The sequence below is a fragment of the Lolium perenne genome, chromosome 7 (assembly GCF_019359855.2).
Source record: "Lolium perenne isolate Kyuss_39 chromosome 7, Kyuss_2.0, whole genome shotgun sequence".
NCBI lineage: Eukaryota > Viridiplantae > Streptophyta > Magnoliopsida > Poales > Poaceae > Lolium > Lolium perenne.
The window spans coordinates 76,034,313-76,106,401 of NC_067250.2; the positions used below are offsets into that span (position 1 = coordinate 76,034,313).

The window sequence follows — 72,089 nt, forward strand, 5'->3', positions numbered from 1 at the left end:
TATTCCTGGGATTGCGATGTATGGCATAACAGGCACCTGGACTTAAAAATTCGGGTGTTGACACAATGTAATCTAGATTATTGACTCTAGTGCAAGTAGGAGACTGTTGGAGATATGCCCAAGAGGAAATAATAAAGTGGTTATTATATATCTTTGTGTTTATTATAAATGTTTGCATACCATGCTATAATTGTATTAACCGAAACATTGATACATGTGTGTTATGTAAACAACAAGGAGTCCCTAGTAAGCCTCTTGTATAACTAGCTTGTTGATTAATAGATGATCATGGTTTCGTGATCATGAACATTGGATGTTATTAATAACAAGGTTATGTCATTAGATGATTGATATAATGGACACACACCCAAATAAGCGTAGCATAAGATCACGTCATTAAGTTCAGTTTGCTATAAGGTTTCGATACATAGTTACCTAGTCCTTCGACCATGAGATCATGTAAATCACTTATACCGGAAGGGTATTTTGAATATATCAAACGCCACTGCATAAATGGGTGGTTATAAAGGTGGGATTAAGTATTCGGAAATTATGAGTTGAGGCATATGGATCAAGAGTGGGATTTGTCCATCCCGATGACGGATAGATATACTCTGGGCCCTCTCGGTGGAATATCGTCTGATTAGCTTGGAAGCATGTGAATAGTTCACAAGAGATGATATTCCACGGTATGAGTAAAGAGTACTTGTCGGAGATGAGGTTGAACAAGGTATGGAGATACCGATGATCAAACCTCGGACAAGTAAAATATCGCGAGACAAAGGGAATCAGTATCGTATGTAAATGGTGCAATCGATCACTAAGTTATCGTTGAATATGTGGGAGCCATTATGGATCTCCAGATCCCGCTATTGGTTATTGGTCGGAGAGAAGTCTCAACCATGTCTGCATAGTTCACGAACCGTAGGGTGACACACTTAAGGTTTGATGTCGTTTTAAGTAGATATGGAGTATGGAATGGAGTTCGAATTTTGTTCGGAGTCTTGGATGGGATCCCGAACATCACGAGGAGGTCCGGAATGGTCCGGAGAATAAGATTCATATATAGGAAGTCACTTTCCAAGTTTGGAAATGATCCGGTGCATTTATGGAAGGCGCTAGAATGTTCTAGAACCTTCCGAAAGAAATCACCATGGAAGGTGGAGTCCCGGTTGGACTCCACCAACCCTAACCAGCCAACCAAGTGGGAGGGTGGAGTCCATGGTGGACTCCACCTCCTTGGCCGGCCAACAAGGGGGGAAAGGGGAGAGTCCCTGTCCCTCTAGGTTTCGTCCATATGGCAGTTTTTGAATTGGGGTCTTATTCGAAAACTTTGGGCAAACCCTAGGGATTCCACCTATATAAAGAAGAGGAGAGGGAGGGGGCCGGCCACTCCAACCACACGTTGGCCGCACCAACCAGAGGCACCAAGGCCGGCTGCCCCTCTACCCAAACCCTAGCCGCCCCCCTCCTCATACACCTCCCGTAGTGCTTAGGCGAAGCCCTACTGGAGATCTCCACCACCACCGCCACCACGCCGTCGTGCTGTCGGGATTCCGAGGAGGATCTACTACTTCCGCTACCCGCTGGAACGGGGAGAAGGACATCGTCATCAACACCGAACGTGTGACCGAGTACAGAGGTGTTGCCCGACTGTGGCACCGTCAAGATCTTCTACGCGCTTTTGAAAGCGGCAAGTGATCATCTTCCGCAACAACGAGATCTAATCTCGTAGGCTTTGGAAATCTTCGAGGGTTAGTCTCATGATCTTCTCGTTGCTACCATCTTCTAGATTGCATCTTGGCTTGTTATTCGTTCTCGCGGTAGGAATTTTTTGTTTTATATGCTACGAATCCCATCAAGATTTTCACAAACAAGTCACATACTTAACAAATCAATACAAATATATGATTCAAATAATATACAATAAATCATGGATAGAACAAAATATGAACATCTTTATGATTGCCTCTAGGGCATATTATATTGCTAACATCACTCACATGAAAATGGTCCTTACCGACCAAATACTCTTGAACTTTTCATCTAAGAGCAGTGCATGTATTCTCGTTGAAACTTGCTTGTACGTCCACTATATACCACAAACTAGCACAAAGTAACTTATCCACGAAGGTTGGAGTCCCTAATCTGCTTTGCTCAATCATGTTTTTTTGCTTCTTATATCAAGAAAATGTTGTATATGCTTTTATGTAGTAATATGTAGTACAAACCATTTTTATCAATGTATTTTAGGCATACATAGTCGTGTACAAGGAAAAAAGGAATGCCGACGTTTTCATGGAAATATACATCAAGGTTAGTTGCTCATGCTTCATTAACACGAGCATCTTCCCGTTTCTAGACATTTTTAGTTTGGTTTTTGATGAATGCACATCTTCTGTTCCCTTATGAAAACTTATAGTATGCCGATTAGCTTGTTAGGGCTGGTAAACAATAATGTAATGCACCATCACCGACACGGTCTAAAAGGAACCACATAGATAAACTTTATCGATAGATTTAAGCAACGAAACAACTACTATCATGCACAATATACACATTGATTAGAGTAAAAACTCCTATATGTGAGGACTAAATACAAGGATAAAAGGAAAAACTATACAATTGGCCAGGTTTCCATAGCTAGTGTGTGAATGTGGTGGTTACAAAAGCTCTACATGCCACCTCAAATACTTTATATTGCTACTTTTAAAGTTGCCTCGTGTGTCTAATGAACTTAGCAACATTGTATAATCTATATTATTGTTAAGTTTAGATGGAATATAACAGTTGATGAGTCACAAATTAAGTTGGTGGGCATTCCTTTTCACAATCACATTTAAAGTTAATGTACATATGTTGAGGTGAATGTACTAGTATTTAATTGGTACGATCATCTTAACATCTACAAATATGAAAATATAGTTATAAGCAACCTAGGATTTGAGACTAGCTAAGTGTGTTGTATTTACGTAGCTTTTTGGTGATATATTATTATCACATACCAAGTTTGCCTCTAGGAGGATTTAAACGTGGATGTAGGGATAATAAAGGGAAACAATGAAGTTAGATTTTGAGAAATAAAAAAATAAGTCATTGTTAAGTAAACATATATCTTATAATGCTAGTTTAAAACTACCAACATAGCGTCACTAACCTGTGATGATATAGTTGTCTACCATTATATCCTAACCTCTATATACCAATAGAGGTGAGGTGTGATGGCATAGTGATAATGGTGTGGTGACAGGTATGGTAGCGGTCGTGTGAAAAAGGATAACACGAAAATTATGCTCCAAAAAAGGTTCATAATACATAGAAGGAAGGTTCATGATACATAGAAGGAGGAGTAGCGCAGAAAAAAATGTCATATCTTTTAGGGATTTCTATTTTCGTGCCCTTGGTTCCTTAGTTGTGCTCAGTTTTCCCCAGCCCCTTAGTTTTTCCTCAGTTTTCCCCAAAACCTTGTCTGAAACCCGCAGAAGGAGGTCGGACGGAAGGAATCCCGTTAGTTGACGTTGGTTGGTGCTGGCAAGTGGGGCCGCTGTTGGTGCCCCGCAGTGGACACGTCTTCACTTATCCAGATCATCGTGGGACCCACAACTTGTCCACGTTAAGTGCGCCGGACCCAGGCTTACCCGGTGTGACCGTTGCAAAATGGGAGCCCGAGCGCCCCGCGCCCGTGCCCGTGCCATTGCTTCGCCTTTCTTTCTCCGCGCCCCATTGTTCTTCTTCTCCGCCGCTGGCAGCCCTTCTCCCGTAGGCGGGTGATGTCTAGTTTCTCTTCGACCTCCCGTTCTTCATGGCCGCAGTATGGACCCGTGCCTTTGACAAGATGCCCCGACCGCCCACGCCAGAGCCTACGAAGCGGTCGATCCGTAAGACGGACGAGAACGGCAACCGTGGACGTGAGTTCGTTGCATGCGAGAGCTTGCCATATAGAGAGGGGGATAAGGTTAGATCTCGCTCCAATTTCTCTGTTTTCTCTCGATTTTCTTGTTATTCCCTCGAATTTGGGATTTAGGGTTCACGTTGTTGTTTTCAGATCTTGAAGAAATGCAGGCATTTCGAGTGGATCGATGTGTACGTTCGAGGCTTGATTGCAGGGAATCAATTGGCGCTATTGGGGGCGCAATTTGGGAGGGGGACTTGCTTTGTAGAGAATGCGGCGGAGAGAGGAGCCGTTCCGATTAGGGACCTTCCGATTATGCCTAATGCTCCCAATGCAGAATCGGTGGAAGTGAAGGAGAAGCGAAGAAAATGAACAAGCGATTAAGGCGGTGATCGAGTTGAAGAAGCAAGCTAATCCGATGGCTGGTTGTTTTTTTTGTTGTATAATTACGATCGGATTCTTATCATTGCTCACTGTGCGCTAGAAGTTGTTACAAGGGATACCTTGTTACAAATCCATTATTGATTACATGTACTTGTAGTTGTTTTCAAAGTTAGTGTGTGCATTCACCGAAATTACCAACTATATTCCCTAAAAGAAAAGGAAAGCTAAAGATCGTTGATAATTGTTAGAGGGGTGACAAATAATGCAATCACCGAAATCCGCAAATATGTATGCCTCATGTTTATACCAAAATTATACCACTTTTAGGCCTTTCCAAAATACCAATACCATATCCCAAACTATATTCCCTAAAAGAAAAGGACAGCTAAAGATAGTTGATAATTGTTAGAGGGGTGACAAATAATGCAATCGCCGAAATTCGCAAAAATGTATGCCTCATGTTTATAACAAAATTATACCACTTTTAGGCCGTTTCAAAATACCAATACTATAACCCAAACTATATTCCCTAAAAGAAAAGGACAGCTCAAGATAGTTGATAATTGTTAGAGGGGTGACAAATAATGCAATCCCCGAAATCCGCAAATATGTATGCCTCATGTTTATACCAAAATTATACCACTTTTAGGCCTTTCCAAAATACCAATACCATATCCCAAACTATATTCCCTAAAAGAAAAGGACAGCTAAAGATAGTTGATAATTGTTAGAGGGGTGACAAATAATGCAATCGCCGAAATCCGCAAAAATGTATGCCTCATGTTTATAACAAAATTATACCACTTTTAGGCCTTTTCAAAATACCAATACTATATCCCAAACTATATTCCCTAAAAGAAAAGGACAGCTCAAGTCATTGCATTCTCCACCGACAGAGAGAGAGAGATGGGTGGCCACGAAGAGAGAGAGAGAGAGAGAGGTTGCCACGAAGAGACGGATAGGGGTATACTGCCCGTTAGATCAGTGGATCAACGGTTCGTGGAGTCGATCCGTGTGACAACGCTCAACCAATCGGGATAAGTTTGGGCTTCTCGTAGCATTTGTGACAGTACTTGAGGGCAAACCGAGTAGTACTAAGAATCCAAGGGCACATAAATAGTAAATAGACTAAGGGATTCAAACAAAAGAATTACAAAATGAAAAATGTGTGTTTTGTACAATATAATTCATATTGGGCTACATCAAATTATTTGCAATTCAAATATACATGAGTGTGACAATTATGGCATCATTTAGACAAACTATGTTTTGGGAAAGATGTTTTGCAAAGGGGTTTGGGTGGAAAACCATGCATCTTCATAGCTACACTAGTGATTCTGAGAAGTGGCAATTTGTGGTAAAACTTGATTTATATATGTTTGTTAAGGTTTTCTAGGTGGCAGGTTGCGTACGAAGACTCCATGAGTAGTTGCCACTATGTTTTTATTTTTTTGGATTTTTTTGCGCATGAAATGACTCAATTAGCTATGTTAATCTCATTTGTTGACTCTCTGTTGACCAGCTACCCGAGGGTAAAACGAGTATATTGCACTTGCCGGTCTAAGTCCTCGAGGGGAAAAGCGAGTACGTATAAAATTTCGTATAAGGCCCGAGGTTATAACCGAGTACACCAAACGTCCCAGGGTTAGACTCGGGTAGCGGTGCACGCTGCAGCCGTGCATAGCGGACGCGTGTTGCCGTGCATAGCGGACGCGTGTTGCGGTACACGCCACCTTCGTCTTTATAGAGCCCCTCTTTCTCTCCCTCGACGCACGTTCTCACTGGCTCACCGCAACCGCCTCTCTGTCCCATCATCTTCTCCACAACCGAAGAAAAACCCCGAAGAAAACCGCCGGCGATGGAGAAGAATGAGATGCCCATTGTCGGCACATCAGCCGCCGCCGCCGTCTGTGCCCCTCGTCTTGCTTCCATCGTAGCGGCCGGCGCATCGGCCGCCGCCCCGTCCTGTGCCCCCGTCGATTGGGACCCGTACGAACCAAAGGCAAGACGACGCGCCGGAGAACCCTACGACACCACCATCGTCGACAACGAGCCGGAGGTAACCCTTTGTTCCCTTGTTCTTATCTCATTTCAATCATTTTGTGTTAGATCTACCGTTATTATTACGGTTCTGCATTCCTAGTTCAATCCTTTTTTGTTAGATCTTGCGTTATTAATGTCGTCTTCCTAGTTCGATCCTTTTGTGTTAGATCTTGCGTTATTAGTGTTTGTGATTTGCTTTTGTTTAAGATTTGTGCCGATGATGATGAATATTTGGGCATAAATTGATTCAGTGGTTTGGTCATTAAACAATTGGTGTGTACAAATTTGTTGTGCATGATCTTTGGTTTCTTGACTCAAATCCTGGATATAAGTGTGTCCAATGTAACCGAGGCTACCTCTTTTTTTTCGAGCCCATATTATCATGCATGATTTTTTATTCACTCTCTGCTCCATCATCGTTGCAATTGACTCCGTGTTTTTGCACGATCTTTGGTGCTACGTGACAGGTGCAGAAAGGCGACGTCGACGGCGACGACGAGTCCTTCCACACCAAGACTCGTCACGTCCTCGGGAGGTTGCGATCCGGCCATTACGATGGCCCTTTTGCTCGAGGCATTTACAAGTGCCCCTTCGCAACAGAAGCTCCGCGCCACCGACTTCAACTCCCTGGTGAACCATGTCGAATCCATTGGCGGATGTGGCGCTAGAGTTGGAAGGACCGTGAACGTGCATGCGTACATGGCCAAACACAAAGAACTTGGGATTCACATGCGCAAACTCAAAGAGAGTCACACGCGATAACTGTAGGCGTTGAACGTGCCTCATCGCACTCTCGTATGTGATCGCTCTATCTGTAGAGCAGCTTAATTTCATGTAAAATGTAGCTTATGTTGGATCTATCGGTACTACTTTTGGATCTGTCTGAATATATCTATGCTATGTTGGTTCTTTGTATGCAGCTTATCCTATATTTTTTCTCTGGATTTGTGCCCTAGATTTCCTACCTGATTGGGTAAAAACGAAGGCATAAAGAAATGAATGGCGTTAAAAAACAGAAGGAGAAGCTGCTCTAGATTTGCTACCAATTTGGGCTATCAAATATGAATGAGATCGAGCGATAGAGGGGAAAAAGGTACATTGAAAACTGCTAATCTGGGCGAAAGAGACAGAAACCACTCGTGCCCCCGTCCCGGACCCACACGCTACGGCCCCACACGCTACGGCCACACAAACACGGCCTCGTCCTGTCCCACGCGGTCCCTTCCTACCAGCCCCACACGACGCGGTCCCACACGACGCGACCCCACAAACGACACGACCCCACTCGTCAGCACGGAACGGTCAACTTAACGGATTCCTCCGTCCGAGCTCCTTCTGCGGTTCAGACAAGGGCTTGGGGAAAACTGAGGAAAAACTAAGGAGCTGGGGAAAACTGAGTACAACTAAGGAACCGAGGGCACGAAAATAGAAATCCCTATCTTTTATCCACAAGCCGAAATGCATGTTGCAACTATTTTTGTAGTTTTCGGACAACAAGATAACTTTATTATGTAGTTACAACACCTAACAAAGATTGAACAAAAAACACAGTGTGGTTATCAAGCCACAACTTCCTAGGTTGTTAGGGTTCAAAGCTAGCCCATATGGAGAAACCTACCTTGGATTTCGGGCACCAACACACTAGGTGCTAAAAGTATATTTTCAATTTCTATCCATTTGTTAATAAAATAAAATAAATAAAGTTTCAAAAAATTCTATCTATTTGTCAATAAAATCACTAAAAGTTCACATACATAGTAATCTGCATGTGTTTTGAACCAATAATTATGGATTTTTTTTTTAAAAAATGTGACCTGAGAAAAATACAAAGGTTTAGTGTGGTTGTACTTTTCTGAATTTGCTCACCTTGCTGCTTGTTATTTGTATATAACCAATGACGGACTCCAGAATTTCATTATGCCCGTTAAATTTTTATCAAAACTTTCAACAATTTTTCATCAAAATAAGCTGCTTTGCTGGTCAGGCTTAGGGACCGTCGGGTCCACCGCTGTATACAAAATGATTGTCCTCCTCCAAGTTATTTATTTCTAGAGAAGAACTCTTTCAGCCTTTCTTCCTCCATCATATTCATATTCCTTGTTTATTTGTAAACCATACATATCACGTTCCGACCCTTTTCACGAAAGTTTCATCATCTCTGGCACAGGCACCCCGCACCCGTCGTGCGCCCTGGACCATGCGAAATTTGGGAATCAGGGTCTTTGGATGCCGACCACATGCCACATGCACACCAAAAAACAAAATCCATCTGTATTTTGGCTAATACAATAAAGTTTCTATTTCATCATAGCAAAACCCACCAGAAATTCGCCCCGTCTAGCAGCAGCAGCAGCCACAGAAAATCTGGAGCAAGACCACTACTCCACCTTCTCCTCCTCCTCCTCCTCGTCTTCCCCCAGCCCGTTACTCCCCCTAGTCCGCCGCCCTCCGCCGCCGCACTCGTCGCCTACGCCGCCGGCCAGATCCGCTCTGCTGCGCGCCCGCCCGCCAGCCCAGCTCCCAGATTTCGCCCCGAGATCCGCCACCGCCGTCTCGGCACCGCGGCCCCTTCATCGGAGGCGATCCGCCGCCCGAAGCCCCGCCGGCGCGCCGCCCAGGTAACGCTGCTGCCCCGGCCGGGTTCCCTTTGCTTGGCCTCGTAGCATCGCGGCATAGCTTCCCGACAGCTCGATCTTAGGCTGGGTTACGAAGCGAGTGGCACCTTGGGATTAGGGTAGCTACTCCGTCCACCCCGGTGGAGATTATGGCAGCTTAGAGCATATCGATTCGCTTGCTGGATGGCAGACACAGTGCTGCCTTCACCGGATTGGGTACTGTGGACCTTGAGGCGGCTCAGCAGCCAAGCTAAATCAGTGCCACCAACTTGGGGCGCGCCGGCGACCCTGTCGTGATTCGAGGGGCTTGAGCTCGATAAGCTTTGCCCACCTGCGCCGAGTTGGAAGCTGGAGGCTAGGTTATTTTTTTTCATGCTAAGTCGAGGTTGGGAATGCTGAACTGAACTTTCCGTCGAACTGAGAATTCTGCAACCTTCCATGATCCCCGTGTTAGTTAGAGCTTGTTCCGTGGCTATGGAGCTCTGGGCTTCTCTTCCCAGGTTCCTGTTTGCGTTCTCGTGAGTTGGTCGTTTTCGCACTCCGGCACAGCCATTGTACGTGTAGATGTATTTGGGTTTGGGCATCTCCTATAATTGTCATTTTATGTTCTTCGCACCATGACGATCTTTACTGCGCAGCTACCCTACATCCTCCGTATGCCTCTTCACAATGTTGAAGATCTCATTTCCTATTCTTTCATTTGCAGCTTAGAGTATTCCGGCAGACTTCCAAGGTACGGTTCGTGCGAGCCAGCTTGGGTGGCTTTTGTGGGATCTGCTTCATCTTCGTCTTACCCAGTATTTGGCCTTGGACCAAAGGCTGTCTGAAATTTGCACTATGAAATAAAAAATCCTACAACGGTGCATGTATTCATCTACAAACATAGCCATGATGATGGTTATTCTCGGGCACACTTATCGGGTGGTCTTGACATTGCCTTCCGTGCTGCAGTCCTTTGCATGTTGTAAGGTTGTGGCTGTTGCCTATCATGTTCTATAAGTTTGGACCATGGAGCATGCACCACGTAACAGGGGATTTCCAACCGACCCCAAGGAGTATAAGTTATATGAGGAAATTGGAGAAGGAGTTAGCGCCACAGTTTTCAGGGCTCTTTGTGTCCCGCTCAATACTTTTGTTGCCATCAAAGTTCTCGACCTTGAGAAATGCAGCAGTGACCTGGTGAGTAGTTTGCAATTTATTGTGATCCACAAAACATTCTGATCAATTATGTTTCATGACCCTGCCTTGTCCATCAGTATTTTCCTGATAAATTTACTATTGTTTGTGATTACTACTTTACGTCCAACATAAATCCAAAGTCCTAGAAACATAATGTGAACGTATTAGAAGGCTCTAGTTGTTCTATTAGAGTATTGATGACATGACTTGATCGTGTGGATAGGCCTCATTATTTTGGGTATTAGGTCTTCATTGAAATTCTAGAACCCAGTTTAATGGGGAGCCTACACATATTACAGAATTGCCAAAAATGGATACACTTGAACCACATAATAATGCGCTATCCAGAATCCTAGTATAATTTCCCCTCTGATTGTCAGCAGTGCTGCTCTTCTATGTTAAGTTAAAGAAAAAGCCCATGATCCAATATTTTGATGGAAATACGCGATTCTGTTTGGAGTTATTGTTTCTAATGATGCTATTAGTTGCACTTTTATTGTTTATGTTATGGTTCTTTTTTATGTCTGGTAAATGACATATGCATAAGATCTGTTCCTTTGTCAGTTATGTGCATACTGCTTACCTTTAATATGAACATGCTAACTTTAAACAAAATTGCATGTAGTTTTTTTTACCTGTCTTTTCCAATCTTTCTCACCTTTTGGACTTATCATTCTTTAGGATGGAATAAGACGGGAAGTACAAACTATGAGCTTGATTGATCATCCAAATCTTCTCCGTGCATGTTGTTCATTTGCAAATGACCATCAACTTTGGGTTGTCATGCCTTTCATGGCTGCTGGATCTGCCTTGCACATTATAAAAACTAATTTTCCAGACGGGTTTGAGGAGGCAGTCATTGCCACTCTTTTGCGGGAAGTTCTCAAAGCTCTTGTCTACCTACATTCCCAAGGGCATATTCACAGAGATGTAAAGGTATACTACTCTAGTGTATAACAGAATTAAGTTCAGTTATTTTTATCTGGTTTAATAACAAATTTGATACAGCCCACCTAATTTCCATGGAGAAATGCCACTTCAGAAATTCCATTCATCATTCAAAACTGTCCCACTACTAAAATGTTAGATTACATTCCCTTCATCGCGGATAACCTTGCACAAATAAGGAAATGCATGCACAGGGGTTTTTCTACCAAAGCATTAGTCAATATTCTGTTACAAGCGTTGGCATTGATTTGCTTCGCAATGTTGGCTGTGCTCTTGCTATAGTCTTTTGTTGGTCTGGCACCTATTAATGGGGCAATTGTGCATCCAACCAACTGCCTCGTAAGTGTTGCCAACTTGCTTTAGTCTATTTAATCCCAAATTATGTGTGACCCTCTACCCTTACAATACCCATTCAATCATTCACTTCACTTACCAAGACCAGTTTTTGGCACTGGTTTCTTCATCTCTTCCTCTCATGTGGCGTTCAGTATCATTTTGCTTTTCGCGATCTCTTTCTCTCTCACATGTGAGTATCTGGTTAGGCGGCTGGTGGTGTGCATTTTCTAAATTATAGGCTCTAACCGTAGCAATATAGAACAATAAATATCTGTACTCCAATAATGATACGTTAGATGTTATATAATTCCTATATTTACCTAAACCATCTTTGTTCACATATTCTAAATTATGTTCGAAATTACTAATCCATTTCAGGCTGGAAATATCCTAATAGATACAAATGGAGCTGTTAAGCTAGGAGACTTTGGAGTATCTGCCTGCATGTTTGACACGGGGAATAGGCAACGAGCAAGAAATACATTTGTTGGAACCCCTTGCTGGTAAATATTTTTCATCTGACATTTGTTGAACATTTAGGTTTTGTGTCTCATGTTTATCGTTCTCTTTGCTCTCTTCTTATGTGAACGCATACATAACCCCATGCATCTTGCAGGATGGCTCCAGAAGTCATGCAACAACTGCATGGTTATGATTATAAGTAAGTCCATGTCTAGTAACTTCAAATTTGACTGATTAATTGTTTTCGTTGATTAAGTTGTTTCTCCTTTATTTTTTTCTCTCACAATTTACAAACAGAGCTGACATTTGGTCGTTTGGGATAACTGCATTAGAGTTAGCACATGGTCATGCTCCATTTTCGAAGTACCCTCCAATGAAGGTTGACACTTAATTATAGCCGTTTTTTTAATTAACTTGTTCAAGTTACTCTGTTATGGAATGATAACATCACGCTACACTTCCTTTCAGGTGTTACTTATGACCTTGCAAAATGCACCGCCAGGCTTGGATTATGAGAGAGACAAGCGATTTTCAAAGGTTTGTTTTATTTACAATGTTGCTTTCGTAGATAATTGAGATTTTGTGTTAATCATGTGCATGTTACTTGCAGTCTTTCAAGGACTTGGTTGCTACATGCTTAGTCAAGGATCCGCAGAAGCGTCCCTCTTCAGAGAAGTTGTTGAAACATTCGTTTTTTAAGCAAGCGCGAACAGCTGATTTCTTAGCACGGAGTATTCTTGAAGGACTCACTCCACTGGGTGACCGCTTTAGGGCCTTAAAGGTGCAAACAGTGTTTTGCAGAGTGGCAGGGACGTTTCGTAACCAGCCTTACCTATATTTTACTTCCCTGTAGGCGAAAGAGGCTGACTTGCTTCTCAATAACAAGCTTGGTCCAGAGAGCAAGGAGCAGTTGTCACAGGTTAGGGCTTGCTCTTTGGTTATTTGAAATCTTACATCTCAAGAAATCAGTGCTGATCTTCTGTATGATGATGTATCAGAGACGTCTTAGATTAGTGTTAAGAGGCTATATGAGGTTGACTTGAGGTTTTGCCTGCTTCAAAGGAAGGAATTATCTTTTCTGCTATTGCTGTTCTCTTACATTCTTTGATCTGTTTATATTTTAAAGTGCTTTTGTCCATTTGACTCCCCTTTTCTTCCTACATGTGCCAAGCTATTTATGATAGGCTTTGTTTGCCGTTTGCTTGTCTTATGAGAACTTTTGTTCTCTTTTTGTGTCTATTAACTAATCCGCGATCTCTTTCTGGGGGCTTAAACAGAAATATTTACGACAGTTGGTTAGAACTTGGAACTGTAATGGTAGTGAGTACTGTTCATAGTTGTCATGTTTCGTTATTAATATGCTGGAATAAAGGATATTGATTTTTCTTAGTTTTGTTTTGAAGTATCAATACAGATCTAATACAAATATTTGCCTTTCAGAAAGAATACATAAGGGGCATCAGTGGCTGGAATTTTAATCTGGAGGACTTGAAAGCAGCAGCTGCCCTTGTAAGAGCTCATTTTACCCATTCTACTAACTAATGTGGCCATGTGGGTTTGGCGATTATCAGCTCCTCTCCCTCCCAACCCCTCCCCACAATCATCTAAAAAAACCCTCCACACCATACAGACACACAATAAAATATCTGCGAGAAACCTGTGTTCTCTAATCTTGAAATGTATTTGTTGGCAGTTAGACAGTTCAAATGGCACATATTGTTTTGATACCAACAACAAAGATAAGGGTGGGCTACAAGATGCTTATAATGAAGCAGAAGATATTTACCAGGAAAGGGTCAACCTTGGTGCTTCTACAAGGCTTGATGAGGTACTATGGTCGCAGTGATTGCTGTGGTTTAGTTAAAGTAGCCTAGACCTACTATATTGTGCCTAATTCTTCTGAATTAACAGGATGAGATACAAGAAGTTGAAGATTTGAATGGAGATCTTGCCTCTTCATTTCCAACCCGTCCCCTTGAGGCACTAAAGTGAGTTCTGGAGTTTCATCACTCTCACTTTGCAACATAATTTTCATCAAATTGAACAATCTTGTGATGTTGTGTATGATGGTATAGTTTTATCTTCAGCATTCTGTGTTTGATAAATTGTGATGTTTGTGCTCTCAGAGCTCATGAGATATATTGCTTTTATTGCTTTTTCTGTGTCCAATTTAATTTAGATACCGACTATGGTGTGCAATCAATTTGGTAGTCTCCTGTAGGCCATGAAATGCATCTGGTAATGATGGTCTTCATGGTTAGAAAAGACAATCATCTTATGGTGCCTAAAGTTAGCTTACTTGGTTATCGGTTAGATGAGTTAATCCTACTGCTCCATATCCTTCTGAAACGAAATTCACAAAACCATAATCGTTTTGCTTACTACTCCCTCCATCCCAAAATATAAGGCGTCCTTAAATTTTGCTGGACAACAATTTATAAATTTGACTATGATTTGTACTCCCTCCATCCCAAAATACAAGGCGTCTCTCTGGTCAACAACTTATAACTTTGACTATGATTTGTACTTATCATATTACAAAATTTGTATAAATATATATGAAATGAAAGAGATTTGCAAGATGAATGCAACGATATCATTTATACATTCTAAAACCACATATTTTTGTATATATTAGTAGTCAAAGTTGTGCATCAAAGACATTTTGTATATATTTGTGGTCAAAGCTGTGGATCAAAGACCGTGTGGAAATAAGCGTGCCTTATATTTTGGGATGGAGGGAGTACCTATGAATTTCATTTTTTAGCTCTGTTTCTTTTAAGTACTTGTTAAACTGTGAAGGACTTTGCATTGAATATGGTGACACAGGTCTTGCTTCGATGTTTGCGGTGATGATGATCAGGATCCTACTGCTATGAATTTGCGGGTGCAACCAAGCACGGAATCTACATCACCTGTGCAGGAGACCCCACAAATGCAGCATAGTAGAATTGAAATCTTCAATGGTGAAAATTTGGAAAGAAGTGTTTCTGTACCCTCGAATTTGGGAAATAGTCACAAATTCTCAAGTGGTTCTCTAATTCCTGAGCATGTTCTATCTCCTTACAAGAATGTTGGTAGTGATTCACAAAGGTAACTATGCAGTTTATTGTTTCCTGTACTATCATGCACCATTTTTCTTGGATCACAATTTCTTCTATTTCTTGAACATTGAGCTGACTGCATGTCATTTTGTATTAGAAATGGACCATAATTTCTTCATCAAATCAAATACAGAATAACGGGTTTAATTTTACTGTACCAACTACCATCCATAGCCCTTGAAGAATTTGAACTTTGTCACCTTGAAGGTGAAATATCATAGCTGTTCTACAATAACCAAATTATACCCATTCATGTCTCGTTAACCTACTATTGCTGGTTCTAAGCAAGTCCCATTAGGTTTTTACTGCTGTCACCACTACCAAGTCACAAACTCGACCAACCTGCCGACATCGTGTAAATTCGCTGCTGCCACTAAAAGTCTTAACATACTGCACACTATTTGCTTGGTTGACCCGCACACTATTTGCTTGGTTGATATCTACAGTTACTTGGTTATTGGTGTGAACCTAAGGCTGTGGGGTTACTTAAATAGAGAAGAAATGTAAGGGCATTATTCTTTTGGAGAGGTTAACTTTCAAGCCCACATGGGTCATAGACTTGTAATTTCCTCTCGCAACCTAGCCTGAAAGCCTTTTTGGGCTCCCCTTTGATCTTGCAATAAAATATTCCGATTTATATTTTGGCAGACTCAGGACATCTTGATTCATTTGGTAGAGCATTCTCCATTGGAATTCCAGCCAATCTAGAAAATAATTAGAAGAAAATAAAGAAGCATGGATTTTCTTTACAACCCTTGGCAACAATTTTATAGTAGTGGTAATATTGATTAATATGGTGACGTTGACACATTTTATTCAGTACATTGTAACTTCCTATTCTTGTCTGCATTTTTTGCTCTTCTTTGTGTGTTTTTCTGTTATCTCGTGTTGGCTATTCTATGCTGTGGTAACACTTGAAATTTTCCAAAATGCAAGGAATGAATTTCATCAGAAAAATCCGTGCATTAGAAACCGAAGTGGCCCTTTGTTCTTCCGTCAAATGAAGGACACACGCTCACATCTGTCTGGTAAGCTGATCATGGGTCCTACACCAATCTCTCTCTAGTAAGATGATCATGATATCTCATCTTTGAATAGATTCACATAAATGGGAGTCTAGTATTCATGATTTCAAAACCAACCACCTTGGCGTTATTTTAATATCTTAGAAGTAACTTAAGGTTACTGCCTGGCATTTATTGTTGCATGTCACATCTGAGCAGGGACACCTGATCCATCATCAGAGGTAAATGTTGTCCAGCGAAGGGGGCGTTTTCAGGTTACATCAGATAATCCTGCTCAAAAGGTACTGGGAACTCAATAGTAAATAGTTACTTGTATTTGATAATTGTCTTAATTATGAGTCATGAGGAAACCTTGGATGTCTTAGTTTAGACTGCGATATCTTATGGTATGAGGACAAACATGTCCACGTGCATTATGTAACTAAGTGCTGAAGTGATTTACAATTGCTTAAGCCTCTACTAGTAGATGTCTATCCTAAAGTGGTTTTTCATGGGAAAATGTTTAGTCCATCGATTGATACCTCCAGACCACAGCAGTGACCTTTGTGGATGATGAAACTATTCTGGCTCATCTTATGGTACGAGGACAAAAATGTCCAAGTGCATGATGTAACTAAGTGCTGAAGTGATTTACAATGGCTAAGCCTCTACTAGTAGATGGCTATCCAAAAGTGCTTTTTCATGGGAAAAATGTTGTCCGTCGATTGATTCCTCCAGACCACAACAGTGGCCTTTGTGGATGATGAAACTAATTTTATACGGAAGTAGGATCCTGAAGAATACAAATTCGTAAGTAACCTAGCGCATTCAATGTATATCTCACACACATGTTAGTATATCATCTTTCCTTCAAATATAATCAACCATGGTCTCCCCTAAAGGTTGCTTAGTCAGGGGTTGCTGCAGGGGGGAAATTATGGTTTTGACATTTCCCCAAAAATGCCTAGTTTTCCTTTTGCAACTTTGCTATTAATATAACCTTTCCAGTTTTAAATTTGTAGGGCAACGACTAATTTGTACTTACTTAAATTTCTCAGATAGCTCCAGCAGCAAGCAGCAGTAGGACAAATTTGTCAAGTGGAGTAACACGGCCATCTTCCAACTCATCCACAATTCTTCCAACACTACAATTCTTGATGCAGCAAAATAATATGCAGAAGGTATATTGCGTTTATTATATTGAGATGCAAAAATTGGTTAGCATTCTTACAATTCTTTGAATTCACAGGAAGTACTAAGTAGACTGATATCTTCGGTTGAGGAAACATGTGGTATGTATCATGTGAATTGTATATGTTAAACTTCAGCGAGATAGTTTCACCGTACTGATATTATGGCTTCCCATGGATATATTTTCTGACAGATTCTTCCGATGCAAGTACGGTTAGTTCGTCTCAGGTGCGTCCCACGAAGTGTGGTTTCATATGTTCTTCTGTTTTCATGTTGACACGTGAAGAATATACATTCTTTTGCTTATTTGACAAGTGCTGATATATGTGTAGTCATCGGGCTCACTTGTTAGAGAGAAGGGATTGGAGTCATATGTTGTCCATCTGCAGCGAAGGTATAACACCTTTCCCGCATGGTTCTCCATGTTTAAGGAAATTTGACTGAATTTGTTGAAATTTCCAGTGTCACAGAACTTGCTGAGGAAGTGCAGAGATTAAAGCTGAGAAATAATCAGGTAAAGTTTTCAGAAAAAAACATGTTTAGAGAATTACATTTGTTCCGTGAACAAACGAAGTTTTTGTTGATGCATTAAAATAAGTTCATTAATTTTTATTTCTAAGTTAAGTTTTGACTTTATACTGTGTGCTGACATCCATTGTGTTCTTTACGTAACAGCTTGAGCAGCAGATCAATGGGTTGTCGAAAAAAGATGAAAGGTTGCGAGAAGAGGGTACAAAGCAATGATATGTGCCTCCGTAGCCCTCTGTTGTATAATTCGGTTCCCCAATTTTGAACCTGGCTAGCGAAATTAATTGTATTTATTTCGAAATCAGGTAGTTATATCATTGTAATTGTAACTATTTTAGCAAATCCAGACTAGTTATTTTCTTATTTGTACAGCGTGTTTTGGGTTAATGGTAAGAATTAGTTTCCATTAAATATAGTAGATACCGCTTGGGCAACTCTTTGTGAACTTATGTCTTCTGTCTACTGCTGCATGGGCAGCTCTTTGTGCTCTTCATGCCTGCATGATTTTGAGCGTTTTTTTTTTGCAGTATATTGCTACTAGTAGTAAATAGAGTAAACAGCAGTTTGTAGTATCGTCACTTGTTTCACATCACACAAGTTGGCCCATACAAATTGTTAAGAGCATCTGTAGGTCAGTAGGTGCCAAAATAGGTCTCCGCCGAGAAAACCTTGCAACTGGTATAAGGTTCGCCCAAGAGCTGTTTTTTTCTGTATGAATTGACCGAGTCGGTGAACTTCTCACTCGTTGGAGGTGATGTTGACCACCTCGTGAGCTGGTTGCTTCGTCGGTTGTCCTCAAGACGCATGAGGAAAGTCTCCCCTTGGTGCACAGAGGTTGCCGTCGACGAATGGATTTGGCCAGATTGGGTGGCGGAGGCACGGAGTGGAATGTGGCCAGAATTTGCCCCTTGAATCGACCTCCAAACCCTACATATATTGTCGATTGTCGCAGGGCTGGATTTAAGATGGGCCTTAAAATTACTTTAAGGACCGGTCCATTCCACAGGCCTTCTCGGGACGAAATAATGGCCAGACTTTCAAGCGTCTCGCGAAATCTATTTTGGCTCGTAGGTGTAGATGCACCTACTATGGAAAATATATTTCATAGAGGTAAGTTGTGCATGTGTACGTTCATAAGGGTTAGTGTGTGCGTGTGAATGTGAGTATCTGTGTTTGTACTGTGTGTCTTAATTATTTTTCAAATTATCAAATAACTCCAAAAAAAGATCAAGGTGTACTTCCACACATTCTATTCCTAAACACATCGCGAAAAAATATTTTTTTTGTGGTCACGCAAAAAAGATAATTTCTGGTGTTTCAAAAAACTTTTCCGCGAGACATTTATTTAACTTTTTTTTACATAGGTTACACATTGTTTTTCCTACAAAACTTTTGTTAGCTAACATAAGATGTTCGGATGCACACTTGGGATTTTATTCATTTTTTTAACATTTTAAAATGGATTTAAAATTTATAGAAAACGAAGTGTCCCTTTTAGGGGATCTACTAGAGATTCTCTGAAGTGGTTGAAAGGAAGACGGGTTCACTTAGGGTGTGATTGGTAGACTGGGTGAATTTGAATCTTGGAGCCAAATCTGGGCTAATTGGTTGGCTGGACTCCCTCCATGTTGTTGCCAGCTGGACGGTCTTGAGTTTAATCTATAAAAGGCCACTTATTTGTCTAGCGTCCTATAAGAGAAGGCCCAGCAGGCCAGCACTCCAACAACGTGCCTCAATTTTTGTATACAGCGATCCAGCCCAGTATGGTTGACGGAGAAACGAACCAGCAAACCATGTTCGCAGTTCTGGCGTAGAAGCGAACAGGTACGTACAGAATATCATTTAGCGGTGGCAGACACTGTAATATGTTCTTACTTGGGAGGGTAAAATTGGAAAGAAAAAAGACGGACGAAATTTTTGGGGAGAAATCTTCCTTCCTTTATTATTAGGTATAGGTATAGATAGATATAGATTATATTATATTACACCTAATAATAAAGAAAATAAAATTTCTTGCTCGTTCGTCAGTTATTGCCCCTGACCTTTGTTCAAATTACAACAACTGCCACCGCTGAGTTATTATTAGAAAAAAACGGTTCGTTTTAGCTTCATCGCGTTTCGTCCGTTCTGTATTTCTACTCGCTCTCGCCCCGCGCGGCCACAAACCTGACGGCCTCGTCACTCTCTCTCTCTCAGGGGCCGTGAGTCACGGCGACCACGCCGGCCATGCGCCAGCCCTCAGGGAGTCGAGACTCGAGACCTCCAGTCGCTAGGAAGGACGCGCGAGCAGAGCCGGGGGTCGCGTGCTGACTGGGTTAGCTGGTGCAGGCGGCAACGCATGCGTGCGGAAGGCGAGCTGGTCGGACGGGGCTGCTGGCGGCCGTACGCGGAACGAGTCTAGAAGGAGGCCCGCGCGTGGGGCTGACTCCGCCAGTACTTGGCCCGAAGTGAGGAGACACGCTGGGACGGTCGAGCGGTGGAAAGACGATGGCCGGAGGCGGACGTGGCCGACACGGCCGGGCTGGGCGAAGGGGTGGTGGCATTGTGCAGGAATGGAGTGTGGCGGCGGAGCAGGGACGCGCGCGGCCAGAGCCATGGGAGGCAGCGGCGTGCTAGGTGTGGAAGAGGATAACGACCTGGGGGGTTGCCGGCTGGATTGGGCTTGGGCCTCTGGTCAATGTGCCGGCCGATTTAGGCTTTCTCCCCGTTTTCCCTTTGCAAGATGATGTCTTTTCACTCTGAATTCTATAAGCACAAACGACACAGGAGCAGATTAATTTCTTATGCTCACATGCCTTTAATTTGCTGGTTGCTAACACCTCTGCAGATTTATTAGAAAGAAAAGAGCAAATTTATTTATTTATTATTATCACGTGCTATTTTTATAGGAACTAAAAATTCTTCAGAGCCAAAAGATATTGAAGATAAGTGCATATTCACAAATATAAAACTCAACTGAACATTTGATCAATGTCTCTATGTGTTTTATTAATTAATCGTGGCAACTTAAATTCGGAGCAATCACACAGGCATATATCTTTTGGCATGTTATATGTGATATTATGTACGTATACAATACCAGGATACTTATTTAAAAAATGTCGATAATTACAGATGGCAAGTAAAGGAGGAAGCGATAGCCCAAGAGAAAAGGAGGTGGCAACAACACAACGCCTCCGACCGTTGGGTGGAATCAAGGAGTTCCATTCCACCGCCAACATGTGCGACGAAGATGATAATGATACCGTGTTGCGTCAATCGACAAGATACCATCCAAAATTTCCAATAAGAAAATAGCCCGTCACAACGCACCGGCAAATTTCCTATTGAGATATTATGTAGTTTGCATGTACGGATATATTTAGTGCTGGTGCAAGGCTAATGGAGGCAATAATTTTTCATTTAGGTAAAACACATATATTTTTATTAAAATTATAGCCCTTTGATAAAGTATAATAATTGGAAAACAAAAGAAACTAATATTTATTTCTTATATCAACCATGTGCGGACAACCAACAGATGCCGTCGGCACCGCATAGTCAAACGACCCGTAGCAATGCACGGGCAAATTTACTAGTCCCTTCTAATAAACACAACAATGGTTCGATTGAAAATAAAGTCTAGATAAAAAAATGCACGTTGACAAGATGATTCCATTTTGACCATCGGTTTTGTGTTCCTTTTGTTGTAAACCTTCAATTTCGTGTTCATGTTTGAAGTGTTCTTTATCGAATTTTTTCAAATTAATTGCATGCGATTCGTTGTTTGAAAGTTTCTTTGAGGAGTAGCTTCACCTCATTGTTCACATAACTTGTGTGTTGTAAGTTTTTTTTTGTTTAGGTGATATAAACAAGTAGATTTGAATCTCTCCAGTATAGTAAGGTGTTCATTTCTGCTTTGCGCATGTCCTTTGTTTGCTACTGTGTCTATCATTAACTTCGCCACCTACTTCTCAATAATTTAGTTTATCGGTTCATTGTTTGATTACGAGGTCTACATAAAAATGATGTCGATCAACAATGTGGTTCCATTCTGAAAATCTATTATGAGTTTTGTTAACTCTAACTTCTCAATTATGTGTTCAAACTTACACCTGTGTTAGGCGAATTTTGTCAAATTCATCGTACATGGTTGACCTTTGAAAACTTCTTTTGAGAGGATTACCTTAATATCATCTATTTCACACAACTCTTATGTTGTAAGTTTATTTATTTATTTTGATGCTTGCAGATGTAACTGTGTTCAAGTGTGCTGGTGTGAGGTAAGTTCACCACATAAAGAAGAGGTGAGACTCAACGTGACTATGCAAACAATCAACCAAAGATGCTCCTGTGTTACCAATGATACTGTTGTGAAGTGTATATGTGGATTGCCTAGCCCTTTCCATCAGTTCGGACTTTTGGTTCAAGTGGCTAGTGCATGAAGCTTAACATGGTATCAGAGCAAAAATTGGTGCTCTAGTTTCCCGGCCGACGTTGCTTGTCCGTCGTTGCCGTTTGTCCGGCCGCCGTCCTCCGGCCGCCGCTCTCCGTCCACCCCCGGCCGGCTCCTCTTCGTCCGGTCTGTTTGTCTCCGACGCCCGTCCGCCCCTGCTCCCTGCTGCTCCGCTCCATCTCCTCAATTCCAATCGAAAATCTCTGCTCCCGATCGAAGCTGGCTGCCAGCACTCCGTCCGCCTTGATCCCCGGCTCGATCCTCGGCTCGATTCCACCTTGATTCCGCGGCCGTCTGCCTCGATTCGGCTCGTCCGCCTCGATCCCCGGCCCGCCAGGCTTCGCCCGCCCCCGTCAGCCCCCGTCAGATCGATCCCCGCCTCGATTCCGCGGTCGTCTGCCTCGATTCGGCTGACCCCGCTCGCCCGCCTCGATTCCCAGCCCGCCAGGCTCCGCTCGCCCCCGTCAGGCTCCGCCCGTCGCCCGTAGACGCCGCTCTCCGCTCGCCAGGACATCCCCGGCCCGCTCTCCGCTCGCCCTGCCTCTGCTCGCTCCCGATTCCGCGCTGGATTCTCGATCTCCCCTGCTCGTTGACTTCGATCTGAGGTAAAGAAAAAAGAAATACTGTCGTCGGCTGTTGTTACCCGATGTCTTCTTCCGCTGATCCCGCCTTATCTTTGGGCCTCCCTTCGATACTTGGTATTTGTCCGCTGCCTCCGTGTATGACGACTAGCCATTCTTCGTCGCCGTTTGCGGCCTCTTCACGCGGCTCTGCCCGCGCTTCACCGACTTCGTCTACGTCGGCTCGCCGCTCTATACCGACTTTCGCGGCCTCTTCCCGCGGCTCTGGCCGCGCTTCGCCGATTTTGTCTCCCTCGGCCTGCCGCTCTACATCGACTTTTGCGGCCTCTTCATGCGGCTCTGCCCGCGCTTCGCCGACTTCGTCTATGTCGGCCCGCCGCTCTACATCGACTTTTGCGGTCTCTTCCCGCGGTTATGGCCGCGCTTCGTCGACTCCGTCTACGTCGGCATGCCGCTCTACATCGACTTTCGCGGCCTCTTTACGTGGTTATGACCGCGCTTTGCCGACTCTGTCTTCATCGGCGTGTTGCTCTCCGTCGCCCCCTTTGGTGGCCTCTGTGCGTGTGGGTGATAGCTCCTCGTCGGCACCTGATTGTATGTCGACCTCTCCAGTCGCGCCACTCTCTGCGCATGAGATAGCGCAGCTTCACTGCCTGCTTGATGCTTGGGATTCCAGTTTCGTCAGCAGCCTCGCGGTCCGAGTCTCCGCCCTCGTCCTCATTGCACCTACTGTGGCAAGGTTGGCCACACTTCCTCCACCTGCTGGACGCGGGATCCCAGTTTACGTCAGCAGTTCCAGGATCGTCAGCAGGCTGGCTCTTCAGGATCTTCTGCAGTTGCACTATCTGATCAGGACATTCTCAGGGGTCTTCGTGGTCTGCTCGCTACTACAGACTCTTCCTCGCTGGGCGCTGCTGGTTCTGTGACTGGCTCTTCTGGCACTGCGCGACCACCACTTTCTACACAGTCAGGTACGTCCTCATGGTATCTGGATTCTGGAGCTTCCTTTCATATGACCTCTGAGTCTTCTATTCTGTCTGTTCTTCGGTCTCTTATTTGTCCTGTCCGTGTTGTCACGGCTGATGGTACCTCTATTCCTGTTTCTAGTAGAGGCACCCTTTCTACTCCCTCTTTCTCTGTCCCTGATGTTTTTCATGTTCCTCGCCTTCAGATGAAGCTTTTCTCTGCTAGCCAGCTCACCGATTCTGGTTGTCGCGTCATTCTTGACGCTGAGTCTTGTGCGGTTCAGGATCGTCGCACACATGCCCTGGTTGGAGCTGGCCCTCGTAGCCGTAAGTCTCCGGGGTTTTGGGAGTTAGACTGGCTTCGTGTTCCTTCCGCTGCCACTCCATCTGCCAGCCCTCCTCCGGTTGTTGCCTCTGTTACCGGCTCTTTTCAGCAGTGGCATCATCGTCTTGGTCACCTTTGTGACTCTCGCCTGTCGTCTTTGGTTCATCGTGGCCTTCTGGGGTCTTTGTCTGGAGATGGGTCGTTAGAGCATATCTAACAGAGCCCGTAAAAGTGCAAACCGAAAAACTCGAGTTCAGTCTTCCGAAAACGTGTTTACGAATCGCAAAACTGCTGGCACAGAACAAACCCCGTAAACTAAAACTGAAAAACGGAAAGTCATCATCTTCTTCACAGGAACTGTCCAGATCGCTGCCTAGGTACGTCTCCCTGCGCGGCCGCCGCCCGCGCCCCTGGCTGCAACCGCGAGATTGGGGGTTAGGCGGAGACAATCGCGTATAGGGAAGAGCTGAGCACGAGAAGCTGAAGGTTCAGGCGGCGCAGTCGAATTTATGCGGCCGGACGCAGCTAAGATTGTTCCGGCCAGAGCGGCCGTGATGCTGCTAGCTAGCTGCCCGCGCGCCTAGCTGCTGCTAGCTGGGCTGCTGCTCATGCGATAGTTGTTATCGCTTGGCTAGCTGCCCACGCGCATAGCTGCTATTGCTTAGCTAGCAGCGCGCGCATGTCGGCCGCCGCACTCTTGCCGACCACCGCTTCGCGCCATGGCCTGGCATGTCCGCCAGCCGCATGATCCGTCTGTAGCCGTGAGCTGTGTCGCAAAATTTTAACAAAATAGCTAGAAATCGGTGGCTGGAGGTGATTGTACGGACGGCGGCGCTGATGGCGCGGTGAAAAATCCGTTCAGTTTTGGGCCTGTAAACCACTCTTCGGTCTGTATTAATAGAGGTCGAGCGTGAAATTTTTCGGACCCCTGAAAAAGTTTTTCGGGCCGGACGACGAGTTCAGTCTCTGTTCTGCGCCACTTTTAACCCGAACCCGTAAATCGGCAGGAAAAATACGGTTTCGGCGTGATTTACAGGCTCTCAGCGACCGTTCGATTTAGTCCATTCAGATGTTTGGGGTCCGGCTCCCTTCGCTTCGAAAGGGGGCCATCGATACTATATCTTATTCATTGATGATTTTTCACGGTACACCTGGGTGTTTTTCATGCGCTCTCGCAGTGAGGTGCTCTCTATTTATCAGCGTTTTGCGGCCATGGTCCGCACTCAGTATTCCTCACTCATTCGCGTGTTCCGTGCTGATTTTGCTGGTGAGTATATCTCCCAGCACCTTCGTGGTGTCCTTGCTGAGGAGGGCACCCTCGCTCAGTTTTCTTGTCCCGGCGCGCATGCTCAAAATGGCGCCGCCGAGCGTAAGCATCGTCATCTTCTTGAGACCACCCGTGCTATGATGATTGCTTTTTCTCTTCCGCCACATTTCTGGGCTGAGGCTGTCTCTACGTCGGCCCACCTCATTAACATTCAGCCTTCCGCTGCTCTACAGGGTGGCATTCCTCTCGAGCGTCTCTCTGGTGTTTCTCTAGACGACTCGACTCTCCGTTCATTTGGTTGCGTCTGCTATGTCCTTCTGCCTCCTCGCGATCGCACCAAGCTGACCGCTCAGTCTGTTGAGTGTGTTTTTCTCGGATACAGTGATGAGCATAAGGGCTATCGCTGTTGGGACCCCGTTGGTCGTCTGATGCGCATCTCTCGTGATGTCACGTTTGATGAGACGCATCCCTTCTATCCTCGTCCCACCTCGGGTACTTACCCGGTGGATGATATCTCTTTTCTTCTTTTTCCGGATGCACCCCCCGCTATCCTGTCTCCTCCCCCTCCTAGTCCTGATGCGCCCCCTTCAGCGCCATCCTCTCCTCCGTCTAGTCCACCTAGTACTCCTCGTTCTCCGGCTTCGGATCCTTCTGATGCTGTCCCTTCTTCCTCTTATTCTGATGAGTTGTTCTCCGCTGATGACCTTCCCCCTTCACGGCCTGTCCATCAGTGTTGTGCCCCAGCTCGTTACTCTCCTAGTCAGTATGGTCTCTCTGTCGTTTCCGAGCCGACTTCTTATCGGGATGCCGAGCGTCATCCTGAATGACAGCTTGCCATGGCTGAGGAGATCGCTGCGCTTGAGCGCACTGGCACTTGGGATCTTGTTTTCCCCCCCCTTGTGGTGTTCATCCTATCACGTGTAAGTGGGTCTATGAAATTAAGACTCGCTCTGATGGATCTCTTGAGCGCTATAAAGCACGTCTTGTGGCTCGTGGCTTTCAGCAGGAGCACGGCCGTGACTATGATGAGACTTTTGCCCCTGTGGCTCATTTGACTACTGTGTGTACCCTTCTTGCTGTTGCTTCTGTTCGCCGCTGGTCTGTCTCCCAGCTTGATGTTCAGAATGCTTTTCTTAATGGCGAGTTGAGTGAGGAGGTTTACATGCAGCCTCCTCCTGGGTATTCTGTTCCCGATGGGATGGTTTGTCGTCTTCGATGTTCTCTCTATGGTCTCAAACAGGCCCCTCGTGCCTGGTTTGAGCGCTTCGCCTCTATGGTGACTGCTGCTGGTTTCTCTCCTAGTCTTCATGATCCAGCACTTTTCGTTCACTCTTCTCCTCGTGGACGTACTCTTCTTCTTCTCTATGTTGATGATATGATCATTACTGGTGATGATCCTGAGTATATTGCCTTCATCAAGGCTCGTCTTCGTGATCAGTTTCTTATGACTGATCTTGGTCCTCTTCGCTATTTTTTTGGTATTGAGGTTTCCTCCACTTCTGATGGCTTTTCTATCTCTCAGGAAAAGTACATTCATGATCTTCTTGCTCGTGCTGCTCTTGGGGATGAGCGCACAGTCGATACTCCTATGGAGCTTAATGTTAAGCTTCGTCCTACTGATGGTGATCCTCTTCCTGATCCCACCCGTTATCGCCATCTTGTTGGGAGTCTTGTTTATCTTGCTGTCACTCGTCCTGATATTTCTTATCATGTTCATATTCTGAGTCAGTTTGTCTCAGCTCCTACCACTGTTCACTATAGTCATCTCCTCCGCGTTCTTCGTTATCTTCGTAGCACGATCACTCGTCGTCTTTTCTTTCCCTGTTCTAGCTCTCTCCAGCTCCAGTGCTATTCGGATGCTACGTGGGCGAGTGATCCTACGGATCGTCGTTCGCTTTCTGCTTACTGTGTGTTTCTTGGTGGTTCGCTTGTTGCTTGGAAGACGAAGAAACAAGTCGCAGTTTCCCGTTCGAGTGTTGAGGCTGAGTTGTGGGCTATGGCTTTGTTGATTGCTGAGGTGACTTGGTTACGGTGGTTGCTTGCAGATTTTGGGGTCCCTGTTGCGACACCCACTCCACTTTTGTCTGACAGTACATGTGCTATCAGTATTGCACGTGATCCGGTCAAGCATGAGCTGACCAAGCATATCGGTGTTGATGCTTTTTACACACGTGCACAGGTACATGATGATGTTGTTGCGGTTCATTATGTGCCTTCAGATTTGCAGTTGGCGGATTTCTTTACGAAGGCACAGACTCGAGCGCAGCATGATTTCTTACTCTCCAAACTCAGTGTTGTGGATCCACCATGAGTTTGAGGGGGGGGGGGGGGGAGTGTTAGATGTATATATCTGTATATTGTAGTTTCCCCATATGTTATGGGGCTTTCTGCATATGTGCACCTGTACATGTACTATATATTATGGCCTTTGGCCCCCTGGTAATACAACAAGCATATTGCCCTAACACCAAGAACTCTCTATCCCTATAGATACTGGCAGCCTTAGTATAGATCTAAGCTAGGGTTTGGAGGTACTCAGAGTGATCTAGCAGTCGGACCCAACGGAGGAAGACGACGACATGTCGGCCATGCGTAGGAGGAAGAACTGCCGCAGAGGAGGTCCACCGGCTTGAGAAGAGACCGTCCCTTACCTTGGTCATTAGCGAACAGCTATGGACGGAGAGCTCGAAAGGTGAAAAATGGTGGCTCGGCTTTAGGCGGTGAGGCGGGGAGGTGTAAATAGGGCGGGGGTGGGGGGTGGGGGGGGGGGGGAGTATCGGAGGGAGGTGACAAAATTTGTCCGGCCGTATTTTCCCCAGTGGCCGCGGGCTCATGCCATCCCTCCCTCACATCAGCACGGCGCATTTTTGCCCCAACGAGCGCGAGACGTGGCTACATCGCGATAAACGGCCGAATCAAGCTTTTCCCCTTATACAATTTTTCATGTGCTTTAAAGTTCGTGCGATACATGGAATCTTTCTCCCGTGGGCATCCAAGCGCCCGTTTTTTATCTTCACGCATGTGATAGAACCCATTGTTGGCAGCCAAACAGGCCCCTACTCCAATCTTGTCTGGTTTCCTACTCCAATCTTGGCTTGTTGATGCTTGGTTTAGCAGTTGCTGAGAAGCTTGTGAGCCTTTGTCCCCCCCCCCCCCCCCCCCATTGGTCTTCATGGACGATGGGTTGGTTGTTGGTTGGCGTGGCTTGAAACTACATAATCGTCTTCAAACCTCCTTGGGGTGAAGCTTTTGTGGCTACTTGCTCGAAGTAACGGCGGCAGACACAAGATATTGATTGTGGGCATTCAAATTTAAAGACAAGACACGTCCATTAAAATCAGCCAGCAATTTTACGGTCCAAGACACTCGAAACATAACTACAAACCCTAATTCCCTATATAAAAGAAAGAGTGTAATGATTTACTTAACTTTTAAGCCACCGTGGTCTTTACTACTGCCACATTAGCGATCAATATCCATTCGAATGCGTGATGCATAAGTTTTACATGCGGGAAACGCAAACCAAAAAGGCACATCCAAAATTTGATCTTAAATATATACTAGGATCCTACCTCACAAGGTCTGCTCATCTTGTAACGAAGCACACTTCACACGTAATAGTGAGGTATAGTTCTAAGAGACAAATGAGGATGACACATTATTATATTAATTTTTCGCTCAAATTGGTATAGCTATAGCACAAAGAGGAACAACTTGTTCTAAGAGACAAATGAGGATGACACATTATTATATTAATTTTTCGCTCAAATTGGTATAGCTATAGCACAAAGAGGAACAACTTTTGTGAGGCTCACCCCGAACTTCTCAGTCATATCAATCCCTGTCCTTTCCACCTCCACCGGGAGCTTCCACTCGAACTGATTCAACAATGTTGCGAGGACCACATGCACCATCCTGCTTGCTAACGGCATCCCAGGGCACACCCGCCGCCCTGCACCGAACGGGAGGAGCTCGAAATCACCACCTTTGTAGTCTACCGTCGTCCCGAGAAACCTCTCCGGCATGAACTTGTCTGGTTCAAGCCAGATGCCTTCGTCTCGGCCCATAGCCCACACATTCACCAGCACACGGGCGCCTTGGGGCACCATGAAACCCGCTATACTTACATTTGCTTGGGCTTGCCGCGGTAGCAACAATGGAACCGGAGGATGCAACCGAAATGTCTCCTTGACTACGGCTTGAAGGTATGGCAATTGGTCAATATCAGATTCTTCGATGCTCCTCCTCATGTTGATGACTTGTGTGAGCTCCTCGTGGGCTTTCGCCATTGATGATGGGTTCCGGAGAAGCTCCACCATCGCCCATTCCACCGTGCTAGAGCTTGTGTCACTGCCTGCAACAAACAAATCCTGCAACAAAACATAAGATGTGTTGAGAAGTAATTAGTAGTCATATACATATTTACCATATGAAATGAACATATTTGCTAATGTATAATAAGAATATACTCCCTCTGTTCCATTCTATAATGCCTATAGTTTTTTGGCACGGAAATTAGCACAATAGTATTTTTTTACACAAGACCCCCTAGCTGAACAATTTGAGATTAACGTAAAATTTGGGAAATCCATATCTTCCTAACTTACCATAACAAACCCCACAAATCTCTCTTGTTGATTCTCCATATATGTGCAGCCAAGTTCAATTAAGGAAAGTAAACCATTGCTGCCTAATTTTAAGGAATCGTTGGGCCATGCATTAGAAATCTCAATTAATTGTTTCCAATTTTGTATGGATTTTTTCTCACGCATATTGTGTGTGAGCTGAACGTTGGGGGGGGGGGGGGGGGGGGTAATTTTAGAAAAGCCAAGCTAAAACCTTATATTCTGAAACAAATGCCAAAAATCTATAGGCACTATAGAAAGGAACGGAGGGAGTATATGTTTTCTAGTTGACTTTGAACTATGTGCACACGAATAAAAATATCTAATCGGACCCTGCATAAATAGGCGACATATTTAAGATAGCAACACACTCTTGAATATGTGAAAGTTTCATCTTTATTTTTCTGAGATCCCTATAATTTTTTATGTGACGATAAATTTACATCTACTTCATTATTTAGCTCAAAAATCCAATTTTGTTCTACATGCTTATTGTGATGGAGGGTGCAAACCAACCCGCCTTTTACTCAACATGGAGGGTGCAAACAAACCCACCTTTTACTCAACTCGTTCGTCTCCCTACTCATGTCCTCCTCCCCCTCCACCTTTTTTTACCTTCATATAATCCATGCATCTCCCCTCCTTCCCCACAATTCTCCTCCTTGCTCGGATCTTCCACACATCAAGAGCGATAACGCCACAATCGGGTGCCCATTTAAGTCATTAGGGCAAAGTAAATTTACAGCCAACATCCATGAACATCCAGTGGTAGATATGGTGGTTGTCGTTGCCACCATCTTCTTCGAGGCCAGGGGTGCACGTCATGATCAAGGTCGTTCATCAATCAACATCACCCAAACCCTACTTCAAATTCCCTTTCCCGAACCTTTATTCCTCCTTTCATAATTTTTTTTTACACTTCCCTGTTCTTCCTCTCGCATGGATTTATTATAACATATAGATTTCACATATAAATATTGACATAGTTTTCTTTATATCCGAACTCATGAGAAATAGCAGTCAATTATTTTAGAATGGATGGAGTAGGTGATTTTTTCCTTTCCAGTTATTCTACCCATATCACTAGTCGGCGATGTGTTGTACGCATTTTTTTTTTTTGCAAAAATTTCGCCGAGCTATTAATGATCATGAACATCAATATAAACAGCCCAAAAAATAATAAGAATTATAAATAAGAAGTTGTGTTGTTGCAAGGTCTGCACATTCTTAATCTTCGTCAGTCAGTCAAATGGCAGTCATTGGGAAAACAGAATCAAGGAGTATAATTCACCTTTAATTGTAAATCAATTTTCTGTGGCCTCGGCCCCGTCCTGCTTATTTAATCATTCACAGTAGATTATTAAATTGCAGCTAGTGGTAGTATTTGTTCAATTGATAATGACGTTTGTGCAATTGTGTGGCAGCAGTGCAGCCTTTGCTGCTGTTGGCCGTAGCTCACGTGAAGGCCACAAAAGTCCATGTCTCAGCAGTTGCAGATTGGGTAGCAGTACGGTAATCTTATCAATATGCACAGTACTTGAAAAGACTAATAATGCGTGGAAAGTCATTTTGGCTCCTGGTGCTCTTGGCATATTAGAAAATTCAAAAATTTATATTTATAGATTTCACAAAATTGTGAAATGGCGGCGCCCGCGGCGGGCGGCTCGGGGGAAACAAACCTCGCGTCGCCACCGATCCCTCGGCCTCCTCCTTCCTTCTGCCGCCGCTGCTGGCCTCGTCGCGGTGGCGGCGGCCCCCGCTGCCAAAGGTGGCTGGGGGATCCCGCGGTGGATGCAAGGGCTGCCCGGCGTCCCGACTTCGTCTTCTCCGGCGCTTGCGGCGGCTTGATGGGGTGCAGCGAGCGGTGGGATGCGGTGGCGGACAACGCTGGTGTGGCTTGTGCTTGAGGCGGCACTCCCGACGGCGGTTTCGGCCAAGGCCCAGTCTGAGCCTAGATGTGCTTGGTGGGCCGTGGCGTGCGCGGCAGCTCCTGGTGCAAGGCGACCGTTTGCTGCTTCGCGGTGGTGCCTCCGGGCGGCTGGGCATGGTGGAGCCGCAGCATTGCCTACCGGCGGGCGGTTTGCTGGCATATCGTGGACGACGGGGCAGCGGCCCCAGACATGGTGGCGACGGTCTCTTCCTCGCTGGAGGTGGTCTGGAGTTGACCGACTGGTGTGTGGCCGGTTGTGGCGGATCTAGAGATTCCGCACCGTGTCCTGGAGTTGAGGTGGAGGAAGTTGGCGGTGGTGGTCTTCAGCCCCGAACGCCGTGGCAGCTGCCCGGGTTCGCTCTGGTCGCTATGACTACTATCTCGCAGGCGGCGGTGATGATTCGGACGGCGACTCTTTTGTTGCGGTGGCAAGGAGCCTAGGTCTGGCGGCGCAGGGGATGTTGGGCTCGGCTGCCTATTTTCGACGGCTTCGACGACGGACATCACGATCTCTTTGTGTCGGTCGTTGACTTAGCTTCGAGGGTGCCCGTCAATCTCGGGCTTGACGTGGCGCCAGGATGCCGGGGCGGCGGCCCCGGTTTGGTGGTTCTTCATCGTGCCTAGCTAGGAGGTGGCTCTGGCGTGAGGCGGTTCTAGGCCCCGGCGCCTCATTTCGTTTGTGGCCGCATAAGTCAGGCGCGCGGGGCTGGCGTTGCTATGTGAGTGTTGGGGATGGTGGTTCGGCCGGTCTCCAGGGGCGGGTGCGAAGTTTGCAACTCCCTGCCGGGTCCGATGATGGCGACGCCCTTTGGTGTCGTGTCCTTCTTGGAGGCGTTAACGTGGCAATGTTCTTGCTCCTCCACCCGGGATTCTCCGGGGGACACTCAAGATCTAGCATGGGATCGGGCGAGGTTGACGCTCTTGCGTCACTTTCCTGTTGGGGCCTCGCTTTGGATGTGCCGCCGGTCGAAGGGACTAGTGGAGCGCTTTGGTGGTTGGTGTCGGCGAGCTTCTCGTCTTCGGCTAGGCGGTGCGCGGCTTGGGGCTGGCGTGGATGTCGGAGCGGCGGCTCCGGGATATCACCTCCGCCGTGTTGCGTCAAGGTGTCAGGGTGTCGGCTTTGGTTGCTTGGGTGACTTGGTCGTCGGCTCGCGTGGGGGCGCGGCCTCAGGGCCGGCGTGGATGTCGCAGCGGCTCCAGTCTTTTGCCTCTGCCTTATCGCGTTGAGGTGTTGGGGTGTCGACCTTGGTCTTTCGGGCGGCTTGGTCGTCGACTCGTATGTAGGCGCGACCTCAGGGTCAGCGTGTTGTGTTGGCTGTTATATTAGGTTTTTGGACGGTTTCCCTTATAAACAGTTTAACTTCTTTTTCGACTTAATCAATGAAAAGGCCAATGGCTAGGTTCAAAATAATTATGAAAAAAATTCTAAAAATAGCTAATGATATATCCCACAAATGTGTGAAATCTATATTTCAAATGTTCTATATTTTGAGCTACACATTATTTTTAAAAAATGATTACCTCGAAAGAGCCCATGGTTTTCTATTGAATAAAAAGTGATGAGACAACCGAAATTTATCCAGAGAGGATAGAAACTCCGGCCGGCTGGAAGTGCCACTGCATATCCAACCTAATGCCTTAGTTCTCACCTACACAAAAATTACAAAGTCTATCTTTATGCAGAGTCGAGTCAAGACAAGATGTCGTTACCGTGAACAGCGACCTCAGCGTGTCGCGGTCGAGGCCGGCCTTGGCGCCGTCACGCGCCGCGACGTCGAGCAGCACGTCGAGGAAGTCCTCGCTCTCCTTCCCGGGATCGCCGTCCTCACGCCTCCGCTGCCGCCGGTCCACCTCCGCGTCGAACACCACGTGCAGCCGCGCGAACATCCTCGCCATCCGCCGGCGCAGCCCCTGCAGGTCGGCACGCGCGAGCGCCGGGAAGAAGTCCGACACGTTCGGACAACCCCCGGCCTCCATGATCTCGGCCACCAGCACCTGGAACTCCTTGGACCCGCCGTGGTCGTCCAGGCTCGTGAGGTCCCTCGAGAAGATGGTGCCGGATAGGAGGTTCAGGATCGTCGTGAACGCCACGCGGCCGACGTCAATCTCGGCACCGTCGCTCGCAAGCCGGGCGACGTGGGCGGCGAGCTCCCGCACCTTGTCGCTCCGGAGGCCCTTGAGCGCGTCGAGCCGGTGCGGCGCAAAGAGCTCCGTGGCCATGGTCTTCCGCAACGAGCGCCAGCGCGGTCCGATGGGGAGCGCGGCGACCGAGTACCTGGTGTGGTCGCCCACGGCGTCGTTTACTAAGCGGGTGGCGAAGACGGCGTCATGCTTCTGCAGGATCTCGCGGGCGGCGTCCGGGGAGGAGGCGACCACCGTGGTGACCGCACCCAAGCGGAGGGACATGAGCGGGCCATAGGTCCCGGCGAGGCGGGCGAGGGAGCGGTGCGGCTGGTCGCCCAGGAGGTGGAGGCTGCCGATGAGTGGCAGGGGAGTGGGGCCTGGAGGGAGGCGGCGGCGTGCGTGGGCGAAGAGGTCGAGCAGGTAGATGGCGAAGAGGGAGGCGACTAGCCATGGCAGCCAGGCAAGATACAAAGACATTGTACTATCTGGTACACACCGACCAGTAGTGTGTGTGTGTGGCGATAATTCAGAAAACTAGAGCATGATCTGTATATATGGAGGCTCGGCTCGTACATCTCAATTAGTTTTTTATAGATAAAAGGCACAAGTGCCTAACTTTAAATTAATAAAGTCACGAACGGCGAAAACGATACATAGTGCTAAACCCAGCTTACAGATCGATACCACACACCCACACGAACTACCAAAGAAGCTACAACCAGAAGCGCGACCAATATGCTTAGCCAAAACGCCTACGAGGACTCGGAGCAGAGCTGGAAGCTACAATGTCGGGCCGGAACTCACTCGAGAGCGAGCCATTTTTCACGCGTGCCGTCGACAGCACCCCTTCGTCGCAGAAACGCCACCGAAAGCCGATCACCACCGGGGACCAACCCACGATGCTCACAGACCGAGAAGTAGCACCAATGAAGCTCGACAAGGGAAGGGCACGGAGCAAACCTTGCCGAATATCGCCGAAGAATCACCTCCGTCACAACCATCGGAGAACCTCGTGTTGTGGGCTCCAAGATGGTGTCTTCAAGAAGAGCACGACACCGGAGTGCCGCCACCGCCCGATCCGAAGATCTAGGGATTTCACCTGGAGCCCGTATATGGACAGAGAGAAGCCCCAACGACGCCTCCAGGAAGGTCACGGCGTCCGGGGACGTCACCATCGTGGCCCAAGCGGGCAAGGGTTTCCCCTCGGCAAAATCCCTCCACCATCTACAGATTGGGCCAACCAAAAGGTCAACCCACCACCGCAATGATACGTCTCCGACGTATCGATAATTTCTTATGTTCCATGCCACATTATTGATGATATCTACATGTTTTATGCATACTTTATGTCATATTTATGCATTTTCCGGCACTAACCTATTGACGAGATGCCGAAGGGCCAGTTCCTGTTTTCTGCTGTTTTTGGTTTCAGAAATCCTAGTAAGGAAATATTCTCGGAATCGGACGAAATCAACGCCCAGCATCTTAGGATCACGCGAAGCTTCCAGAACACCCGAGAGAGGCCAGAGGGGGGCCACAGGCCCACCAGACACCACCCTGGCGCGGCCAAGGGGGGGCCGCGCCCCCCTGTTGTGTCGTCGCCTCGTTGACCTTCTGACGCCGCCTCTTCGCCTATATAAAGGTCCCTGACCTAAATCTTCGAGACGAGAAAAGCCACGGTACGAGAAACCTTCCAGAGCCGCCGCCATCGCGAAGCCAAGATCTGGGGGACAGGAGTCTCTGTTCCGGCACGCCGCCGGGACGGGGAAGTGCCCCCGGAAGGCTTCTCCATCGACACCGCTGCCATCTCCACCGCCATCTTCATCAACGCTGCTGTCTCCCATGAGGAGGGAGTACTTCTCCATCGATGCTAAGGGCTGTACCGGTAGCTATGTGGTTAATCTCTCTCCTATGTACTTCAATACAATAATCTCATGAGCTGCCTTACATGATTGAGATTCATATGATGATGCTTGTAATCTAGATGTCATTATGCTAGTCAAGTGGATTTTACTTATGTGATCTCCGGAGACTCCTTGTCCCACGTGTGTAAAGGTGACAGTGTGTGCACCGTGTGGGTCTCTTAGGCTATATTTCACAGAATACTTATTCACGGTTATGAATGACATAGTGAAGTGCTTATTAATACCTCTTTATGATTGCAATGTGTTTTGTATCACAATTTATCTGTGTGCTACTCTAGTGATGTTATTAAAGTAGTTTATTCCTCCTGCACGGTATAATGGTGACGGTGTGTGCATCGTGTAGTACTTGGCGTAGGCTATGATTGTGATCTCTTGTAGATTATGAAGTTAACTATTGCTATGATGGTTTTGATGTGATCTATGCCTCCTTTCGTAGCGTGAAGGTGACAGTGTGCATGCTATGTTAGTACTTGGTTTGGTTATGTTGATCTATCATGCACTCTAAGGTTATTTAAATATGAACATCGAATATTGTGGAGCTTGTTAACTCCGGCATTGAGGGTTCGTGTAATCCTACACAGTTAGTGGTGTTCATCATCCAACAAGAGGGTGTAGAGTCTAGCATCTATTTATTTATTCTGTTATGTGATCAATGTTGAGAGTGTCCACTAGTGAAAGTATGATCCCTAGGCTTTGTTCCTAAATACTGCTATCGCTGCTTGTTTACTGTTTTACTGCATCTCTACTGTCCGCAATATTACCACCATCAACCACACGCCAGCAAGCACTTTTCTGGCGCCGTTACTGCTGCTCATACTTATTCATACCACCTGTATTTCACTATCTCTTCGCCGAACTAGTGCACCTATTAGGTGTGTTGGGGACACAAGAGACTTCTTGCTTTGTGGTTGCAGGGTTGCATGAGAGGGATATCTTTGACATCTTCCTCCCTGAGTTCGATAAACCTTGGGTGATCCACTTAAGGGAAACTTGCTGCTGTTCTACAAACCTCTGCTCTTGGAGGCCCAACACTGTCTACAAGAATAGAAGCTCCCGTAGACATCACGCAACACGCTGCTCGCCGGTGCCACGCTTCCCTCACGGGCGTGGAGACTGGCCAGCACCCGAGCCTCTGGCACGCCCGCCAACCAGCAAGCTCCCACCTTCTAGGGCGGCCGCCCCGGCGTCCCAGAGCACACACACCTCATATCAACGAAGAAGACACGACACCGCAACGAAGTTCCATTGACGAGAGGCGGCGGGGGGGGGGGGGGGGGGATTTCCAGCAGCCAGATCAGCGGGCAGCAGCCCCCTGACTGCCAGCGCCCTTAGATCTGGGGGAAGATCGGAGCACGGAAGGCCCAGGGGCCCCTGCCCCGGCCCGAGCCCACCCACCACGCCTCCACGAAGTCATCGCTGGAGCCCCTCACAATGACACCCTGACCTCCATCCACCGGAGGGGCGTCCACGCACGTCACCGACCGCCGGGGAAGCGCCCGACTGCACCGTCGAAGCCACCACGCCACCGCCGCACGACCACGCCACGGCGCCCCTCGACCAGCGCCGCGCCCCCGCAATTCGGGAATGCACGGATATGATCAAGACACATATCCAATAAATGACCAACAACGGGATCTAGAAAATAATGATGGTCCCTACGCTTTGCATGAAAATAAATTTATCGTTTGAATCTTAAATGGCAAGTCCTAATCTCTTTGTCTTGCGATACTTGGTTTGTCTGAGATCTGATCTTCAGTATCTCTATCCCTAGTTCGATCTTGTTACCGGCAAACACATTTACCCATTCCATGATATTACATTCTCGTGACCTAGTCACATGCTTCCAAGCTTCGTAGATGTAATATCACCGAGTGGGTCCAGAGTACCTATCTGTCACATGGATGGACAAATCTTGATCTTGATTGATACACATCAACCTATTCCTTCGGGATACCCAAGAGACACCTTTATGATCACCTTGTTATGATGTTATGGTTGATGCAGTCAAAGCTCCTTCTGGCAATAGTGATTAGATGTGATCTCATGATCAAAGAAATTGGTTACTAATTTTTATTAGATATTGAAATGTTGAACTTTGTGAATGGATCTTATTCTAATACTTATGTTGGGTGTGTGTCCGTCAGATCGTTCATCAAATGACATGACCCCCTGGTAAATTGACATAAATGTCCATGATCAGGAAACCCTGATCATCAGTTAACTAGGGACTTGGTTTGTTTATATACCACACGTGTACTAATGTTTTCGCTTAATATAGTTATAGCATGGGATAAAACTTATTATGAAGATTAGAGATATGATGTTGAAATATCTTTATTATCTGCCTCTAGGGCACATCTCCAACAGTGGGGGTTGTTGGTTGGATTTGAAAAAAGTTGGTTTGCCATGCTGGTATTTTTGTGCCAAGTCGATGATCTTATTGATGTCTTACTCTAAAATCTGGTCACCTTTGAGTTCCAATCTTCCGAGATTTGTCATGATTGGCACATGTCGCCACTTGATATCTAGATTGGAATTGATCCGACCGTGCATGCCGTTATCTTTACCTAGTAAGGGTTCATGAGTGTGTGGCACGAAGCTTCACCCTTTCTTATTAGTGCTATGGGACATGGCTAAGTATACATTCCCATGACATCAATAGAGATGGAGAAATTCATGGTGGGTGTGATTGGAGGTTTTGAAGTTAGGACGGATATGTGGTTTGGCTGCGATGAAAACTTTGCTGCACATGCTCTTCCCGTGTGTCGGGTGTTTGGTGAGTGGTAGAATCGGCCTCGACAAGGAGTGGTAGCACAAGAGGACTACATTTTTTGTGGTGCTCCTTGAGGATCAAGTCGCGTCTTCCAGGGTGAAAACCCCAATGTATGGCCTTCATTGGTTGTACCTAGTAATAGCCCTGATGAAATTGGATTTCTCCATGGTGAAAAAAACCAGATATTCGATCGGGCGATGGAAACGATTGTGCATTGTTTCCTTCTCGAAGGAGTTGCTTTTGGAAAATCTCTTTTATAGTCGGTATGTTGTCTTTCGTGGTGGTTAGAATGTCGTTGTTGCGAGTGTTTTATCACCACGATGGGGTATTTTTTTTTGTTTTCTTCTTTTCTTTGTTGGTTGTGTGAGATACCTTCGATCCGGATTACGAATTGTAGTATGAAAAGTTTTTTCCCTAGTAGACCTAGGTTTAATCAAACCTTGGGAAGCACTACTAAAATGGTGTAAAGGAAACATCTACAACACTTGCTAGTTAATTTAATTTCATGTTTACCAGACCTAGCTAGTTTACTTTTACGGTGGTTGTGTTCAATGATAGAAATAGGCCAAGGTTAAGGTTTCTCCTACAGCTATCCATACATATATAATCAAAGCGCAAATGTGTAACAAATAAAATAGGGATAAGATATTTGTGAGTAGCACATCTGTAAATACTCTTGTCCCTAAAGCCAGAGGTGACAAGAGCCTTTTGGTCCAACCACTGTCCTCACAGCCGCGAGCAACAAAAGTTATTAAGCATATGAATACATACATAAGCATTAAGCTGGATGATTGTGCCATGATCCCGAATGAATCACTAAACATGTAACGTTAATTTCACATTTCCGCCTCTGAGGAGGTTTCGCGGTAGCACGCTATTCTCCACTCATCTCACATGTTCCCTTGATTGATCTGAATGATATGGGTACATGCAGATCATCAAAATGAGGCAAAGAGACAAGGATACAAGATTGCAAGACTCCTATTCAATCCTTACACATATAATAAGATTAGATGTACATAAACTCTGCGATGATTCACCACAACACGCAACGCGTGAGGACTACTCACACATAATATCAAGATCAATAACTAAGATAGAAATCGTTGTGGCAAATACTTGGATTGAAATCTCAATATTTGTACAATGGTCACCAATTCTCAAGGAGATCTCTTTTATAATGGTGATTTATATGGCTATGGAGGAGATTGGAGATGGAATGGATGAACTATGGTGGTGGATATCCTTCGGTGTGGTGTAGATGGATCTGATGGATGATGGCTCTGTTTGGCGACTAAGGGCTCTCTTTTTGGTGTTGGGTCCGTCACAAAACTTATAGGGTTTAACCTCAGAAAGCCTACGGTACATGGTACAAGCGGACGGTATGGGCGGGGCTTGCCCCTACCGATGCCCGTTAAAGTACCTGGAACTGCCTCTTCGAGCATAGTCAAGTTTGTCGTACTCTTGACGTGATTTTCTTCAGTAATTGCAAGTCCATTTGTTATTATGACGTGATTTCCTGCACACCATTCAAAAATAGAATAGATTGTACATATTTGCATTAATTATTCATTGGTGGCAAGTTGAGAGGTAAACTTAGTCAATTTCTTGACTAAGCTAAGGGTTTAAACCCGAGAAAAAGTGCCATATTTCACAGCCATCGGTGTGCATTCTTGATGACCGGGAATAATTCCCGGTGAACGGCCTAGGAACCCTTGTCAAAGCAACAATCCGCTTCCACGCTCCACTAACCGGTGTGCACGGTGCGCCCTGTCAACGAGAATCCCCTGTGGAGAGTTGATCCATGGGGCGTGGCCCGCTACGGGTCCAATTCCTTGACCAAATCGCCCTTGGAGTTCTCGGGGCGTGGGATGTGTCTTTTTCGGGGATGGCATGCCTAAACCTGTTGCACGCTCCCTTGGATGGTGGCAGGGACAATAAATTCACATCAGGCATAGTGCCACCCTACATGCATAATCATGCCAACAAGATGGAGTTGGGGGTCACATCGGCGCCACCCAGTAGGTGTGCATGCTGGACACCAGGGTGGTGCATGTGTCACCTCTACTGCCGGTCACTACCTATATAATGTAGGTGGAGGACATGCATGTTGCACATGTGGTACCCCCTTGACCTATAAATGGAGGGCCATGGCAAATGAGCAAAGGGTTGGCTAGTTGAACACACAAACACATGGCCAGATATAGGAAACCTAGCACCTATGTCAAGGAGAAAACCTCCATTATAACTTAAGAACATATCAGCCCAGACAAGCATGATGTAGGGTTTTACGCGCAATGCGGCTGATGTCTACGCATGCTTCTATTCCTGTAGACAGTGTTGGGCCTCCAAGAGCAGAGGTTTGTAGAACATCAGCAAGTTTCCCTTAAGTGAATCACCCAAGGTTTATCGAACTCAGGGAGGTAGAGGTCAAAGATATCCCTCTCAAGCAACCCTGCAATTATGATACAAGAAGTCTCTTGTGTCCCCAACACACCTAATACACTTGTGAGATGTATAGGTGCACTAGTTCGGCGAAGAGATGGTAAGATGCAAGTGATATGGATGAATATGAGTGGTAATAACAATCTGAAATAAATATGGCAGCAAGTAAACATGCAATAGAACAGTAAATAAACGGAGCTTCGATATTTGGAAACAAGGCCTAGGGATCATACTTTCACTAGTGGACACTCTCAACATTGCAATCATAATTGAATATAAATATAAGCACTTCATCATACTACTCTCTTATTGGATAGAGAACTCAAATTCATTGGGCAAGTGTGCAAAAGCACACCTCAAAGGCATATTCCCAAGTACTAATAAACACCACACACCGTCACCGTGAGCATTCATAGGAGGTACTAACACACCACAATTCATAAGAGAGTTACACACGGCGCACACACTGTCACCATTACACCGAGGTCATAGTAACCCCAAAGTTCACATAATTAAGCACTTGAATAGCATATGGCATCTAGATTACAAAGCTCATCATATGGATCTCAATCATGTAAGGCAGCTCATGAGATCATTGTATTGAAGTACATGGGAGAGAGAGATGAACCACATAGCTACCGGTAGAGCCCTCAGCCTCGTGGGAGAACTACTCCCTCCTCATCATGGGAGACAGCGATGTCGATGAAGATGGTGGTGGTGTCGATGGAGATGACTCTGTGGGCAATTCCCCATCCCGGCAGCGTGCCGGAACAGAGACTTCTGTCCCCCGAAACAGAGTTTCGCGATGGCGGCGGCGTCCCTGTAGTCTTTCTAGAGTTTCGTCAATCGGTGTCGAGTTTTTAGGTCACGAGGGATCTTATAGGCGAAGAGGCGGAGTCGGAAGAGTCTCGAGGGGCCCACCCCATAGGGTGGGGCGGCCACCCCTCTGGCTGCGCCGGCCTATGGTGTGGAGGCCATGGGCCTCCCCCTGGCTTGCCCTTCTGGCTCCGCGAGTCTTCCGGCGAAATAGAATTTCTGTGATTTTTCTGGATTTTTCCGAGCTCTTTGGTTTTTGGGCCTTTTCTGCAATAAACAGACATAATAAACAGAAACTGGTGCTGTGGCATCTTGTTAATAGGTTAGTCCAGTAAATTCCATAATATGATATAAAGTGCATATAAAACATGTGAGTATTGTCATAAAACTAGCATGGAACATAAGAAATTATAGATACGTTTGAGACGTATCAAGCATCCCCAAGCTTAGTTCCTACTCGCCCTCGAGTAGGTAAACGATAACAAGGATAATTTCTGAAGTGACATGCTATCATAATCTTGATCAATACTGTTGTAAAGCATATGGGATGAATGCAGTGATTCGAAGCAATGGTAAAGACAATGACTAAACAACTGAATCATATAGCAAAGACTTTTCATGAATAGTACTTTCAAGACAAGCATCAATAAGACTTGCATAAGAGTTAACTCATAAAGCAATAAATTCTTAGTAGAAAGTTTTGAAGCAACACAAAGGAAGATATAAGTTTCAGCAGTTGCTTTCAACTTCAACATATATATCTCATGGATAATTGTCAACACAAAGTAATATGATGAATGCAAATAAGCAAGTATGTAGGAATCAATGCACACAGTTGACACAAGTGTTTGCTTATAAGATAGAAAGAAGTAGGTAAACTGACTCAACATAAAGCAAAAGAATGGCCCTTCACAGAGGGAAGCATGGATTACTATTTTTGTGCTAGAGCTTTTATTTTGAAAACATAGAAACAATTTTGTCAAAGGTAGTAATAATGCATATGTGTTATGCATAAGACATCCTATAAGTTGCAAGCCTCATGCATAGATTACCATTAGTGCTCGCACCTTGTCCTAATTAGCTTGGATTTACATGGATTATCATTGCATAACATATGTTTCAACCAAGTGTCACAAAGGGGTACCTCTATGCCGCCTGTACAAAGGTCTAAGGAGAAGGTTCGCATTGGATTTCTCGCTTTTGATTATTCGCAACTTAGACATCCATACCGGGACAACATAGAAAACAGATAATGGACTCCTCTTTAATGCATAAGCATTCAACAACATATAATATTCTCATAAGAGACTGAGGATTAGTGTCCAAACTGAAACTTCCACCATGATTCATGGCTTTAGTTAGCGGCCCAATGTTCTTCTCTAACAATATGCATACTCAAACCGTTTGATCATGATAAATCACCCTTACTTCAGACAAGACGAACATGCATAGCAACTCACATGATATTCAACAAGGTGTAATAGTTGATGGCGTCCCCAGGAACATGGTTACCGCTCAACAAGCAACTTATAAGAAATAAGATACATAAGCTACATATTCAATACCACAATAGTTTTTAAGGCTATTTTCCCATGAGCTATATATTGCAAAGACAAAGAATGGAATTTTAAAGGTAGCACTCAAGTAATTTACTTTGGAATGGCAGAGAAATACCATGTAGTAGGTGATGACCCACAAGTATAGGGGATCGCAGCAGTCTTCGTGGGAAGTAAATCCCAATTTATTGATTCGACACAAGGGGAGACAAAGAATACTTGAAAGCCTTAACAGCGGAGTTGTCAATTCAGCTGCACCTGGAAACAGACTTGCTCGCAAGAGTTTATCAGTATTAACAGTTTTATAGCAGTAGCAGTAGTGAAATAACAGCAGCAGAGTAACAGAGACAACAGTAGTGATTATAGTAAACAGCAGGATTAAAATACTGTAGGCACGGGGACGGATAACGGGCGTTGCATGGATGATTAAAATTTCTGTCACTTCGGGGCCTCGGGTTCCGGACAGCGACATGTGAATACAACTTGCAGGTAAGATCATAAAACAATGAATATCATGATGAAACAATAACATGTTCAGATCTGAGATCATGGCACTCGGGCCCCAGTGACAAGCATTAAGCATAACAAGTTGCAACAATATCATCAAAGCACCAATTACGGACACTAGGCACTATGCCCTAACAATCTTATGCTATTACATGACCAATCTCATCCAATCCCTACCATCCCCTTCGGCCTACAGCGGGGGAATGACTCACACATGGATCGGGGAAACATGGCTGGTTGATGAAGAGGCGTCGGTGGTGATGATGGCGATGATCTCCTCCAATTCCCCGTCCCGGCGGAGTGCCAGAACGAAGACTTCTGGCTCCCGAGACGGAGTTTCGCGATGTGGCGGCGTTCTGGAGGGTTTCTGGCGACTTCGACTTCTTGGTCGCGATTTTTAGATCGAAACCCCTTAAGTAGTCCAGAGGAGGGCGTCGGAGGCCGGCCGAGGGGGCCAGACGCTAGGGCGGCGCGCCCCCCTCCTGGGCCGCGCCGACCTAGTGTCTGGGGCCCTCGGGCCTCCACCTGGCTTGCCCTTCTGGCTCCGTGAGTCTTCTGGAAAAATAAGACCTTTCGCATAAATTCCGAGGATTTTCCTGAAAGTTGGATTTCTGCACAAAAACGAGACACCAGAACAGTTCTGCTGAAAACAGCGTTAGTCCGCGTTAGTTGCATCCAAAATGCACAAATTAGAGGCAAAACAATAGCAAAAGTGTTCGGGAAAGTACATACGTTTTGGACGTATCAACTCCCCCCAAGATTAGCTTATTGCTTGTCCTCAAGCAATTCAGTTAACAACTGACGCGATAAAAGAACTTTCACGAACACATTTGTTCATATGATGTATATATTCTCATGCTATGGCTAACACTTAGGTAGTTCATAATAAGATGCATGCAAATAAGATCATCTAACAGCTATGTCAATCATGGAGAGGTACCAACAATTAATAATAAGCATCATGAATCATGTCTATAAGCAGGATTGCAATGTTCATAAAAGAGTATGATAAAGTGGTATCTCACTTGCCCATATTTGATCAGCAAAACATAAATGCCCAGGCACCTCTGAAGTTCATAGAAAGACTAGAAATAGTGATTGTCAAAGATAAAAGCATCAAAGTTATACCACAATCAATCATATTTTGAGACAAGCATATTATACTAAGAATGACAGTTGTGCTCTCAAGATAGTGCTCAAAGAAAGGATGGAGACACAACATAAAAGTAAAAGATTGACCCTTCGCAGAGGGAAGCAGGGGTTAACATGTGCTAGAGCTTTTCATTTTTTTAAACAGGAGTAAAATTATTTTGAGAGGTGTTTGTTGTTGTCAACGAATGGTAATGGGTACACCAACTACCTCGCCAACCGGACTTCCAAGAGCGGCTCCCATGAATTATTTTTGTGTTTATGTGGCACTCCTTCCAACCTTTCTTTCACAAACCATGGCTAACCGAATCCTCGGGTGCCTGCCAACAATCTCATACCCTGAAGGAGTGCATTTTTATTTTAGTTTAATTATGATGACACTCCCCCCAACCTTTGCTTACACAAGCCATGGCTAACCGAATTCTTCAGGTGCCGACCAACAATCACAAACCATGGAGGAGTGTCTATTTAGGTTAATTAATTTGGGACTGGGAATCCCATTGCCAGCTCTTTTTGCAAAATTATCGGATAAGCGGATGTGCCACTAGTCCATAATGAAAGTCCGTCAAGAGTAAATGACAAGGTCGAAAGTTAAACACCACATACTTCCTCATGAGCTATGAAACATTAACACAAATTGAGAAGCATTTTGAAGGTTTTAAAGGTAGCGCATGAGAATTTACTTGGAATGGTTTGAAATGCCATGCATAGGTATTTATGGTGGACACTTTGGAACAACTTGGTTTTCAGGTGTTTGGAAGCACGAGCAGCGTTCCCGCTCAGTACAAGTGAAGGCTAGCAATAGACTGGGGAGCGACAAATCAAGAGAGCGAAGCTTGTCATAATCATGCTTGCGGCAAAATAAATTAACGGAGGCATAAAAGTGATACAAGAACTCTGAAGCAATGTAAATCATCAAGGCTTAATTGACTTTTGTTCAGTCATATGCATGCGTGAGCATGTGCCAAGTCGATATAAATGAATTATTCAGAGGAGGATACCACAATGTCATACCTATTTATGAATAAAACAATGCAAGCAAACATCCATGACATGCTACTCATATTAATAAATTGGAGCTAAACATGAGAGATCATGAACTACTAGACTTTCTCAAATGACATATACCTCACATGAACCAACTAAGCATGCTCACATGGATGAGTATATGTACAAAAAGGAAAACAAATAGAGTTCATACCAGCCTCTCACCACAATCCAATTGTCGTAGATCGTCATTATTGCCTTTCACTTGTGTAGCTTGGATAATATGAAATGAAAACCACGCTCCAGCCACCGAAGACCATTGAACTCAAAATGAACTTTACAAACCAAAGAAGAACAGCAAATATTTTTGGTATTTTCGAATTGGAAACAAGAACAAAAGGAAACAAGCAAACAAAGCAAAATCTTTCTGGATTTTCTTATAGCAAACTAATGATAGCAAATAAAGCAAAATAAATGCAAGAAACCAAAACAAACAAATGATAAAGAGAAACAACAGAATTTTTTTGGTATTTTTGTGTTTTAGGAAAGAAACAAAGCAAAAACAAGAAATAGCAAACTAGAAAAGTCACATAAACACAAAGCAGCAGAAATTCGTCAAACTTGACAGCAGTACAGTACTCGATTTTTAAGAAATTCTTCTACTGCTCAAATCGAAAAGTGTTCAACTAATGAAAGTTAGATAACGACCTGGGGAACATGCACAAAAATTGGCTTAGCAAAATATCGTTCTGGCTATTTTTTAGATTTTTTTTCGGTAACAGTCCAGAATCTGTTTTCAGGCAGCACTTCACCAAATATCATCTCCCTCTCATTAGAAAACCACTCAAACAAACTAAACAAGTATCCAGCAACCATAATATGCAAAGAATGAGTGATGCCGGTATACCTCCCCCCAAGCTTAGGCTTTTGGCCTAAGTGGAGTTCAATCCCATGGTGCCCATGAAGTAGCATCTCCGTAGTACGACGAAGATGGATCATATTCCGGGTATGTGCTAGAAGAAGCACCCGGATACGTGACGGTGTGGTCGTAGGAGGGCTCGGCGTCCTCAGAGTCATGCTGCTGGTGGAAGCCTTGTATCTTCATCTTTTCCTCCACCTCCTCCTTAGAGCGCGACCATGGTTCCCTGTCAATACTGAACAAATCTGGCTGGGGAAAAGGAATTTCCTTCTCATCCCCGTCAGCAAACAACATTCTATAGACCAAATTATCTGGAGTGGAATCAGCGGTAACAAAATGATGGCTCTTCATAGCAGCAATATCAAGCCTCCTAGGAGTTAATGGCACATCATTAGAATCAAGAGGAAGTCTTAAATGTGCTAAAATGCGCGATGCAATGGTTCCTCCAAAAATAGGCCCCCTGTTAGACAAGCGGCGAGCAATAAGAGAACCTAGATGATAAGGTGTCCCTCCAGTAAGTGCAGCAATTAAGAAAGCAAGATGGTAGCTAGAAATATTGCTAGTGTTCTCCCTACCAAGAATGCTAGTAGCAATGTAATAGGCAAAATACTTAATGGCGGGGAGTTGGATGTTTCTTATCTTGCCACGCTGAATGGTGCGACAATCATCATTGGCGATCCCTCGATAGAGCTCCAACAAGACCCGGGGGTTGTCCTCAATCTTCCTTGATGTACCTACAGGGGCAATATCCAATGCAACACAAAATTCTTCCAATGTCATAGTAATGGGATCACCATAAATCTTGAATGCAACTGTTGGGCCATAGTGCTTGTTGTGGAACTTGAAGCTCTCAACAAAGATTTTGGTGAGCATGTAGTATTGCTCTCTTTCATCTCCCACGTAGGCGGCTAAGCCCGCCCTGTTGACGAGGGTGAAGAAATCATCCAACAATCTTGCATTGCTCAGAAAATCATAACATGGGAAAGACGAAGCATTAGGAACTCCATTGTCTTCTTCGGGCTCGAAGCTTGGCGCGATGACATCCTCATTGTAGGATCGCCTAAATCGGGTGGCGGTCCTAGAGGGCCTTCCGGTGCTGGTTGTCTCTCTCTTAAACACTTCTCCAAAGTTGAAATTATCCACCTTCCTTTTCTGAAATTTTCAACAAACAATACAAAATTTGATTTGGTGACATATAATCAAGGGGAACTACTATAAGAACTTGCTAGAGTACTAATCATGCATCAAAACTAGTTTATACATCTTAGAACAAGCATGCAAGCTCACTAAACATGTTACCTACAGCAGCAAAATATTCAAGATATACTCAACCAAACAAAATTCTACTTGGATAATCGGAGGAGTCACATACCGGAGAGCAAATGTTCCAAATTTCAGACAGAAATCTGGGCTGAGCAAAGAGAACGAGAAATCCTGAGCTCTTGAGCAAAAACGCGAGTGAGAGAAAGCTGGTGTCGATTTTTTCGGGAGAGAGAAGAGTCTGGGAGGAAGAGATGCTAAAGTGGGGCAAAGGGGGACCCACACACTAGGGTGGCGCGCCCCCCTTGCTGGCCGCCCCGGCCTGTGGGGTGCCACCCTGGGGTGCCCACTGGTCATCCCCAGGTGCTCCCAGGTGCATTTTCGAAAAATAGGACCAACGGTATAATTTTTGTGAATTTTTGAAAACTTTGAAAAATGCACATTTCTGGGTATTAAGTTTATTATTACTGGACAGGAAATTTTTTGAAATCTCTAATTCACCAAGGAACTTTACAAAACAAAAGTGCTACAGCAAGTAGAACAAGTGGAGGAAGAAAGAGATGTTGTTTACCTCCTCTATGCATATAAAAAGTATTTGTTAACAAGGTTGATCAAGTCTTGCCACCAAATAAATTTTACATAGCATAAGAAGAAATAAACCTCAAATCAATCATGTTACCTTGAATTGTATTGATATGGATCCAATCATAAGACTTTGATAACCTTCTTTAGGCTCATATATAGGACAATCAATAGTTCCAATTTTGATAGTTCTCACATTAGAAATAGTATTGACTCCACATACTTTATCAATTCTCTTGGGGAAATAGACGGTATGCTCCTTGTCATCAACATTGAAAGTAACCTTTCCTTTATTGCAATCAATAACAGCCCCTGCGGTGTTAAGAAAAGGTCTCCCAAGAATAATAGACATATTATCATCTTCAGGCATTTCCAACACAACAAAATCAGTTAATATCAAGCAGTTATTAGTAACTTGAACATGAACATCCTCACATATACCAACAGGAATAGCAGTAGATTTATCAGCCATTTGCAAAGATATATCAGTAGGTATCAACTTATCTAAGTAAAGCCTCTTATAAAGAGAAAAAGGCATAACACTAACACCGGCTCCCAAGTCACATAGAGCAGTTTTAACATAATTATTCTTAATAGAACAAGGAATAGTAGGTATACCTGGGTCGCCCAACTTCTTTGGAACTTTGCCATTGAAAGAGTAATTAGCAAGCATAGTGGAAATTTCCTCATTGGGGATTTTCCTCTTGTTAGTAACAATATCTTTCATATAATTTGAATAAGGAGGCAATTTAATAGCATCAGTCAAAGGGATTTGCAAGAATAAAGGTTTCATCCAATCGCAAAATTTATTATAGTGTTCTTCTTCCTTTGATTTTAGTTTCTTAGCAGGAAAAGGCATTTGCTTTTGCACCCAAGGTTCCCTTTCATTACCATGCTTCTTAGCAATAAAATCTTCTTTAGTATACTTTTTATTTTTAGCATGTTTTTCAGGTTCATCTTCAACCTCTTCTTTATCAGAAGCATCATTCTTATCATTATCATTATCATTATTATGTTCATTACCACTTTCAGTTTCAGCATCAGAAATAGAAATACTATTAGGATCATTAACAGGTTCAGAGGATTCTACAACCTTTTTATGTTTCTTCTTCTTTTTCTTAGAAGGAGCACTAGGTTCAATTCGTTGAGAATCTTGTTCAATTCTTTTGGGATGCCCTTCAGGATATAGAGGATCCTGGGTAGATACACCACCTCTAGTTGTTACTTCATAGGCATGTTTCTCTTTAGAATTATTTTTAACAGGTCACTTTGCACTTTAGTGAGTTGATCAATTTGAGTTTGAACCATTTGAAAATGTTTAACAAGCATCTTAACATCATTGGAGGTTCTCTCCACAATATCATGCAAATTGCTAATAGCTTGAGAATTTTCCATTAGATGATTCTCTACTCTCATATTAAAATTTTCTTGCTTAACAATATAATTATCAAACTCATCTAAGCATTGAGCAGGAGGTTTTGAATACGGAATATCTTCCCTAGTAAAGCGTTGAAGGGAGTTTACCTCAATCATGGATGAAGGGGGAATTATCTCACATATATCTTCTATGGGAGGTAGATTCTTCACATCTTCGGATTTAATACCTTTCTCCCTGAGAGACTTCTTAGCTTCCCTCATATCTTCATCATTCAATTCAATTAAACCCCTCTTCTTCAATATTGGCGTTGGAGTTGGTTCAGGTGTAGTCCAATCATCATGATTCCGGCTTATTTTAGCCAATAATTCTTCAGCTTCATCTCGAGTTCTTTTCCTGAAAACACAACCAGCACAACTATCCAAATATGCTCTAGACTCAATGGTTAGTCCACTATAAAATATATCAAGTAGATCATTCTTTTCTAAATCATGTCCAGGTCGAGCTCTGATAAGAGAACAAAATCTTGCCCAAGCCTCAGGCAATTTCTCTTCATCTCCCTAGTCAAATCTATAAATTTTCTGTAAAGCAATATGTTGAGCACTAGCAGGAAAGTACTTTCGAAAGAAAACATCACGCAAATCAGTTGGACTTTTAATAGAACCAGGAGGCAAATTATTATACCAAATTTTAGCATCATCCTTTAATGAGAAAGGAAAAATTTTAGCGACAAAGTAAGTACGCATCTTGACATCATCAGAAAACAAACTACTCATAGAAGAAAGTTCAATCATGTGTTCTACAGCACTTTCTTTTTCAGTACCACAAAAGGGTGTTTTCTCTACAATAGCTATATGAGATAGATCAAGAGAAAAATCATAATCTTTATCCTTAATGCATATAGGAGATGTGGCAAATTTAGGATCAGTAGATAACTTATGTCTAACAGTATATTGTGTGAGAAACTTTTTAATTTTTCTTGCATCAGCAGTAGCATTGCATCTATTAATAAAATCATCATTAAGCTCCACATAATCTTCATCAGGATCATCGCTAGAATAATCAAGTTCAGGTGAATTAACAGGTGTAGTAGCATTTTCATTAGAAGTTTCAGCATTTTCAATTTGTCTAGACCTAGCAATTGTAGCATCTAGAAAGGATCCCAATGAACCACTATCATCAAGCACAGCAGAAACATTATCAATATTATGAGAGTTTTTAGATTCAGCAGAAGTACCAGCAAGTGAAGCTTGCGGCGGTGAAACAAGTTGACTTATCACAGATGGTGAATCAAGAGTAGCAGAGGTACTCAGAGTTGTACCTTTTCTTGTAGTGGATGGTAATATGGCGACTTTAGGATCGCGAGTTTTACCCATGATGGAGAATTTGCAGCGAACAATATCAATCCAAGTAAACTTCCAAATAAAGCTATGCTCCCCGGCAACGGCGCCAGAAAACAGTCTTGATGACCCACAAGTATAGGGGATCGCAGCAGTCTTCGTGGGAAGTAAATCCCAATTTATTGATTCGACACAAGGGGAGACAAAGAATACTTGAAAGCCTTAACAGCGGAGTTGTCAATTCAGCTGCACCTGGAAACAGACTTGCTCGCAAGAGTTTATCAGTAGTAACAGTTTTATAGCAGTAGCAGTAGTGAAATAACAGCAGCAGAGTAACAGAGACAACAGTAGTGATTATAGTAAACAGCAGGATTAAAATACTGTAGGCACGGGGACGGTAACGGGCGTTGCATGGATGAGAGAAACTCATGTAACAATCATAGCAGGGCATTTGCAGATAATAATAAAACGGTGTCCAAGTACAAAGCAATCAATAGGCATGTGTTCCATATATAGTCGTACGTGCTCGCAATGAGAAACTTGCACAACATCTTTTGTCCTACCAGCCGGTGGCAGCCGGGCCTCAAGGGAATCTACTGGATATTAAGGTACTCCTTTTAATAGAGTACCGGAGCAAAGCATTAACACTCCGTGAACACATGTAATCCTCACATCACTACCATCCTCTCCGGTTGTCCCAATTTCTGTCACTTCGGGGCCTCGGGTTCCGGACAGCGACATGTGTATACAACTTGCAGGTAAGATCATAAAACAATGAATATCATGATGAAACAATAACATGTTCAGATCTGAGATCATGGCACTCGGGCCCTAGTGACAAGCATTAAGCATAACAAGTTGCAACAATATCATCAAAGCACCAATTATGAACACTAGGCACTATGCCCTAACAATCTTATGCTATTACATGACCAATCTCATCCAATCCCTACCATCCCCTTCGGCCTACAGCGGGGGAATTACTCACACATGGATGGGGGAAACATGGCTGGTTGATGAAGAGGCGTCGGTGGTGATGATGGCGATGATCTCCTCCAATTCCCCGTCCCGGCGGAGTGCTAGAACGGAGACTTCTGGCTCCCGAGACGGAGTTTCGCGATGTGGCGGCGTTCTGGAGGGTTTCTGGCGACTTCGACTTCTTGGTCGCGATTTTTAGATCGAAACCCCTTAAGTAGTCCAGAGGAGGGCGTCGGAGGCCGGCCGAGGGGGCCAGACGCTAGGGCGGCGCGCCCCCCTCCTGGGCCGCGCCAGCCTAGTGTCTGGGGCCCTCGGGCCTCCACCTGGCTTGCCCTTCTGGCTCCGTGAGTCTTCTGGAAAAATAAGACCTTTCGCATAAATTCCGAGGATTTTCCTGAAAGTTGGATTTCTGCACAAAAACGAGACACCAGAACAGTTCTGCTGAAAACAGCGTTAGTCCGCGTTAGTTGCATCCAAAATACACAAATTAGAGGCAAAACAATAGCAAAAGTGTTCGGGAAAGTAGATATGTTTTGGACGTATCAGTAGGTAGGTATGGTGGACGCAAATGGCATAGTTTTTGACTCAAGGATTTTGGATGCACGAGAAGCACTCCCTCTCAGTACAAGGCTTTGGCTAGCTAGGTTGTTTGAAGCAAACACAAGTATGAACCGGTACAGCAAAACTTACATAAGAACATATTGCAAGCATTATAATACTCTACATTGTCTTCCTTGTTGTTCAAACACTTTACCAGAAAATATCTAGACTTTAGAGAGACCAATCATGCAAACCAAATTTTAACAAGCTCTATGTAGTTCTTCATTAATAGGTGCAAAGTGCATGATGCAAGAGCTTAAACATGATCTATATGAGCACAACAATTGCCAAGTATCAAATTATTCAAGACAACATGAGGCATTTTCTGTTTCCAACCAAATAACAATAAGTGCAATAGCTTCCAACTTTTGTCATGAACATTAAAAGTAAAACGAAGAACACCAGTGTTCATATGAAAAAGCGGAGCGTGTCTCTCTCCCACATAAGCATGAATTTATTCAGAGAATGAAAATAACAAAAACGAAAATAAAAGCACACAGACGCTCCAAGTAAAGTACATAAGATGTGACGGAATAAAAATATAGTTTCACTAGAGGTGACCTGATAAGTTGTCGATGAAGAAGGGATGCCTTGGGCATCCCCAAGCTTAGATGCTTGAGTCTTCTTAAAATATGCAGGGATGAACCACGGGGGCATCCCCAAGCTTAGACTTTTCACTCTTCTTGATCATATTGTATCATCCTCCTCTCTTGACCCTTGAAAACTTCCTCCACACCAAACTCAAAACAACTCATTAGAGGGTTAGTGCATAATCAAAAATTCACATATTCAGAGGTGACATAATCATTCTTAACACTTCCGGACATTGCACAAATCTACTAAAAGTTAATGGAACAAAGAAATCCATCAAACATAGCAAAATAGGCAATGCGAAATAAAAGGCAGAATCTGTCAAAACAGAACAGTCCGTAAAGACAAATTTTTATGGGGCACTTAACTTGCTCAGATGAAAAAGCTCAAATTGAATGAAAGTTGCGTACATATCTGAGGATCACGCACGTAAATTGGCAGATTTTTCTGAGTTACCTACATACGGGGCTGCTCAATTTCGTGACAGCAAGAAATCTGTTTCTGCGCAGTAATCCAAATCTAGTATCAACCTTACTATCAAAGACTTTACTTGGCACAACAATGCAATAAAATAAAGATAAGGAGAGGTTGCTACAGTAGTAACAACTTCCAAGACACAACAAAACAGTAGCAAAATAGAAACATGGGTTATCTCCCAAGAAGTGCTTTCTTTATAGCCATTAAGATGGGCTCAGTAATTTTAAGGATGCACTCGCAAGAAATAAAAGTTGAAGCAAAAGAGAACATCAAGAAGCAAATTCGAAACACATTTAAGCCTAACCCGCTTCCTATGCATAGGAATCTTGTAAATAAACAAGTCATGTAAGCATAACGCAACAAGCATAGAAAGGCAACACAAGCGCAACTTCAAGATTCTCAACATAAAGAGGGGAAACTTAATATTATTAAGATGCATATAACCATGTTTCCCTCTCTCATAATAACTTTCAGTAGCATCATGAACAAACTCAACAATATAACTATCACATGAAACATTCTTATCATGAGCTACATGCATAAAATTATTACTACTCCCAACATAAGAATAGTCATTCTTATTAATTGTAGTGGGAGCAAATTCAACAAAGTAGCTATCGTTATTATTCTCATCACCATAATCATCATATATAGGAGGCATATTGTAATCATAATTAATCTTCTCCTCAATAGTAGGTGGGCCGAAAATATGATAGTCATCATTGTAATCATCATATATAGGAGGTAAAGTATCATTAAAGTAAATTTTATCCTCCATGCTTGGGGGACTAAAAATATCATGCTCATCAAAACCAGCTTCCCCAAGCTTAGAACTTTCTATATCATTATGGAAAGAAACATGGATAGTACTAATACTACGGCAATTATTAATATCATCATTTTCAGAATTAGTGTCCCAGAGGTCTTCAATATCAAAGGTAGTGTGCTCTTCCAAATCATGATCACTAATATAGGTAAAGGGCATAGGAAGATCATTGTACTCAGATTCATTATCATAATAGTCATTAGGAGCAACATACTTACGGTTACCTATCGTTATCTCATACACGCGGGGATATGCCGTTACCTCTTTCTTTTTATTTCCCCTCTTCTTCTTGTTCTTTTCCTTCTCCTCGTTCCCTTCTTTAGGAGGAAGAGGCTTGAAGGGAGGCTTCTCCACATAACCTGATTTATTTCTAGAAACAATAGAAGAAACTTGGGAGGATTCCTCCTTTTCATTAATAAGTTCAAAACACACAGCGGTCCTATCATATTTTGGCAAAGTGTCATCTTCTAAAATATTCTGTATGTAAGTATTTTCATGGCAATTATTAATGCAATAAGAAAGACACCCATGCAGGACATCATCAATATCAAGATCACTCATATGTAACAAAGAGATTTTCCTTGATAACTCTTTACACCACAAAAATAAAGTAAGTTCATCATGCTGATTAGGAGTAATTTCATCATCACAACACAAATTTGCAGCACTCATGGGGTTTGAATTATCATTGGAGGAGCATTGAAAATTAAAATGACCCACTCTATGGCAAAGTTCACAAATAAAAGGATACAGGGCACAAACTTTTTTACCAAGATCATTTAGAGCCCTAGACCACTTTCTAGTTTTTTCATTCCCATGATGGATATAATATTCATCTTCGATTTGATTAATTCCACAAGGTCTATGCATTTCACAAAAATTAACATGCTTATAAGAAATAGATTTTTCAGAAGTTTGGGCATGTTTATTGCAATCATTAATAACAGTTTCATCCTTCATGCAAGCTTCTTTAAAAGGTTCATGATACTTATCAAAATTCTTCCTAGGCAATTCAAAATGAGAGGAAAAAGCTTTATAAAGATTTGCAACAACTTGAGAGTCAAGACCATAAGTAGCACTCATATTTCGAATTTTATCAGTATCCATAAAAGTTTCAATGCATTCATAATCATAATTTATACCTGACTCTTTACCTTTGTTGTTCTCCCATCCTTCAGTATTCTCCTGAATCCGATCAAGAAGGTCCCTTTTAAACTCTTCTTCATTGCGTGTAAATGATCGAGAACAAGTAGTATCCAGCAAGGTTTTCTCTTGAAAAGAAAGTCTTGCATAGAAATTATCAATGATGATATTACCAGGAAGCTCATGAATGGGGCATTTGAGCATTAAAGACTTCAATCTCTCCCATGCTTGGTTAATACTCTCTCCATCATGAGGCCAGCAATTATATATGCGGTTTCGGTCTTTGTGAATTTCACTTGGAGGATAGAATTTAGAATAAAATAGAGGCACAATATCCTTCCAATCAAGAGAATGCCCATCCTTCAGCAGTTTATACCAGTGCGCCGCTTTACCGGACAGCGACATAGAGATTAGTTTCTTCCCCACTTCATCCATAGAGATACCTGCACACTTGAATAACCCGCATAATTCATGCAAAAACAGTAAATGATCTCCAGGATGGACAGTTCCATCCCCTTCATAGCGGTTATCCATATCATGTTCAATAATTTTCATGGGTATCTTGAAAGGAATACTTTCAGTAGGTGGATTTAAAATATCACAAGCATCATTAGAGTTATCGCATACGGGAGATAAAGTATTATCAGAGCAAATTTTCTCCCCTAAAGATGGGAAGCTAAAAAGATCATAAAAACTAGCTTCCCCAAGCTTAGACTTCTCCATAGCATTAGCAGTAATTGCGTTCATACTAATAACATTGCTACTAGCATGCAAATAAGGTTTCATAGGTTTTTTTAATTTTTGCATCGTACAATTCATGTCTTAACTCAGGAAATAGATTAAAAAGCTCACTGTTATTTTCCATTATGCCTAACTAGTGAAAATAAAAACAAGAAACAAAAAGATATAATTGCAGGATCTAAAGGAAATAGCTTCGAGCACTCACACACCGGCAACAGTGCTAGGAAATAGCTTAGTAGTCGGAGGATGTGAATACCTTTTACCTTACCTCCCCGCAACGTCGCCAGAAAATAGCTTGATGTCTACGCACGCTTCTATTCCTGTAGACAGTGTTGGGCCTCCAAGAGCAGAGGTTTGTAGAACAGCAGCAAGTTTCTCTTAAGTGAATCACCCAAGGTTTATCGAACTCAGGGAGGTAGAGGTCAAAGATATCCCTCTCAAGCAACCCTGCAATTATGATACAAGAAGTCTCTTGTGTCCCCAACACACCTAATACACTTGTCAGATGTATAGGTGCACTAGTTCGGCGAAGAGATGGTAAGATGCAAGTGATATGGATGAATATGAGTGGTAATAACAATCTGAAATAAATATGGCAGAAAGTAAACATGCAGTAGAACAGTAAATAAACGGAGATTCGATATTTGGAAACAAGGCCTAGGGATCATACTTTCACTAGTGGACACTCTCAACATTGCAATTATAATTGAATATAAATATAAGCACTTCATCATACTACTCTCTTATTGGATAGAGAACTCAAATTCATTGGGAAACTGTGCAAAAGCACACCTCAAAGGCGTATTCCCAAGTACTAATAAACACCCCACACCGTCACCGTGAGCATTCATAGGAGGTACTAACACACCACAATTCATAAGGGAGTTACACACGGCGCACACACTGTCACCATTACACCGAGGTCACAGTAACCCCAAAGTTCACATAATTAAGCACTTGAATAGCATATGACATCTAGATTACAAAGCTCATTGATACGTCTCCGACGTATCGATAATTTCTTATGTTCCATGCCACATTATTGATGATATCTACATGTTTTATGCATACTTTATGTCATATTTATGCATTTTCCGGCACTAACCTAGTAACGAGATGCCAAAGAGCCAGTTGCTGTTTTCTGCTGTTTTTGGTTTCAGAAATCCTAGTAAGGAAATATTCTTGGAATTGGACAAAATCAACGACCAGGGGCCTATTTTCACACGAAGCTTCCAGAAGACCGAAGATGATACGAAATGGGGCCACGAGGTGGCCAGACGCTAGGGCGGCGCGGCCCAAGCCCTGGCCGCGCCGGCCTAGTGTGTGGGCCCCTCGTGTGGCCCCCTGACCTGCCCTTCCGCCTACATATAGCCTTCGTCGCGAAACCCCCAGTACCGAGAGCCACGATACGGAAAACCTTCCAGAGACGCCGCCGCCGCCAATCCCATCTCGGGGGATTCAGGAGATCGCCTCCGGCACCCTGCCGGAGAGGGGAATCATCTCCCGAAGGACTCTTCACCGCCATGGTCGCCTCCGGAGTGATGAGTGAGTAGTTCACCCCTGGACTATGGGTCCATAGCAGTAGCTAGATGGTTGTCTTCTCCTTATGTGCTTCATTGTCGGATCTTGTGAGCTGCCTAACATGATCAAGATCATCTATCTGTAATGCTATATGTTGTGTTTGTTGGGATCCGATGGATAGAGAATACTATGTTATGTTGATTATCAATCTATCTATGTGTTGTTTATGATCTTGCATGCTCTCCATTATTAGTAGAGGCTCTGGCCAAGTTTTTACTCTTAACTCCAAGAGGGAGTATTTATGCTCGATAGTGGGTTCATGCCTCCATTAAATCTGGGACAGTGAAAGAAAGTTCTAAGGTTGTGGATGTGCTGTTGCCACTAGGGATAAAACATCGATGCTATGTCCGAGGATGTAGTTATTGATTACCTTACGCACCATACTTAATTCAATTGTCTGTTGTTTGCAACTTAATACTGGAAGGGGTTCGGATGATAACCTGAAGGTAGACTTTTTAGGCATAGATGCATGCTGGATAGCGGTCTATGTACTTTGTCGTAATGCCCAATTAAATCTCACAATACTCATCATATCATGTATGTGCATTGTCATGCCCTCTCTATTTGTCAATTGCCCAACTGTAATTTGTTCACCCAACATGCTATTTATCTTGTGGGAGAGACACCACTAGTGAACTGTGGACCCCGGTCCATTCTTTTACATCGAATACAAATCTGCTGCAATACTTGTTCTACTGTTTTCTGCAAACAATCATCATCCACACTATACATCTAATCCTTTGTTACAGCAAGCCGGTGAGATTGACAACCTCACTGTTTCGTTGGGGCAAAGTACTTTGGTTGTGTTGTGCAGGTTCCACGTTGGCGTCGGAATCCCTGGTGTTGCGCCGCACTACATCTCGCCGCCATCAACCTTCAACGTGCTTCTTGGCTTCTACTGGTTCGATAAACCTTGGTTTCTTACTGAGGGAAAACTTGCCGCTGTACGCATCACACCTTCCTCTTGGGGTTCCCAACGGATGCGTGCTGTACGCGTATCACTCATCATATGGATCTCAATCATGTAAGGCAGCTCATGAGATCATTGTATTGAATTACATGGGAGAGAGAGATGAACCACATAGCTACCGGTAGAGCTCTCAGCCTCGGGGGAGAATTACTCCCTCCTCATCATGGGATACAGCGATGGCGATGAAGATGGCGGTGGTGTCGATGGAGATGACTCCGGGGGCAATTCCACGTCCCGGCAGCGTGCCGGAACAGAGACTTCTGTCCCGCGAAACGGAGTTTCGCGATGGCGGCAGCATCCCTGGAGTCTTTCTGGAGTTTCGTCAATCGGTGTCGAGTTTTTAGGTCACGAGGGATCTTATAGGCGAAGAGGCGGAGTCGGAAGAGTCCCGAGGGGCCCACTGATGTCTACGGGAGCTTCTATTCTTGTAGACAGTGTTGGGCCTCCAAGAGCAGAGGTTTGTAGAACAGCAGCAAGTTTCCCTTAAGTGGATCACCCAAGGTTTATCGATCTCAGGGAGGAAGAGGTCAAAGATATCCCTCTCAAGCAACCCTGCAACCACAAAGCAAGAAGTCTCTTGTGTCCCCAACACACCTAATAGGTGCACTAGTTCGGCGAAGAGATAGTGAAATACAGGTGGTATGAATAAGTATGAGCAGTAGCAACGGCACTAGAAAAGTGCTTTGCCCAGGACAGTAAACAAGCAGTAGTAACGCAGCAGTAGTAACGCAGTAAAACAGTAAACAAGCAGCGATAGCAGTATTTAGGAACAAGGCCTAGGGATCATACTTTCACTAGTGGACACTCTCAACATTGATCACATAACAGAATAGATAAATGCATACTCTACACTCTCTTGTTGGATGATGAACACCATTGCGTAGGATTACACGAACCCTCAATGCCGGAGTTAACAAGCTCCACAATTCAATGTTCATATTTAAATAACCTTAGAGTGCAAGATAGATCAACACAACCAAACCAAGTACTAACATAGCATGCACACCGTAACCTTCACACTATGAAAGGAGGAATAGATCACATCAATACTATCATAGCAATAGTTAACTTCATAATCTACAAGAGATCACAATCATAGCATAAACCAAGTACTTCATGATGCACACACTGCCAACATTACATCATGGAGGAGGAATAGACTACTTTAATAACATCACTAGAGTAGCACATAGATGAATAGTGATACAAAACTCATATGAATCTCAATCATGTAAGGCAGCTCATGAGATTATTGTATTGAGGTACATGGGAGAGAGATGAACCACATAGCTACAGCGGAGCCCTCAGCCTCGGGGGTGGATTACTCCCTTCTCATCATGGAGGCAGCGATGGCGGTGAAGATGGCGGTGGAGACGGTGATGGAGATGGCTCCGGGGGCAATTCCCCGTCCCGGCAGGGTGCCGGAACAGAGAGTTCTGTCCCCCGAATTGGACTTTCGCGACGGTGGCGGCGCCCCTGGAGTCTTTCTGGAGTTTCGTCAATTGGTACTGCGTTTTTAGGTCGAAAGGGGTTTTATAGGCGAAGAGGCGGCGCAGGAGGGCTGACAGGGTGGCCTCACCATAGGCCGGCGCGGCCAGGGTCTGGCCCGCGCGGCCCTATGGTGTGGGGCCCCCCTGGCTCCCCTCCGACTCTCCTTCGGTGTTCTGGAGCCTTCCGGGAAAAATAGGAGGTTTGGCGTTGATTTCGTCCAATTCCGAGAATATTCCCCGAACAGCCTTTCTGGAACCAAAAACAGCAGAAAACAACAACTGGCCTTTCGGCATCTCGTCAATAGGTTAGTTCGGGAAAACGCATAATAATGACATAAAGTGTGAACAAAACATGTCGGTATTGTCATAAAACAAGCATGGAACATCAGAAATTATAGATACGTTGGAGACGTATCAGCATCCCCAAGCTTAGTTCCTACTCGTCCTCGAGTAGGTAAACGATAAAAGATAATTTCTGAGGTGACATGCTACCAACATAATCTTAATCATACTATTGTAAAGCATATGAGATGAATGCAGCGATTCGAAACAATGTAAATGCAATGAGTAAACAATTGAATCATATAGCAAAGACTTTTCATGAATAGTACTTTCAAGACAAGCATCAATAAGTCTTGCATAAGAGTTACTCATAAAGCAATAAATTCTTAGTAAAGGTATTGAAGCAACACAATGGAAGATTAAGTTTCAGCGGTTGCTTTCAACTTGTAACATGTATATCTCATGGATAGTTGTCAATGCAAAGCAATATAACAAATGCAATATGCAAATATGTAGGAATCAATGCACAGTTCACACAAGTGTTTGCTTCTTGAGATGGAGAGAAATAGGTGAACTGACTCAACAATAAAAGTAAAAGAATGGTCCTTCAAAGAGGAAAGCATCGATTGCTATATTTGTGCTAGAGCTTCTATTTTGAAAACATAAAGAGAGCATAAAAATAAAGTTTTGAGAGGTTTATGTTGTTGTCAATGAATGGTAGCGGGTACTCTAACCCCCTTGCCAGGCAAACCTTCAAAGAGCGGCTCCCATTTTATTTTATTTTTGTGTGGCACTCCTTCCAACCTTTCTTTCACAAACCATGGCTAACCGAATCCTTCGGGTGCCTGCCAACAATCTCATACCATGAAGGAGTGCCTTTTTATTTTAGTTTTATTATGATGACACTCCTCCCAACCTTTGCTTTCACAAGCCATGGCTAACCGAATCCTTCGGGTGCCGTCCAACAATCACATACCATGGAGGAGTGTCTATTTTTGTTAATTAATTTGGGACTGGGAATCCCATTGCCAGCTCTTTTAGCAAAATTATTGGATAAGCGGATGAAGCCACTAGTCCATTGGTGAAAGTTGCCCAACAAGATTGAAAGATAAAACACCACATACTTCCTCATGAGCTATAAAACATTGACACAAATTGAGAAGCATTTTGAATTGTTTAAAGGTAGCACTCAAGCAATTTACTTTGGAATGGCGGAGAAATACCATGTAGTAGGTAGGTATGGTGGACACAAATGGCATAGTGGTTGGCTCAAGTATTTGGATGCATGAGAAGTATTCCCTCTCGATACAAGGTTTAGGCTAGCAAGGCTATTTGAAACAAACACAAGGATGAAGCGGTGCAGCAAAACTCACATAAAAAACATATTGAAAACATTATAAGACTCTACACCATCTTCCTTATTGTTCAAACTCAATACTAGAAATTATCTAGACTTTTAGAGAAACCAAATATGCAAACCAAATTTTAGCATGCTCTATGTATTTCTTCACTAATAGGTGCAAAGTATATGATGCAAGAGCTTAAACATGAGCACAACAATTGCCAAGTATCACATTATCCAAGACATTTTAGCAACTACTACATGTATCATTTTCCAATTCCAACCATATAACAATTTAACGAAGAAGAAACTTCGCCATGAATATTATGAGTAGAGCCTAAGGACATACTTGTCCATATGCTACAGCGGAGCGTGTCTCTCTCCCACACAAAGAATGCTAGGATCCATTTTATTCAAACAAAACAAAAACAAAAACACACAGACGCTCCAAGTAAAGTACATAAGATGTGACCAAATAAAAATATAGTTTCAAGAGAAGGAACCTGATAATTTGTCGATGAAGAAGTGGATGCCTTGGGCATCCCCAAGCTTAGATGCTTGAGTCTTCTTGAAATATGCAGGGGTGAACCACCGGGGCATCCCTAAGCTTTGAGCTTTCACTCTTCTTGATCGTAGTATATCATCCTCCTCTCTTGACCCTTGAAAACTTCCTCCACACCAAACTCGAAACAAACTCATTAGAGGGTTAGTGCATAATCAAAAACTCACATGTTCAGAGGTGACACAATCATTCTTAACACTTCTGGACATTTCCCAAAGCTACTGAAGTCAATGGAACAAAGAAATCTATCCAACATAGCAAAAGAAGCAATGCGAAATAAAAGGCAGAATCTGTCAAAACAGAACAGTCCGTAAAGACGAATTTTATTGAGGCACCATACTTGCTCAAATGAAAATGCTCAAATTGAATGAAAGTTGCACACATATCTGAGGATCACTCACGTAAATTGGCATAATTTTCTGAGTTACCTACAGAGAATTTTGCCCAGATTCGTGACAGCAAAGAAATCTGTTTCTGCGCAGTAATCCAAATCTAGTATGAACCTTACTATCAACGACTTTACTTGGCACAACAAAACACAAAACTAAGATAAGGAGAGGTTGCTACAGTAGTAAACAACTTCCAAGACACAAATATAAAACAAGGTACTGTAGCAAAATAACACATGGGTTATCTCCCAAGAAGTTCTTTCTTTATAGCCATTAAGATGGGCTCAGCAGTTTTAATGATCCACTCGCAGGAAATAGTATTTGAAGCAAAAGAGAGCTTCAAGAGGCAAATTCAAAACACATTTAAGTCTAACATGCTTCCTATGAAGAGGAATCTTGTACACAAATGAATTCATGAAGAACAAAGTGACAAGCATAAGAGGATAAAACACGAGTAACTTCAAGATTCTCAACATAAAGAGGGGAAACTTAATATTATTAAGATGCATATAACCATATTTCCCTCTCTTATAATAACTTTCAGTAGCAACATGAGCAAACTCAACAATATAACTATCACATAAAGCATTCTTATCATGAGTCTCATGCATAAAATTATTACTCTCCACATAAGCATAATCAATTTTATTAGTTGTAGTGGGAGCAAATTCAACAAAGTAGCTATCATTATTATTATTCTCATCAAGTGTAGGAGGCATAGTATAATCATAATAAAATTTATCCTCCATAGTAGGCGGCACCATAAGACCACTATCATTATAATCATCATAAATAGGAGGCAAAGTATCATCAAAGAAAATTTTCTCCTCAAAACTTGGGGGACTAAAAATATCATGCTCATCAAAGCCAGCTTCCCCAAGCTTAGAATTTTCCATATCATTAGCAACAATGGTGTTCAAAGCGTTCATACTAATATGTTCCATAGGTTTTTTAATTTTCGCATCAAACCATCCATGTCTTAAATCAGGAAATAGAATAAGAAGCTCATTGTTGTCCATTATGCCTAACTAGTGTAAACAAGAAACAAAAAGATGCAATTGCAGGATCTAAAGGAAATAGCTTCGAGCACACACACAATGGCGCCAGAAAAGTATCATTACACAGGAACCGGAGTATGAGTGCCTTTTACCTTTCCTCCCCGGCAACGGCGCCAGAAAAGTAGCTTGATGTCTACGGGAGCTTCTATTCTTGTAGACAGTGTTGGGCCTCCAAGAGCAGAGGTTTGTAGAACAGCAGCAAGTTTCCCTTAAGTGGATCACCCAAGGTTTATCGATCTTAGGGAGGAAGAGGTCAAAGATATCCCTCTCAAGCAACCCTGCAACCACAAAGCAAGAAGTCTCTTGTGTCCCCAACACACCTAATAGGTGCACTAGTTCGGCGAAGAGATAGTGAAATACAGGTGGTATGAATAAGTATGAGCAGTAGCAACGGCACCAGAAAAGTGCTTTGCCCAGGACAGTAAACAAGCAGTAGTAAAGCAGCAGTAGTAACGCAGTAAAACAGTAAACAAGCAGCGATAGCAGTATTTAGGAACAAGGCCTAGGGATCATACTTTCACTAGTGGACACTCTCAACATTGATCACATAACAGAATAGATAAATGCATACTCTACACTCTCTTGTTGGATGATGAACACCATTGCGTAGGATTACACGAACCCTCAATGCCGGAGTTAACAAGCTCCACAATTCAATGTTCATATTTAAATAACCTTAGAGTGCAAGATAGATCAACACAACCAAACCAAGTACTAACATAGCATGCACACCGTAACCTTCACACTATGAAAGGAGGAATAGATCACATCAATACTATCATAGCAATAGTTAACTTCATAATCTACAAGAGATCACAATCATAGCATAAACCAAGTACTTCATGATGCACACACTGCCAACATTACATCATGGAGGAGGAATAGACTACTTTAATAACATCACTAGAGTAGCACATAGATGAATAGTGATACAAAACTCATATGAATCTCAATCATGTAAGGCAGCTCATGAGATTATTGTATTGAGGTACATGGGAGAGAGATGAACCACATAGCTACAGCGGAGCCCTCAGCCTCGGGGGTGGATTACTCCCTTCTCATCATGGAGGCAGCGATGGCGGTGAAGATGGCGGTGGAGACGGCGATGGAGATGGCTCCAGGGGCAATTCCCCGTCCCGGCAGGGTGCCGGAACAGAGAGTTTTGTCCCCCGAATTGGAGTTTCGCGACGGTGGCGGCGCCCCTGGAGTCTTTCTGGAGTTTCGTCAATTGGTACTGCGTTTTTAGGTCGAAAGGGGTTTTATAGGCGAAGAGGCGGCGCAAGAGGGCTGACAGGGTGGCCTCACCATAGGCCGGCGCGGCCAGGGTCTGGCCCACGCGGCCCTATGGTGTGGGGCCCCCTGGCTCCCCTCCGACTCTCCTTCGGTGTTCTGGAGCCTTCCGGGAAAAATAGGAGGTTTGGCGTTGATTTCGTCCAATTCCGAGAATATTCCCCGAACAGCCTTTCTGGAACCAAAAACAGCAGAAAACAACAACTGGCCTTTCGGCATCTCGTCAATAGGTTAGTTCCGGAAAACGCATAATAATGACATAAAGTGTGAACAAAACATGTCGGTATTGTCATAAAACAAGCATGGAACATCAGAAATTATAGATACGTTGGAGACGTATCACCCACCCCATAGGGTGGGGCGGCCACCCCTCCGGCCGCGCCGGCCTATGGTGTAGAGGCCCTGGGCCTCCCCCTGGCTTGCCCTTCTGGCTCCGTGAGTCTTCCGGCGAAATAGAATTTCTGTGATTTTTATGGATTTTTCCGAGCACTTTGGTTTTTGGGCCTTTTCTGCAATAAACAGTCATAATAAACAGAAACTGGCACTGTGGCATCTTGTTAATAAGTTAGTCCAGTAAATGCCATAATATGATATAAAGTGCATATAAAACATGTGAGTATTGTCATAAAACTAGCATGGAACATAAGAAATTATAGATACGTTTGAGACGTATCAGCGGCCTAAACAAGAATAAAAAAAACCGTGTGTCTCTGCGTGCATTTCCCGGTCCATATTTGCAATATCTTGTGTCTGTTGCGAAACAAATAAGGGGGTGGGGACCCCTGGTGTACGTGTTCTCAGGGATGACACGACACTTTCTCACATAACAATGCATGACATTCAAACAATTTTCAATCCTCTAAATGATTTTGGTTCAAAATATTATTTTTTTAAACTACAAACATTTATGTGGATTGGAATATCTAGTTCTAATATTTTCCAAGAGTTTCATATTCCACAATTTGTAATGGGTTATGAGAGGTAATTTCTTATTGTGAAGGAAGTCAGATAGAAATATATGTGATTGAAACCTTGAATTTGGAATTGAGTTGAAAATGAAGATTTTTAATTCTTAAGAATTCCCTAAGGCTCCTTCTATTATTATTTCTTGGGTTTTGGAAAATTCTAAAAGCTTTATATATTCACTTCTCAAATGAAATATAGAAAGTCAAGTAGGTTTTTCAAATTTGAGATAAATCTCAAATGGATGTCCTTTTGTTGGGGGCACTTTATGATATTCTTAAGGTATGTGTTTAGTTGAAATGAATTTGGATAGGTTTCATTCCTATGGTTTATTCATAAGAGAGAGTTGTGAGTTAGTCATAGATGAAAATAAATGACCGTGTTTATTCCACAATTGATAAGGTTTGGATTGATGCTTGTCAAGTTAAATATATTGGTAAAAAATTATCTACAATTTTCCGTTCCAAAGAAATTTGGAAGCTTTGTCATTTCCTAGGTTTTTGGATACACTTGAAAAGTGTCCAACGATCTTTATGGGCTTTGATTTGGATATGGAGGAGTCCACTTTATCATCTTAGCTTACTTCAATCATCACATAAAAGTGTGACATTGAGCAATTGCTAGAGACTGGATTTTCACCATGGCTTACTCATAGAATTGATTCACAAATGTGTGAGGTATGGTTCATCTCAGCACAATTCTAGATTTTAGGTTTTGGGTTTAAGTAAGATAGATCAGCCTTACAACCAGAGGATTATTTCATTGATTGAATTATAGGGCTAATTTCAATTAACTATGCATGGGCACATACCCTTGACTTGCTTTGGATTATTAAGGCGTGTCTATACCCTAGTTTGGAATAGAGTATTCCATCCACTTAATGTGTCTCATCATTAAGTAGGGATCATACTCACTTAAAATGATTTGATTTAGAAGATGATTTTCTTAATGACTTGATTAAGATTGTTAGATTATTTTTAAGGTTCTCTAATTTAGATTTATTACTCGCCACGTACCTATAATACTTAATTCCTAGACTTGCGTTAGTTTTCTAGAGATTTTACCTTGCTAAGTTTTGTAGTTACTTCATAAAGATGGTGAACAAGGTTCTTCTTGTTATTTCTCTTCTCCTCCTAGATGTGTCACTTGAATCCCTCTAGATCTCTCTCTAACAAACCTCACTTCGGTTTTCTACTTTGTGTGGCTTGGGGGTTGTGAGGCTTGGGGCTGGGATGGATGTGTATTTATAGCACTCTAGGATGCATAGAAAGGTAACACCTATGTGATGAATCCTCACTTTCATGGGCAATTAAGCTACTTGGTGTTATGCTCCTAGCAATTTCTTAGTCATGAAGCAACATAGACTTGAAGTAGGGCATATCAAGGTCACACCTATATATATATGATGACTCCTCACTTGCGCGCGGGTGACTAAGCAACTTAGGTGTCATGCTCATAGCCATTTCTTAACCATGAGGTAACTTAATTATGCGGCATGATCATTATACCCTTATAGATTTTTTTATCATGAGAAGTGGCTTTTGTCACTAGATGGCCTTTGGGCTGAATTAGATATGTAGGCTGATTTTTATATTTAACTTAAAATTAAATTTCAAATGTGGGTTGATCATTTTAGACCTTATTAATTAAGTTAAAACTTAATTAGTAATATGAATAATCACACTAGGAATTAAAGACTTTAATTCCAATGATTTTGATTCACCAAGGCATGATCGTTTGATTCGCAAAACGGTTGTAGTTAATTTTATTCGAATTGATCGATCTATTTAACGGAATGCAAATGGGATTATTTTTATTCGAATTCATATATTTATTAAGTTATGAGTGGTTTAATAATGTATGGATATTATGCACTTTACATCATACGGTTCTTTGCATTTCTGTTGAAGGTGTTAGGATTGATTATGATTTGGATATATTTGGAAGATCAAGATAAGATACATGAGATAAAATAAGGAAATAATAAAATTGATTAGGTATTTGGCTTACTGAGCATGAGCTAGTGAATTATCCAGCACATGTATATACTGATGACTAATGAAGATAAGTTAAGCATTAAGTTTTATTTGTTTTTTTAATGTGTGATTGGGCTAGAGAATTATCCAGCACATGTATATACGAATGACTAAAGAAGAAAATTTAAGCATTAAGTTTTATTTGTTTTCTTAAATGTGTGCTTGTGTTGTTCACTTTTATGTATGAGTCTTACTTCAACATTCTTAATGATAAAAGTTTACTAAAGATAATTTTAAAGTTTTAATGCTTAGATGGATGAGCTACGTAAATCATCTGCTCAAATGAAACTTCAATCACTTTGACAAGTTCTATCAAAAAATCTAAATTTTTCCCGAATTTTACATGCATGAATGTAATGTACACTTTTGTGTACATTTATTTTACCGCCTCTAAACCTGTGATGTCACACATGGAGAGGGGAGAAGGTAAAGGAGGGCGTGGGTTGAGATTTCAGGAGTGTCATATCCGACAAGATCATATCTCCTAATTGTAAAGACATTTACTCACATGAGAGAAATATAAACAAAAAAGTCACTTCGAAAACCCGATCGATGTATTCGATAATAGCCTCGAAAGAAAATTAGGACCTTATCCTTATCTCACCCGTATCTTCCTTTTTCCTCACGTGTTGGTGATATATAGCCAGGTATAGTTCTAGGAGACGAACCAGGACAAACATTATCATATCAGAATTTCACTTAAATTGGTATAGCTATAGCACAAAGAGGAATAGCTTTGGTGAGCGTCACCCCAAACTTGTCGGTCATATCAATCCCTGCTCTTTCTACCTCCATAGGGATCCTCCACTTGAATCGATTTAACAATGTTGCGAGGACCAAATGCACCATCCTGGTCGCCAGCGGAACCCCGGGGCACATCCGCCGCCCTGCACCGAAAGGCAGGAGCTCGAAATCACCACCTTTGTAGTCCACCTCCCTCCCAATAAACCTCTCTGGCATGAACTTGTCTGGTTTAGGCCAAATGCCTTCGTCTCGCCCAATCGCCCACACATTCACTAACACGCGGGCGCCTTGGGGCACCATGTAACCTGCAATCCTTATAGTTTCTTGGGCTTGCCGCGGTAGCAAGAATGGAGCTGGAGGATGCAGTCGGAATGTCTCCTTGACTATGGCTTGAAGGTACGGTAACTGGTCAATATCAGATTCTTCGATGCTCCTTCTCGATCCGATGACCTGTGCGATCTCCTCGTGGGCTTGGGTCATTGATGATGGGTTCCGAAGAAGCTCCACCATCGCCCATTCTACTGTGATGGAGCTTGTATCACTGCCCGCGATAAACAAATCCTGCAACAAAACATAAGATGTGTTTTATGAAGTAATTAGTAATCAACAAACATATTTACTAGATGCGCTGAAAATATTTTCTGATATATAATTAGAATATACATGTTTTCTAGTCAAGTTTGACCTATGTGCATGAACAAAAATATCTAGTGGGAGCCTCTGTAAATAGGCGATATAGTTTAGATATCAACACATTCTTCAATATACGTAAGTTTGGCCTTTATTTTTAGTATAGACATGCCATCACAAATTCTACGATCCTAATATTATTTTTATTATTATGATAAATTTATGTGCTTTTTTGTTGTTGTTATTTTAGCTTGCATGCCCATTTTTTTCTACATGCTCATTGCGAGGGAGGGTGCGAACTAACCCCCTCCTCTCCCTCCCTACCATTCGCCTTCTTACTCGGTTCTTCCGTGCATCAAGAGCAACAATGCTCTAATAGGGTGCCCATCTAACTTAATAGGGCAAGGTATATTTCCCACCAATAGCTGGTGAACATCTGGTGGTGGGTATTTTGTGGTCATTGTCACGACCATCTTTGAGGCCTGGGGTGGGCATTGCCATCAAGGTCGTCGATCAGCCAACCTCACTCAGACCCCTCTCTGATCCCTATTCCCCCATATTTCTTCCTACTTTCACTTATTTTCCTTCGTCATTTCCCGTTCTTCCTCTTGCATGTGCGCACTTCCTGTGTGTCACATTGAACATGGTCGATTTTATTTCCGGGTACAATGGAATGGTTTCTTCTATAAAGCCATCGTTGGAATGTTTAATACCTCTGTTCCAAAATAATTAAAGTTTTCCCGCAAAAGAAACAACAAAATAATTAAATTTTAGGTTTTTCCTGAGTTAAACTACTTTAAGTCTGATCAAGTTTGTAGAGAAATATATCAACATCTATAAAATGATGAATTTAGCTCTATTAGATTCATCATTTACTAGATTTAACGTTGTAAATATTGACATATATATTTTTTAATCCCATCAAACTTAGACAAGTTTAGAACATCTCTTGAAACGGCAGTAGATGCCTTTTTTTTTGGTTATTCTACACATATCACTGGATACGGGAGATATGTTTGCCTTCTATCTCCGTTTGAAATACTCCCTCCGCATGAAAGTTATCCGACATTTGTCTAAATTCAAATATATGTAGATCTTTATCCAAAAAAAAACATGTAGACACTAAAAGCATTTAGATACATCTAAATTTTAATAAATCTTAGACATAGGATGGAGGGAGAATTTGGTTCTCTATGCGTCCTGAACGTCTCTTCTGACGCAGTGTTGCTGCTGGTTCTGAATATTATTGAATCATCTTCGTGCTTCAGTCAAATGGACGTTATTGGAAAAATGGATTCAAGGTGTAATATAGTTTAAACAGAAATCATTTTTGTGTGGCCCCTGGCTCCCGGACTGTTTATTTATGGTTGGCTGTAGCCCTAGTGTAAATAGTCGAGACAAGAGCATTTGTCGTTACCGTGAAGAGCGCCCTCAGCGTGTCGCGGTCGAGGCCGGCCTTACCGCCGTCACGCGCCGCGACGTCGAGCAGCACGTCGAGGAAGTCCTGGTTCTCCTTCCTGGACTCCCCTTGCTCGCGCCTCCGGTCCACCTCCTCGTCGAACACCACGTGCAGCCGCGCAAACATCCTCGCCAGCCGCCGGCGCAGCCCCTGCAGGTCCGCCCGCGCGAGAGCCGGGAAGAAGTCCGACACGTTCGGACAACCCCCGTACTCCATGATCTCAGCCATCAGCACCTGGAACTCCTTGGACCCGCCGTGGTCGTCCAGGCTTGTCAGGTCCCTCGAGAAGATGGTGCGGGAGAGGAGGTTCAGCATCGTCGTGAACGCCACGCGGCCGACGTCTATCTCGGCACCGTCGCTCGCAA

At 43.4% G+C, this 72,089-nt stretch overlaps 3 protein-coding genes across 5 annotated transcripts in view; 1 reads left to right on the top strand and 2 right to left on the bottom strand.

The window, feature by feature from the left end:
* Positions 1 to 8,652: 8,652 nt before the first annotated feature.
* On the top strand, positions 8,653 to 18,131 carry LOC127317007 (serine/threonine-protein kinase BLUS1). Of its 2 annotated transcripts, none has more exons than XM_051347522.2 (21): positions 8,653 to 8,937; positions 9,641 to 10,113; positions 10,795 to 11,049; positions 11,776 to 11,900; positions 12,014 to 12,058; positions 12,157 to 12,238; positions 12,328 to 12,396; positions 12,470 to 12,640; positions 12,713 to 12,778; positions 13,300 to 13,368; positions 13,553 to 13,687; positions 13,771 to 13,847; positions 14,689 to 14,952; positions 15,900 to 15,991; positions 16,187 to 16,269; positions 17,026 to 17,148; positions 17,217 to 17,259; positions 17,352 to 17,386; positions 17,491 to 17,552; positions 17,621 to 17,672; positions 17,834 to 18,131. In XM_051347522.2, the coding sequence occupies exons 2-21, from the start codon at positions 9,943 to 9,945 to the stop codon at positions 17,900 to 17,902; spliced, it is 2,088 nt and encodes a 695-aa protein (XP_051203482.1). In that variant the 5' UTR covers positions 8,653 to 8,937; positions 9,641 to 9,942; the 3' UTR covers positions 17,903 to 18,131. The 2 variants fall into 2 exon arrangements, with proteins under 2 accessions (XP_051203482.1, XP_051203483.1); XM_051347523.2 differs by having other exon boundaries at positions 9,646 to 10,113.
* Positions 18,132 to 28,990: 10,859 nt separating this feature from the next.
* Positions 28,991 to 34,466, bottom strand: LOC127317006 (geraniol 8-hydroxylase). The gene is made up of 2 exons (XM_051347521.2): positions 33,525 to 34,466; positions 28,991 to 29,629 (listed from the first exon to the last, which is right to left on the bottom strand). The coding sequence occupies exons 1-2, from the start codon at positions 34,413 to 34,415 to the stop codon at positions 29,024 to 29,026; spliced, it is 1,497 nt and encodes a 498-aa protein (XP_051203481.1). The 5' UTR covers positions 34,416 to 34,466; the 3' UTR covers positions 28,991 to 29,023.
* Positions 34,467 to 69,420: 34,954 nt separating this feature from the next.
* LOC139829695 (geraniol 8-hydroxylase-like) overlaps positions 69,421 to 72,089 on the bottom strand; it is a 3,569-nt gene continuing 900 nt past the window's right edge. The window contains exons 1-2 of one of the 2 annotated variants that reach the window (XM_051347518.2): positions 71,683 to 72,089; positions 69,421 to 70,196 (exon numbers count right to left, since the gene is read on the bottom strand). The exon at positions 71,683 to 72,089 is cut by the window's right edge and continues 863 nt beyond it. In XM_051347518.2, the coding sequence (XP_051203478.1) occupies positions 69,591 to 70,196; positions 71,683 to 72,089 (1,013 nt within the window). In that variant the 3' untranslated portion in view covers positions 69,421 to 69,590. Of the gene's footprint in view, positions 70,197 to 70,337; positions 70,891 to 71,682 lie in introns of those variants that run through there. The other variant, XM_071823093.1, reaches the window with a different exon arrangement.

What these genes read in the sequence shown, in the direction of transcription:
- LOC127317007 (XM_051347522.2), top strand. Translation starts at nt 9,943, where the DNA reads ATGGAGCATGCACCACGTAACAGGGGATTTCCAACCGACCCCAAGGAG. An exon ending in AGAAATGCAGCAGTGACCTG is followed by an intron (nt 10,114 to 10,794) that starts GTGAGTAGTTTG and finishes ATCATTCTTTAG; the next exon opens with GATGGAATAAGACGGGAAGT. An exon ending in CACACGCTCACATCTGTCTG is followed by an intron (nt 15,992 to 16,186) that starts GTAAGCTGATCA and finishes ACATCTGAGCAG; the next exon opens with GGACACCTGATCCATCATCA.
- LOC127317006 (XM_051347521.2), bottom strand. Translation starts at nt 34,415, where the DNA reads ATGTCTTTGTATCTTGCCTGGCTGCCATGGCTAGTCGCCTCCCTCTTC. An exon ending in CGCTGAGGTCGCTGTTCACG is followed by an intron (nt 29,630 to 33,524) that starts GTAACGACATCT and finishes GTTTTGTTGCAG; the next exon opens with GATTTGTTTGTTGCAGGCAG.